We start from the raw sequence: 71,401 nt of genomic DNA on the forward strand, positions 1-71,401 counted from the left end.
AGCACCCATGTTCATCTCCGCGGGGTCGGGTCCCAGCCTGAGATTGGCTGAGGAAGAATTTGAACCCACTCTATCTTGATGCCAGAATCTGAGCTCAAGAATTTCTAAACAACCGGTGGGCCTGGGTGGCTCCGTTGTTATGCATCTGCCTCCAGCTCAGGTCATGATCCTGGGGTCCTGGGATCGAGCCCCACATCCGGCTCCTTGCTTGGCGGGAAGCCTGCTTTCCCTCTCTCATTCCCCTTGCTGTCTTCTCTCTCTCAAATAAATAAATAAAATCTTTAAAAAAAAAAAAAAAAAAAAAGAATTTCGGGGCACCTGGGTGGCTCAGTGGGTTAAAGCCTCTGCCTTCAGCTCAGGTCATGATCCCAGGGTCCTGGGATCGAGCCCCGCATCAGGCTCTCTGCTCGGCAGGGAGCCTGCTTCCTCCTCTCTCTCTCTCTCTCTCTGCCTGTCTGCCTGTCTCTCTCTGCTTACTTGTGATCTCTGTCAAATGAATAAATAAAATCTTCAAAAAAAAATTTTTCTAAATAACACCTAGTCTACCTCTCTCATCCAAGAAGCAGAATGTAGTCCCTCTCCTAGAGAAAAGCACACCTCACTGACAGGCCAGCCAGCAGCTGCTCTCCTGCTCCTCAGGGAAGGAATCAAGTAGCTCCGGAGAGGATTCCAAGGGAAGCCACAAGAGCCATGAGGAGACCCCTTGGACTCTCCTCCCTGCTCCGAGGGAGAAACCAGCAAGAACCTTCCCATTTTGTGCCCAGCCCTTGACCGGGAGTTTCCTGGGGGGAGGCCTGGCTCCTGCACGGGGGAGGCACTGGGGACCCTAGAGCAGAGACATCTGGTCAGCTGTGCTTGCTGCGGGTGAAGGTCCATTCTCGGGGGAAGAGGGCTCCATGGAATGAACTAGATTGTATGCATGGTAGGGGAAGGAAGGAGTAAAACTGGCTGAGCCCGTGAGCTGGGGAAGCCTTGAAAACTATGCTCCAAGCCACTGCCTTTTCTTATCTGCTCCGTGGGAGCAAATCATCACTACTCACACTGCGTGAGGTGGTTTCCCCTTAGCTGCTTCGCTGCACTGGGGGTCCCAAGAAGAGCCCCCTCAGTTTTCATTACTAGGGCATGGAAGCTTTTCTTTTCACCTAGGAAAATGTCATGCAAGTGGTAAACATTTGCAGATACGTAGAAATACGCGTGACCGTGTTACAGACGGGCAGAGAGAAGGAATAGAAGAACCACACACTCTAGCTCCCAGCGGAAGCCTCTGATGACCACGCACGCATGCCGGGCCGTTCACCTGGTGCCCTGAAAATGAAAGAATGAGAACTAAGGCAAGATGATTTCCTGGACTCCTACTTGGCAGCTTGTACTGAGCACCTGTCTCGTGCAGCGTCCCGGTGATGCAATGAGGCAGGACCCATGTGCCCCATTTTCCAGGTACTCAGGAAGGCGGTGGCCGTGAGAAGAACCACCAAGACCCCAAGGATCAGGTGGGCTAAGGACCTGACAGCAGGAAACCGCTGACTGGAACCTCACTGGGACTCCAAGCTTCTGGGCAATGAGGCTGCATCTCACACCACTCCTGCCTGTCCTCACCCCCAAAGATTATACCAGAACGCATCCCTCAACAAGATACCCTATGTGAACCCTGAGTTCCACAGTCTCCCCGAGGTAGACAGGGTGTCTTCCTTCTACAACCGTCGATACGCACTTGGATTCAGAATTCACAGGAGAAAATTCATCCCATTCATCCATGTACAATACATTCCTGCTTACCTTTCTGTTGTGAGAACAAAACACCATCGCAGGGGACTGATTCCTGAGAGTGGTGCAGAGGTCCCCTTGCTACAGCATAAAAGCACACCATCGTATAACCTTGGCATCTTAGCCTAACTCTCAACTGACCGCATGTGGTTTGAACAAACAGATGCTTTCCCAGTAGGAAAGAACACAATGCCCCCAGAGATGCTAAACCTGGGCCATGTTTACTTTTGATCATCTCCGTGTATAGGGCTGCGTGATCTGCCCACTGGGCTCTATTTTCTACCTAAGGGATTGTTACCCTGAGTTGCTGGGGCTCTGAGTTCCTTATCCCCACACAGTGGTCTCAAGTCATAAATTTCAAGCAGCTATTAACTTGGCCAGACAGATTTTTAAGACTCCTATGGACAGCATACAATTAACCATCTCCTCTCAGCTGGAAAATCAGCTCAATGGCCATTCAAGTTCATGTCCAAACTCCTTTACATTAAGAAACGCTTAGAAAGGTTCCTTGAGTCTCAGAACTAGGATCTCTTTGAAACTAGAGAGACAGGAAGAAGTCCAAATGGGAAATAGAATTGGCCATGAGGAGGAAGCCCTACCCCAGTGTAATATAGGCACGTGAACTAGAATTTTTTAAAACTCCATTCTTTCAGAAGACTCAGAAAGAAGGAAAGCAATGCTCCAAAAGGGGTCAGTGTTCTCGCCTAGCTAGTTCCTATCCTTTTGTCTGGTTCATCCTGTCATGGCTGGGAAACTCTCTTAGCCCCTACGGGCTGCTGTAACCGAACAGCCCAATAACAGAAATCCATATCTCATACTTCTCAGGGCTGGGAATTTCAAGATCAAAGCTCCAGCGAATTCTGTGTCTGGTGAGAGTCCACTTTCTGGTTCATAGATGCTGTTTTTTTGCTGTGCCCCCATAGGGCAGACGGGGGCTAGGGAGCTTCTGGGTCTCTTTTACAAGGGCACTAATTCTCTTCATGAGGACTTCACCCTCATGACCTAGTCACCTCCCAAAGTCCCCAGCTCTTAAAACCATCTCCTTCATATGTTCGGACTTCAACGTATGGATTGGGGAAGGGGGTGGGGGTTGGGCGGTGGCAGCGGGGCGGGATGCGGGGAGGGACACAAGCATTCAGTCGGTAAAGAAGAAACATCAATACCCATGTAACCAGGAGAGCAGCTCTAATGAGATGACTTCATTAGTGGACATCATTATTTTAACCATAGTCAAAAACTTCAGCGTGTCGAGAATTAAAAAGGAAAAGTATCCTAAAATAATACAATAAAACAAAGCATACTGGGATTTTCTCTGATTAAGGCGGCATTCTCAACCCTCTAAAAATCCAAAACCAACATGAGATTGCTGATTTCTCTCCTTCTGCCTGGAAATGACAACATTCACCATGAGACCTAACTTTAAAGATCTCCAAAGGGAAAATAAAAAATTGCTAAATCTTGAAATTCCAGGAGAACCCATTCTGGGTCTTGAACTTGGACCTTGTATGGGACATCTATTTAAATGCAGATTATAACTTTCTACCTGGGGTTCCTAATCTGTTTTGCCACCAAATCAGATAGGGACACCTTTCCCCAAAGTGGAGCCCAGGCTACACTTGAGTTCGGTTCTCCCTTTCTGCCGCCTCCCTTCCTGGCTGGGTCTCTCTTCATGATGACCGCTCCAGTGCGCCTACTTTCCTCCTGCCTGGGGCCCAGCTGTTCAGGAACAAGTGCCTGACAGGGGTGTGAGGAGACGATGAGCAGGGGCTGCGGGACATGAAGAAGAGCAAAACACTTGTAAAGTCTGGAAGCAGTTAGACCAGAGTTGTCTTTCTGTCTGCAAATGGGAATCAAAGTTATTATTTATACTGTTGTTCAGCTACATTTCAACTGAAGCTGTATCAAAGCCTAGTTAATTTATAGCAGAGCCACTAAGTGAAAAGATATATTCCGAATTCCAAACAAAGTTACAAAGGTAGGCTTGGGAAATAGTCTGTTCTTGAGTTGGAAATTACACGTCTTTACGAAGAGACCATGAAGACTGGATCCAATGATTTAACTCCTTTCTCAAGACTTTTGGTTCTTACTGATCGAGCTTGCCTTTAAACCCAGATAGCTCATTTTCGTCCCATAAAAACCATTACCAATTGGATTTTGAAATTAAAATCTTCAGGAATTTCCTGTTGACCCTGTCGAATTTCATTTGGTTTATCTAGATCGACTACCAACTCTCACATCATTCTGAATTTTTATTGGTGAAGCTCTGTACATGAGTTATCCCTTCCAATTACTAATCAACCCATTTAATAAGCATTTCATTGATTTGTTATTGATGAAAATGTCGAGTGGGACAGTGGCAAAGTAGAATCCAAATGATCTTCCTCTGGACATTTTCCGTCATCTTAACTCCGACTTGGTAGGGAACTGTTGAAACATGCTTATAGGAGATGGCCAGCTTGGGCACAAGGACAAGTCAGCCGCCTATCCGTCTCAAATCCCTCCGGTTTTTGATGCCATCCTGCCGTGAGTACCACCCAGTTTCGGTGTTAGAGCTTCGTGAGCTGAGACCCGACACCTGGTTTTTTTCTTCCATCACACCTTCTAATAAAGGACTCACAAAAAGGGTATTTAAATTAGCACCTACCGAATCTGCATTTAGTGAAAATACCTTTTGAAATACTAGATGACGATATAGGACTTCAAATAATTCTATTTCTCAAAACCAAACATGAGCTTTACAAAAACACGTATGAAGTGCTGCTGAAACCCCTAGTCTCATTCTCCAAGCCAGCTGGGGAGGGGGAGGGGGGTCACAAGATGCCCTTCGTTCTCCTCCTTAGGGACACTGTGGGGCAAAGCTAAGAAACTCAAAGTTACTTTTAAGTGTAGTAATTTCGACTCTGGCAATCAAATCTTGTTCTGGGGAGGAGAGAACGCCTCATACCAGGAGATGCGTTGTAGATAAGCCTTCTAGAACTGGCAGCACCCACAGTAAAAATGGTTGGGCTTCTCAACAAACCTGTTACATTCAATGTGACAAAACAGGGCACTATCAGATCACGAGCTGTCCAGTCCCAGCAAGCCCGCCCCCCCCATGGTGGCAATGGCGGGGCCACAACCGTGGTGGGGTGGGGGATGGATCTGTCAATGCAATCAGTCGTCTAACAGTCTCGGAGGCCACCTGGGTTCCTCGTGAAGGCACACAAAGACAATGGTTTCCACCACTGAATGGAAGAATGAACAAGAGAAGGAAGGAAGGATGGTGACCTCTAGCGCATATCCCACCTGGCTTACCGTGTGCCAGGTATATTCTGAGTACTTTGTGTCATGGGAAAAGGCACTACGATGTCCATTTTACTTGTGAGGACACTGGGGCAGCAGAGAGTTAAGTCACATGGCCAAAGTCAGGTGGCTGGTAAATATCAGAGATGGGATTTGTACCCAGAAGATCTGGTTCCAAACCCTCCCTTTGAGTTCTACAGCCTCTGGAGCCGAGGGAGGAAAGCAGGATGGAACAGAGCTGCTACATCACTCCAAGTTCAAGTCCTTCAAGGGAGGGCTGATGGGAACACTCGGAGAGAACGGCTTGCTTCGGTCCCCGCTAGATTTCAAGGTCCTTGAATAGTCCACGCCACTGGTGTCTCTATCTGTCTCTATCCTTTGCCCTGTATCCCACTCCCACACTTGACCTTGGTATCTTCTGCCCCACCTACTCCCACGGCAGCTTCTCCGCCCCCCCCCCCCATATCACCAATTACAAGGAGGCTGGCAGCATTGACAAGCCATCTGTTTTTAATTAAACTACACACACTCACACCTCTTTCTTGGTCATTTCCTAAGAGGTGGGAGGGAGAGATGGGGGTCTGGGGAGGTTTTGAAAAGCATTCTTTCCACCTCATAGCGCCCTTTCCTCCCCTCTAAGAGCCCCCGCCCCAGGGGATGTTCCACTGGGTGAGGGGCTAGGGCTTTCCACAGTGACTAGGCAGAGGGACAGGAGAGAAAGAGGGAGGGAAAGGGGGGAGGAGGGGCAGGAGGGAGGGCGGGCACTGGAGGGGGAGGGAGGGGAGGAAAGAGGAGGGGGAGGGGAGGGGAAGGTGGAGGAAGGGGAGGAGAAAGGGGGGGAGGGGGAGAAGAGGGAGGAGGAAGAGGTTTGCCTCTCAAAGATGCTTTTCCCATGGAAATGCGCTGTGGCTGGTGCCCATTAGCATCCCTAATGCATAATAAGGATTCAGCCTATTGTCATGCAAATTAATTCAGATGACAACACTCTCTCCTCGACAACATGCCCGGGCACGGGGAAGTTTCTCACACTGCCTCTGCCAATGCTAACTGGTGGTCTCCACCCTCTTCATTAATTATTTTACCCCCTTCGCTCCTGCAAGGTTTGTTTTTGGCTATGACCCCCTCCCTTCACTCCCCAGCTGCTGCTGGCTACTTTTCATTCTAGAGCGCTTGAGAACACCCCATAAGCAAAATACAACAAAAGGAAAGTAAATAACAACTAGAGGACAATCCGCATTTCAGAGTCCTGAAAAGGAAGGGTCTGCTTGAAGAGGGAGGTGGGGTTATTTCCAGGCATCCAATGAGCAAAGGCCCCTTTATTCCCTTGTCCCTTTTGGGGAAGACTACCTAAGCAGTATCTCTTTGTCCTGCTGGTCATTTGGGGCCTGATAAGATGGATTCCTTCTGAGCGTGACGACAAAGGGGCTGAGTCATTCTTGCCCTTGTCTTCCTGCCAACCTCTTACTCCAGGCCACGAACCCAGTGCTTCCCACTTGTCCACATCTGCAGGCTTCCGGCTAGCGCTGCACTGGGCTGAGACCAGGTCTTGCTCGGGAGGGAATTCTCTGTCAAAAGAAAGAGTAAACATGGGATGGCTTGGACCAAGCCAGGGAGCGAGAGCAGTTGCAGCCCCTTTGCGCTGCCGGGGTGGGCTCAGCAAACCCCCTTCCATCTCCTGCCCGCTTGAACGTCCAGGCAGGCATGTCATACCCTGACCCCTCTCCTGGCCTGATGATTTCTCCCTAAAGTGAAGATCTGGCCTCACCCTTACTTCCAGAACTATCCCTTCTTGTTCTACACACAGCAGAGCAGACCAGCTGTACCCCTGTTAGGGAATCTGAGGACCAAGCCAAGTTCGGATGGTCTCCCTTTGCTGCATGATCTCAGGCAGAAGATCATACCCTTTGTGGGTCTCGGCTGACTCCTCTCTAAAATGGGAGTAACAAAAATACTTGCCTAGTAGGGCTGTTATGAGGATAAACTCACAATACAAGCAAAGCACTGGAAACAATGCCTGGGACACTGTGAGCCTTCCTCATTAAGAGTTACTTAGCATCGGGGCGCCTGGGTGGCTCAGTGGGTTAAGACTCTGCCTTTGGCTCAGGTCCTGGTCTCAAGGTCCTGGGATTGAACCCCGTGTTGGGCCCTCTGCTCAGCAGGGAGCCTGCTTTCCCCCATCACCTGCCCCCCAGCCTGCCTCTCTGCCTACTCTGTGTCAAATAAATAAAATCTTTAAAAAATGTAGTTAGCACCAGTAATTTTCCCAGACTTTTTCCTTCTTTTGGTTTATCTAGCTAACTCTCTTTCCAACTCAGCCGAGTTCACTCCCCTACCTCTTGCTTCTAACCCTCTGAGCAGCCCTGTTCCAGTTTTTGTTGCCGTCTAAGACATTTTATGACAATAAAACTCCTAATTAGGCAAAGCGTTGCCGACAAAGAGAGCATGTGACCCAGGGACTACCTTTGTCCCCTGAAAATCCTGACATTTCTACCATGCATCTGAGTAAATGGGGTAAGGAAAGATGGGGAGAGAAAGATATTCTAGAAATTAACTTTAGCTTAAACATTATCTGAACAACAGACAGGCTTTGTAGCCGGACACAAATTATATGCAAATCACATGCAAATCTGAATGTAAATACTTTGGGCCCAGGGAGAAAATCCTTGAGGAGACATTCCCATTCCCTTGTCCCCTGCTTCTCAAGCTGCACTTTGTGTTCTGATTGGTTAGTTTGGAATTCATCATAAAGATTCAAAGGTGCATATAATTTTCCAAATGGGTTCAAGTCACCTGTTTGGCAAGGGTCAGAGGCTAAAGAGACCTTGAGAAGCAGACATTCTTGCATGAACTTCTTCTGTGGAAGGGAGTGTTCTGTCCACCCACCCCTTGCTCCCAACTCCTCCGCCCCCCACAGGCCCAGCCAAGAAAAAGTATAAACATCAAGGACAAGGTCAAGAGCCAGCACAACTACAACCCTTTTGAGGGCTCTTGGTTGGGCAGGGAAGGGCCCCTGAGGGTTTTGGACCCTCAAAATAGCCAGAAATCACGTGTGTTTCCTGAGTGAGTTCATGTTCCCATTCCAGGGGACGGCTGTGTCATGGTTCTGCTTTCCTCCATCCTCCTCCTACTTCCTGCTTCCTCACTCCAGGGTGATGATCATGCCTCGTACAGAGAGAGAACAGAAGCTGTCCCACTGAAGGCACAGACTCACCAGCACCTTACCTGTCCTTTCCTCCCCTAGTGCTCCGAGGATACGTTGCTCCTTCTCCTACAAACCAATTGCTCTGAGTCCTCCTGGGGACCTGGCGTCCTCGTTAGACTCCTCTCTGAGACCCTCTCAAATTCCCCTTTCCTTCTTGTGCTTGTTCTCCAGCATTCAAACATCAAACTGATAAAGACATTCAATGGATGGCCTCTGTCACACACTTAGAATCTTGCCTCTTGTGTAACGAGTGTGCCTAAGAGTTTGCTATAGATGTTCAGTGAAAATCTGGTCCAGCTCATTAGTGTCAGGGACATGGATCCCAAAACAATGAGATTCATTTCTTTGTCCCAAAGCAGCACTGTCTAGTAGAGCGTTCTGGGGTGATGGAAATGCTCTGTAGCTGTGCTGTACGACATGGTAGCCACCAGGCCCACGTGGGGCTGTTGAGCTCTAGAAATGGGGCTGGTGCAGCCAAGGAGCTGAATTTTAAAATTTTATTTTGATGAAATTCACACAGACACACCAGGTCAGCAGCTACTGTTTTAGATAACGTAGCTCTACACGAGGCCAAAATTTAAAGGATTGATAGCATCCAGTGTGGCCGAGAGTGCGGGAAGACAGGGGCCCCCATACACGGTGAGTGTATCAGCAACTGTGGCCTTTTGTAGGACTGCGCGGCCCTACCTGTCTGCTCAAGTGGGCACTTCTCAAGGTTGCAGAATCCAGGCTAACAAGAACTCACGTAAGGGCACAGAGAGCTAAGAATAAGGAATGTGTAATTTGCAAGTGTATGTGCTTGTTTCCAATTTTTCACTCTTGCACAGTACGACATAATAAACATCCTGGCTTGTCTGTAAACAGACGATAATCACCGTACAGAGAGTTATTGAGAGAATAGGAGCTACTTTATCTTAAGAGCCTAACATGGGTTCCAAAGCAGATGCTTAATAAATGGTTAGTTTTATTAATTAATCATCATCATCACAGGGGTAACATTGGTAGGGTCAGAATTGGACTCAAAGCCTTGCAAGTGGGTTCCTAAAGCTTCCTGGGTTTCTGGGTAAGCAAAACTCAAGGGGTGGAGGCTGGCTGAGTGGAAGAAGTTGCCAAAGGAAAAATATGTGTGAGAGAGAGAGGCGTCAGTCCAAGAGGGGCATACCCAGATTCAGAGCCCATCCCTCACACCCCTCCACGATAAACTTCTATTTCTCTGCGTGATGGAAACTGAGCAGACACCAGAGTCCCAATGACCTGTGTTGAAATTCCAGCTTTTCCCTTTAAAAGCTCTGTGTCCCTGGGCAAGTTAGCAAACTCCTCTGAACCTTGGTTTACTTACCTGTGGTTTACTTACCTGTCAGCCAGCTGTCAGATCCCTACTGAACTGTGAATAGCCCAGAAAGAACTCCTGTGTTATAGGATGGATTGTGTCTTCCTCAAAATGCACGAGTTCAAGTCTTAAGCCCCCATACCTCAGAATGACTGCATTTGGAAACAGGTCTTCAGAGACATAATTAAGTTAAAATGAGGTACGTGGCTGGGGTCCTTATAAGAAAAAGAGATTAGAACACAGACACTTACAAAGGAAAGGCCATGTGAAGACATGTGGAGATGATTATTTACAAGCCAAGGGGAGAGGTCTTCAAAGAAATCACCCTGCCGACACCTTGATCTTGGACTTCTAGCTTCTGTTGGGTAAGCCCTCCCACCTGTGCTGTTGGGGCGGCCCGAGAAAATGAATAATGAATGAATGGATCCTCCCAGAGTATTTTATTTTACTCTATTTTATTTTCAGAGATCATGTTTGATTTGAGTTTTATTTTCCTTGTTTGTTCCAAGTTTTTATTTGAATTCTGATGAGTTAACATATAGGGTAGTACTGGTCTCAGGGGTAGGATTTAATGACTCACCACTTGTAGACAATTACATACACTTACTCTTACCTCCAGTGCTCAACACAAGGGTTCTCCTTCATACTCATCCCCTTTCACCCCCTCCCCTGCCCACCTCCCTCCATCAACTTAGTTAAGAGTCTCCTACAGCTTGCTTCCCTCTCCTTTCCCCCACCCCTCCCGCTATGTTCATCTGTTTTATTTCTTAAATTCCACATACGAGTGAAATCATATGGTATTCTTCTTTCTCTGACTGACTTATTTCACTTAGTATGATACAATCTAGCTCCATCCACCTTGTTGCAAAAGGCAAGGTTTCATTCTTTTTGGTGGTTGGGCAATATTCCTTATACATATAGGCCACATCTTCTTTGTCCTTTCATTAGTTGATGGACATCTGGGCTCTTTCCGTAATGCGGCCATAGTTGATAATGCTGCTGCCAACATCAGGGTGCATGTGCCCCTTCAAATCAGTACTTTTGTGTCTTTGGGGTAAATATCTAATAGAACAATTGCTGGTTTGTAGGGTCGCTCTATTTTTAACTCTTTGCGGAACCCCCATGTTGTTTTCCCCAGAATGGCTGCCCCAGTTTGCATTCCCACCAACGGTATAAGAGGGTTCCCCTTTCTCTACATCCTCCCCAATACCTGTTGTTTCTTGTGTTGTTAATTTTAGCCATTTTGACAGGTGTGAGGTGGTACCTCACCATGGGTTTGCTCCCAGAGTGTTTTAAAGTTTCGCAGTAACTTCTAGAACACCTTTGAGGTCTACAAGAGTCAGTCTCTAAGGGGAAAACTCTTGCCACACTACAAGCAGTAGAAGAAACATACTTGGCCTGTTCCTGTCATGTACAAAGCTGCCTCCATTCCGGGACTATTTCCCTCTACTGCTTCTTGTGCTCTGAGCACAGTGTGTGGAGTCTGAGAACTTCTCCTGGGAATGTTCCGTCAGATGTGAAGGCGGTAGGAAAGATAAGGGGAGATATCTGAGCCACAGTGTGTATGCCCTTGAAATTCCTCTTGCCCAAGACCTTATTTGGTTCAGTGCCTCAGCATTGCTTCCACCAGTCCAAAACAGGACTCAGTAGGTCAGGGAGCCGAGTGCGACAGGATCAACACAATCATTAGGTCTCTTCGACAACATCCTCTAACCGTGTGTGTCACCCTTTCTCTTTCTGGGCCCCCTTCTTCCTCACTCTCTGTCCCACACACTCCCTCTCTATCCTTCCTCATCCCTATCCACATCTCTCGTTTTGTCCCCATGTTGTCCTTTTTCTACCACCGTCATTCCTCCCTCCCTCTGTTCCTTTTAGAATCTTTGGTGGAAAGAGGTTGGAATTATGGAAGACGACCAAGACTTGGTCTAGAGGTTTGCTTCCCTTGGTGGGGATAAACAGTCCTGATCTCTCTTTGTAGGGGTCCCTAAGCTTAGAGACATCCCACGGCTTCCCTGGATCCCATAATGGACTTCATTCAACTGGGTTGTCTTCCCCACCCCTTTCCAGGAATGCAATAACCAGGGAAAGAAATCTTGATCCTGAATTCATTTCCACAAGCCCTTCTATGACCAGAATGTGCTTTTCCCCAGGCCAGTCTCCTGTAGGGTCCCTCTTGTTGCTACTTCCCCTGCACGTTCTACCACCATTTTGTGGGTAGAGAAGTGCAAACAAGCGCACCCATCTCATGCCTGCCCTTAGCTCCAGGAGAACGTAGAGTCCTGTGAAGACCTAACAAACACAGAAGGAAAGCAAGGAACCATGGAACCAAGCTCATTTCTTCCCACTTGTTGCCTGGATCTCGTTTAGACCAGAATGAGTTTCCCGTGGTCACATGCCTACTTTCCCAGACGACTTGAGCCCCTTGAACTCTGTTCTTTTCACTGGGGCTCCCTCATGCCTTGGGCCATCAAAAGAGACACATGGTTGGCTCCTCTGGCCATCTTCCATATGACTTCATTTGCAAAGTCCAGGGAAAAGGACAAGCCCAGGCACGGCATTCGGTTCCCTTATCAATGTGGGGGATGGTAGGGGGAGGCTGACGGGGCAGAACAAGGCAAGACAACCCCAAAGGCAGCCCTTCCATCAGAGGACTCCTGCTTTTGATTTTGCAGCTTGCACAAAAGATCTCACCACGCCTGCCAATCGCCCCAGCAAGGGGGTGGGGGTGGGGGTGGGGTGACTGGTGCTGGGGGGTGCAGGGCGGGGAGGAGAGGAAAGCCAAGGCATCATTCAAGCTGCCTGTCTTGGCCCGTCATTCCCGGTCTGTGCGTGGACTGTGCTTCTCTGTTCTCATAACTCACTTCCCCCGAGGTGTCACGGTGTGAAGGGACAAGGCAAGTTTCCTCATGGTTTCTCTAATCCTCCCGTGTCAAGTAACATATGCATCGCTCCCCTACCCTCAACACGGTCTTGGCAGGTCCTCCACCAACATCTGTTGCCTGAGGTCTGCCCCATACAAGCTTCCCCTTCATCAGTTGACAGGGCCAGTAGGTAAAGCCCTGGTCTTCCTTCCCCTTCTGCCAGCTCGCAGCTTGGGGTCCCTGGGCCCAGCCCTGGAACCATCAAACAAGGCCAGGAGGCGGAGGCCGTCCCAGGGGTGCCTCCCAAAGCCATCTCCCGCCCCAGCCCCCACCCGAACGCCGCCCGGGTGACCTCCTCGACAATACCAGTAATTTGTCTTGGAGACCCGCCATACCTACAGCAAACACAGGAAGGATTAGAACACAACATATGCCGCACAGCAACAGAAACATGTGAAGGTCCTTCCTGGGCCTGGAGGATTACTGAGGGGGAGGAGAGGCAGAGACAGAAAGCAAGACCGAGGAATGTCCAATCAGAGAAACGCCGCGTGTTCCTCCAGAATGGAAAGGAAATGGATGCCTCAGAACTGGGTGTGTTGAGGTCAAATCTGATAGGGGCTTTGAGCTGCAGCCGCTTTAAAGCTCATTGGTGACAGATGTGGACTTTCGCCAAGTCAACCACAAAATAGGATCAAAGGAAGTTGAAAAACAACAACTGGAGTTGCCTCGCTGAAGCCACTGCTGCCCTCGGAATGCTCGCCCGGAGGACCGACCAGGAAGTGCAGGAGAGACCAGCGCAACATCAAAATGAAATGCGGGTGGAGGGGACACAAAAAAACACCAAAGATCCAGAAACCGGTGTGATCCCTCCAGGGTGGGAGGGAACAATCAGGAAACATGCACCAGGCTGCCCTCGAGGGACACCTAGAACCAGTGCTGTTACTGTTGAGAGCAGATCTCTTCACCTGCATTCAAGGAAAGAGTGGCTGAGTAATAATTACTGCATTTTAGAAGTGAAAGGGACAGGGAAGTGAAGTGGGTTTCAGATGACTCTCTTTGAGGTCAGAGTAATTAAGTTCTAATCTGGGTGTTGCCGCATCATGGCTGTGTGACCCTGAGAAAGTCACTTAACCTCTCTGGGTTTCGTTCTCTCATCCGTAAACAGGGTGGATAACACTATTTATCTTAAAGGGCTGTAAGGATTCAAGATGCGTACTGCTGGAAACAGTGCGTGGCAAGTGTAAAAACTCGAGACGTGAACGACTATTCTGACATACATTTGGAAGAATAAATTTACATTCTCTAGAATGTCCACCTGAGGGAAGACAGGATCAAAAGCACTGTATGTGTGTGTGTGTTTTCACAGTTATGAATTCCAAGAGTCCTTATCACGTGACAGTAATTTGCACATGAAAATTGTGTTGTACAAACACATGTAAATTTCAAATTCCTTGTTCCTCACCTTTAAAGCCGGGCTCCACAACCCCACCAGTGAAGGTCAAAGACAACTAAAATAACAAAAATAATTGCCTTGAGAAGAGAAGCATGCTTCGAAACACATGGGCTAGCACTTTCTAATTGTGGTCGTGTTCTAACCTGCTCTTTAGCCAGTGAGGATAGTTAGAAACATTAACCCCTACTTAGTTACCTAGCTGCCTTGCCACCAAGGGAGTACCACCCCGTCTATCCCTCCCAAGCCTTCCGAATCAGCTTCTCGCCTGTGTTCTCACACAGTCCGAAGACCTGGAGCTCTCCGGTCCCTGCAGCCCAGCTCCACGTGGATCAGCTGCCCAGGGGTCAGGCTTCATAATGCTGCAGCCCTGTGGGAAAGGGGATACGCAAGCATCACTAATTCTGGGGCAAAGCCTCTTTACACATCCACCCACAAATGTGCCCAGCTGTGGCAGGGGAGCTGGGGGTCCTTTCGTGCCACCCCTCACCCCTTAACCATTCCTCTCCGAGGAGCTTCCTGCAGTGAAGCAGCTGATACCTCCTCCAGGGGCCCATCTCCAAGGCCGGCTGCGTGCTGCCCGCGTAATAATCGCCGAGTTTGGGGCGCACCCCACACTCCAGGTCTTAATGATGGGGGGACGTGGACAGAATATCCCGACAAAGGAAATTTCTCAGCAAACAGTGGAACAGAATTTCACTGAATGAATGAGATAGCGTTCCGGTTTTTAGATCTCCCCAAAGACCGCTATGCAAGACGTCCCCAACGGACAGGCGTTGCAAATAGGTTTCATCGCCTCTCGGCAACCGACCCCGACCGCTGGGGGCTGGATTCCTGAACCGTGCTGCACTGGGCGATTGTGAAACCATAAACAGACCCTAAGTTCGCTGTGATTGGTCAGCAGTGTGCACCGCGTGCGCGGGAGGAGCTTAACAGTGATTGGTCAGCAATGTCCGCAGCCCATGTTGGCCCTGGGTAGGGTTCCTTGGATGCTGTAAAACTCCTCGTGTTTTCATGTGACTGTTCCAAGGAGTCCTTGAATCGTTTCTTAAAATTCCTAGGCCTTCATTTCCATTTTCTTAGGACATAGAAGGGAGAGGGGGAAGGAAGAGTTAATTTTTTTTTTTTAATGTTTGAATGAACTGGTATTTATATATGTGAAAGCAGGCATGGAAATCCCCCTCTCAAATACCAGATCTAATCCTAGAGGGTTCAGTAAAAGTTGATTTCTGCAACTGTAGCGGACTTCATTTTCTGCCGCCCTGAAATAAATATATCAGTAAGCTTGACTCTCCAGCCACCTACCTACCCACCGGCATTGTGGTATCACCACGTGACTCTGACACCTGGAGCTTGAAAGTGGTGCAGGAGCTCACAGGGCAAGCAGGGAAATTCACTGCAGACAATGTGAAAGGTAAGGCAAGGGTAGGGTAGGTGACATATGAACTTATAGGGACGGAAATCGGTCAAAACCCATCTCTGGATAATGCCTTTTCTCTCTTCCTCTCTCTTTCTCTCTCTCCCTCTCTCCTACTTTGGAGGTCTCCTTGTCCATCTTTAAGAGACCCACCAGAAGAAATAGGAGCACATAACCCTGTAATATAGTCCAGGGTCCCTTCTGCAAGGAAGCAAGGAAGAAGGGAGAGATTCTAAAACCATGAATGAACCCAGATGTTGGAAGTGAAGTCAGATAGCATTGACTTTACTTGAAAATAACTGTTTGTTCCTCCTGATCTGAATTTTAAGATTAGCTTTTACTGTCCTAATAAAAAGGACAGAGGTAACGAGAACGTAATTTCTTCTTCTTCTTCTTCTTCTTTTTTTTTTTTTTTTTTTTTTTTTTTGCCTTGATTACAAATATGATGCCTGGAGCTGCAGGAGCTCTTTTGTGACCATGAGGCAACATCCATGAGGGCAAAAGGCCAAGGGGTGGAGCTAAGGAAGCTGTAGAAAGGCAGATGGAAGCAAAAAGAAGAATGAAGTTGAGACTATCTGCCAACCAACTCTGCACTACCATCCCTTAGGTTTCCTTGTGAGGCAATTAAATGATTTTTCTCTTTAAACTGCTGTTATTAAAGTTTTTATTATTCACAATTCAATGTATTTCCATACAACTACTGACCTTACTGCTACACATTGGTACTTTACAGGCATTGGACCCATACTGATTTCCAGAACTGCCTTACACTGGGACCTTAAAAAAAAATAGAATAAAATAAAATAAAAGATAAAGTGTCAGGTGGTCACAAAGAGAAAGAAAGTGAGTCCTGGCAGCCAGGATCAATGGGGGTTGGGGATGCCAGGAAGAGGCCTGTAAGGAGAGGAAGGCCAGAATTTCCATCGGATTGACTTTTCTCACACATTCTGGAGGATGAGAAAATAGGTTAGGCCATCGGCCAACCCTTTCTAAATACGGCATTTCCCAAAGCTGTGCCCTAGGTTTCGACACCTTTTGAGGCTTGAGTCAGGGCGAGCACCCATCTGTACACACACTCGCCTCCCACCTGCAGCTTAGCCAGTAAGCAGAGTGGGGCTGAGTCAGCTCCCCACACCTGCGCTAGTAATTTCGGGGGCTTCCAGCCTGCCTTTTTGCTGTGTACGACTCACAAGAACAACACAGAAAACTGCTACTGCTGTAGATTTCAGTGCCCTGGTACTCAAAGGCAGTATCATTGTGCACCATTATTTTTTCCAACAAAGCCCAGAAACAGTCACCAAAGCAATTAGGAAGGGCTCCACCTGGGCTAAGAAAACCTCTTCTTTCCAAACAGCTAGATATTACTCATTTGCCTTGAGAAGACCAGCAAAGAATGTAAATGGCATCTCCTCACATCCTGATTGATCGGATGAAAACCATATGTAGACCATCCTGCCTGCCTCCTCTTCTCCTATGTGTTACAAGAAACAACTCAGAGGGAGGCGGGGTAGGACGGCAAAGAGAGGGGGCACCTCTGTAGCCTCTGCTCTGTGTCTGACCCTGGGCTGGTAGATACCTTCCAATGTTTTATCTTATTTAATCCTCCTAAGAATTTCAGAAGCTAGGGGATTTTGTCCCCTTTTCATGGATAAGCAGGGAAGGCTTGGAGAGAACAGGTGATTTTTTTCCGGAGACGCACAGCTAAGTATGTGTGGCAGAGAGCCTCCGTGTTCATCCATATTTCTGTGGCTCTCTCCATTTCCCAAGCTTTCTTGCCATTGTGTTGAACACAAGCCAATGCATACCACTTCTCAGCTGGACCCCTAAGCCATCTCGCATATATGCTTGCTCCTACAATTAGAAGTAAAAGATTCCAAGATGGCAGAACAACCAACTAAAAGGTTGGTTTTTAAGTTTCTTTAAGATCTCCCATTTTAAAGAGGGACCATGATATACTAATCCATGGAGTAATGGAGGAAACTTTCACTCAACTGTCTCCAAATATTACATAGGTCCATGTCCTATACAGGCACACAAGTGAAACTGCCCCAAAATGAGATCAGAAGGATTGTATAAGGACATGAAGGCATATTATGAACTCCCTGAGGCACAGATTTCCGTGTCGAACCTCTTTATCTAACTTCATACTCAGACATCATAGAATCCCGAAAACGCATGTTGCATCTAATTAAGGGCAGTCTCATGCTGGGCTTGAACTTGATGTAAGAACCCTTAGTAAATTCCTCCTAAGGTTCATGTCTCAGTTTCTTCCTTTCTTTGGTGTTCATGAAATAAAGGCTCCCCTTCTCAAGTGTCCTTAGGCATATGCAGATGCTCAGTCAGTCTGAAAGGAAGGACCCCAAGAAGCCATGACATCATTGGTAGAAATTATTTAAAGAGCCTCATGCAGGTACAATTTCAGTATGCTCTGACTCTTCAGGTATATATTCCAGGTAGGGCTAAGCTCTGAGAAGCCAAACCAGTGATTATACCAAGCAGATCAACTTTTATTAAGAAGCTGTCAAAGAGAAGTAGGTGGCCCGATGGATTAGTGGGGGGAGGGGGGAGGGGGGAGGGAGGGGTAGAGGCCACTGGAGAAAAGCAACAAAGATTTAGAGGATTTTGTATCCTTGGTCCTCCTTCTCATTATATAGCATCTCCTGTGGTATGTGACTGTTGATAAATATTCATTGAAGGCGGAATGGACCTAATGTCATGCAAATCACATGCAAAGCAACATGTAAATTGGAGGCATTATGCGAAGTCAATAGGTGAGGTACTATGCATATTCACAGTACAGGACAACAGCACAGAAAGACCTAGAAGAGGCCTTTAATACTAGCAGGGGACCTTCCATTCCAAAAGGAATCCCATAGTCAAAGAGAGAACACTGCTGCCAAAGAATGTCACCAAGCATGAAGCCAGGGACCAGGAGGCCTAAGGGAGAGAAGGAGGAGAATGCGGGTCGCTGTCTGCGCTCTCCGTCCCTGTCCAGGCTGTATTCAAGGCACGTTCCCCTTCATCGTCTTCCCATACCGATCAGTCCCGATACTGATTGATTTGGTCAAATGCACTGAGTGACAGGAGGCGGTCTGACCTGCTTGCCCATGAGCCACGCTGCTCGGGACGGTTCCTTCGAGCCTGCTCGCAAAAGAGCAGGGGACACCGAGCGGCCCGTGAGGCTGGTCACTTTGAACTGGCTGGCACCCCAGGGAAGACGTTCACAGGCCTTTGTGTCCCCTGAAAGTTCTCTTCCCGTGAGCATCACACAACGCCTGCACGTTTGGGACGCGTTTGCACGGCCCTGCAGAAGGGCATGAAGTACAGAGACGTGCCCAGAGACACCCCGATGCGCACTTTTTTGTGCGTCCGCGCAAGTCCTCGGGGAGCTGTAGGAAAGTTGACCATCACGCCTGCTCTGGGCTCCAGGAGGTCACGGGCTGTTTCTGATTGGAGCCCTCTGCTGTGTTTGCTTTCTGTGCCCCCACAGACCTCCTGACACGACTGGAGGACATGGAAATAAGTCAGGGGTGACCCTTCTGGTGACCCAGAGCCTCGCCAGCCAGCTCCTGATTGCAACCTTCTGGCTTTTCTGAGGCCAGAGCGGCGGCAGAGCTGGGAGCGGGAAGCATGCTCGGAGGCCCCGTGGCCTCTGTGCCTCTCGCCACATGTGGGCCAGCCCGGGGATGGGGGGGGGGGGGGTGGAGCTGCCGAGGGGAGGAGCAGAGGCAGCAGCCAACTTCCGCCTGCCCAGCAGGCATGGATTCCTCCTCGTGGGGCTACCAACACCCTCCTGTCCCCAGGATTACCCTCTCACCAAGCTAGGACCCGCTGGCTTTGGTTCCTCAGTGCAGACCCTTACACGCACTGGGACACCCGTCAGAGACGTCCGGCCTTCCCATCCGTGCTCCTCTGACACCCGGTCGGAGAACCTAGTCCGAGGGACATAAGAAAAAACAGACACGTTTTTGCAGACACAGCTCCCACGCTGTGAGGGGAACACACACACACACACACACACACACACACACACACACACACACACACCTCTGCATATGGCATAGTCAGCACAGTCCTGGTCACCTGGGCCATGTGGCTTTTTCAAAAAGGATCCCACCTTTGACCATGGACACCAAGAATCAAAGCGATTCCCTGATTTCTGTCGCTGTATGCCTGGGACTACCTGTCCAGCACAGGCGAGGACATCTCATGGACTCTGAGATTGCTAAGTACCCCCACCTAATTGTTTCTTTTTCTTTTCTTTTCTTTTCTTTTCTTTTCTTTTCTTTTCTTTTCTTTTCTTTTCTTTTCTTTTTTTCTTTCTTTCTTTCTTTCTTTCTTTCTTTCTTTCTTTCTTAAGATTTTATTTATTCTTCTGAGAGAGAGAGAGACAGAGAGAGCACAAGCAGGTGGAGGGGCAGGGGGAGAGGGAGAAGCAGAGTCCCTGCTGAGCAGGGAGGCTGAAGTAGGGTTTGATCGATCCCAAGACCCTGGGATCATGACCTGAGCCCAAGGCAGATGCTTAACCGCCTGAGCCACCCAAGTGCCCCCTCACTGCCTCTTTTGACACATGAGAGACCTGAGACCCAACAAGAAGAAGTGACCCAGTCAGAGTTCGTCTTGCCGCTGGGTCTTGGGGACGGTGGGACTTGAATTCCAGTGTCTGACCTCTCCGTCTGGTGCCCTTCCCACCACACACATTCCCAGACCACTGGCCAATGTCCAGCGCCTCCAGCCGCTGCTGCTTCCACAAACCCTCCCCCTCAGAGCCCCTCCCCCCGATACAGCGTTCTCACAGGTGGATTTATAGCAAACAGATCCTAGATCAATGCAATGATGTCCTAAAGAGCGTTTAGAGTCGGAAGCAGAGGAGAAAGGAGCACCGGAACTGGGAAGCCAAACACACCGCGTTTGTTCTCCCCAGTCCTGCCGGCTCTCCAGAAGGGTCGCAGGATCCTCGCTAGACCTCCAGGGGCCAGGAGGCCAGGCCCCATCCAGCATCTTCTGATGCAGGCCAACCACCACCCCTCCCCCTGCTTCTCCAATCCACATTCAAACAAATCCTATCTTCTGGAAAATTTGCTCTCCAAACTCCAAGGTCCTTTTCGGTTTAAGGAGCTGCAGGACAACTAGTATGGAAAGGTGAAAGTTGCTGGAAGGAAGTCAGCCTCGATAAGCCAGCCTTCAGAGGGGTGTCCACCCCGCTCCTGCCTCCCTCTGGGGGAATCAGCGGGACTGTCCCCTACCAGCCTCGCCACAGAAGAAAACGGTTCGCCTAACCCCGGCTGCTTATCTACACATTAAAGCCACACTCTGTCGGGGTGATCCAAGCTTAACACGTGACCTGCCTTTATTTTTCTCTTCCCTTTGCCCAAATGGCCGTGCGTTTCCTTTTTTATTTAAAAACATAGTTTGCCTTCATTTATTTTTAAGGCTTCAGAACCAAGTCCGTGTCGCATTTTCAGAAATCAGACGCCAAATTATCCTCCGTATCCCTTTCCAATCCGAATGCGTGCCTTGCCTTTAAAACCTGGACCCTCTGACTGTGCATGTGTCTGCAGAAGCACTGTTCACTCAGACCCACATTATCGAGGGGCTGCAGGGTAACCCGTTCCCCGGAGCCCAGGACCCCCCGCTACCAAGTCTCGGCAGGATTAGGTCATTCGGGTTTCCGAGGTATGTTGTCCTTGAGGAAAGGAACTTGTAACCTTTTTAGTCCTGCGTAGTTTATTGGAAAAAGATCTTTTCCTTTAGCCCCAGCTTAGAAGGCTGAGCTGGTGCACATGGTGCCAACTTCAAGCTCCTCAGTTATTCATTCATTCATCCATCCATTCATTCATTCAATCAACCAATAGAGTGAGCAGATAAACATGACCCCTGACTTCACAGAGCACACAACGTAGTCGGGAAGACAGACAATAATCAAACGTCCAGACTGATGGCATGTAGTGGCCGAGGAACTACGGTTTGCAGTGCAGTGTGTAGTGGCACAAGGTGAGTCTGAGAAGTGGGCAAGGGCTGGTTCCTTACGACTGGGAAGGGTTCTGTGTTAAACCTAAGAACTGGGGAGGGGGAAATGTCACAGGTCTGGCCCCCTCCCTTCTCCTGCCCCCATGCTGTTCCAGAAGGGACACACCCTTCTGGTTTGAGTTAAAATTTTACTCCCATCCACACTAAAAGTCTTTGCCCCAAACCAGAGAGGGTTCTTCATGTCATAACACCCCAACAGCCCCTGACACCACATGCCCCACATGAAGAAGACAGAGTGGGTGTTCAAAGTCTGCGGATCAAGCACGGGAAGGCTGCAAAGACTTGGGGGCCCCCAGCCTGCCCCGGAATTTCAGCCCAGCTGGGAAACAAGTGGAGAGGTGACCCAACTGTTCTCTTGCTCTGTTTGGAAATGTGTCAAGATGGCACGATACCGCCGTTAAGAGCCGAGACTGTCCCGTCGTGGGGCTGGCTCTTACTCATTCAGAGAATTCCGTGGTTTAGCCGACCACTCCCTGCACCTTCGGATACCGGCGACAGGTCCCTACCCCGTGGAAGAGCTGTTTTGCTAACAGCCAGGCTTCCCAGCCGAGCAGCTGCGCAGGAGGCAAAACGAGCCGCGGTGTAATTAGCAAAACGATGGGAAAACGTATAATCCATTCTAGGAGCTCCAGAGGCTGCCGAAATGAACACAGGAAATCTATTCAGGGTGCGAGGGCAAAAATGCCAGAATCTGACACCATTTTGCCAATGATTTTCAGAACACTCCAGATTGTGGCACAGTTTTAATTCAAAATATTCAAGATTTCAGCTCAGAAAACACATTTTCAGCTATTCCTAAGCAGGTTAAGATGGTCATCCATTTTCCTTTTTCCCGCAGAACACAGGATCTGCTTAGAATGGTCTCACAATCAGGCTGGTGGCTGGGGTGGGGGCCTTCCACACTTCTGCCACCTGAGCCCCAGAGACCCCGTGCTTTGGGGTGGACGGTGTTATTCTCACACACCTTTCTGGATTATATTCTTTTAAGGAGCAAGAGGGTTTGGTTGTGTCGAGTAAGTGGTCTCGGGGACTGGAATTGAAAAGAAAAGGAGGGAGGAAAAAAAACAGAAAACAAACCAAATCGTCTTTAGATCAAGCCCTAAACTCCTGACCTTTGGGTTTGAGCTCTTCCCTCATTTTCTTAAAGGAGAGTGGCTATTATATGACTCTCCCAAGATCTGGAGTGACTTATCAAGAAGAACAATGGCCAAAAAAAAAAAAAAAAAAGGCAAGGGGATCCTGGGATGTGCCACCAGCCACTGAAAGACTAGAGGAATCATCATTTTTCTCTAAAGAAATGTTTCTCCTCCCCACTCTCTGTCCTACTTAATGATACAGACGACCAAGCCACAACACCAGGCCCCATCTTGAGCCATTTCTCCTTCTCTCACTTTCTGTAGCTAGAAGTCCTTTCAATGTGACTTCCTAAATTTTTCTCTCATCTTTCTGTATCATTGCCTTTTAATTTGGGCCACGTTTATCTTTCCAAAATTTTATTATAGTTTCCCCCAAATATTGGCATCACCGGATCCCTCATTTTATTCAGCCCAGGGTGCAGTCCCATCTGCCCAGAGAGGCCTTCTCTGGCCACCCAGGCTCCAATGTGACTCCCGGGGCGCCTGAGTAGCTCAGTTGGTTAAGAGGCCAGCTCACCATTTTGGCTCAGGTCATTTTCTCAGAGTCCTGGGATCGAGCCCGGCATCAAGCTCTGTGCTCAGTGGGAAATCGGCTTGAGATTCTCTTTCTCACCCTCCCTCTGCTCTTCCTCCTGACTCACGTGTGCTCTCTTTAAAAAAATAAAACAAGAAAATAAAATGTGACACCCCATCATTCTTTATTCGTGTGCACTTCATTTGTCTGAAAAGACCCTATTCACACCTCTCATCACATCACATGCAAACATATGTATCATGTAACGACATATGATACGTTTATACATGGTATATTTTGTTTATGTGTATCACAAATTTGTTGTGGGCTTTTGCTTCCAGAAAATAATCTTGTTTTGTTCATTGCTATGTCCCAGGACCTGGCTTACAAAAGGAGCTCTGTAAATATTTGCTTAAGAAACCAAGAAACAGGGGCGTCTGGGTGGCTCAGTGGGTTAAGCCTCTGCCTTCGGCTCAGGTCATGATTCCAGGGTCCTGGGATCGAGTCCCACATTGGGCTCTCTGCTCGGCAGGGAACGTGCTTCTCCCTCTCTCTCTGCCTGCCTCTCGGCCTAACTGTGATCTCTGTCTGTCAAATAAATAAATAAAATCTTAAAAAAGAAAAGAAAAGAAACCAAGAAACAGGTCTCCCTCCCTCTACTCTCACATACCCTCCCCTCCATCCTCTGTATCAGCGAGACCCACTTTCTGAAACCCAGACGTAACCGTATTCTTTGACTGACACAAGTGCTTCCATGCCTACTGGTCACCCACAGGCTCAGTCCCGTGTGCTGCCATGGCGACCCCTGGGGCACCAGGGCCCAGCCCACAACTTCTACAGCCTCCTCTCCATGCTCACATCCAACTCCCCAAGTCTCACCAACCCAACAACGCCGCCATGTGCAATGACTGTGGGCTCCCCCAAAAGGCCATGCTCTTCCCATACTCAACAATATCCTGGGGGACATTTTCTAGGCCTACAGTGGCCCTCCTCCCTTTGATTACTAGGCAGACTCTGAAAATCCCTCCCTTACCCACCCGGCGCCCTCCATCATCGCCTTCCGTACCCCTGACACAAGACTCCTGTCCCCGGTTAGAGAAACTTCTCAGAGCATGGCACGTGCACTTGTGTCTTTGTCTGCCTCCTTCCTTGGCCTAGGAGCAGCGACCATATTGTAACCATTTTTCGGTGGACACTCAGCGTTTGTAGTCCTGGGAAATTCTTCCTTTATGTTAGCATTGCTTATCACAAAATTAAATGTAGGTTGTGAATGAGATAAAGATAAACTTTAAACCTCCCAACTCTGCTTCTCATCTCTCCCACCCCTGGGACCTGTTATTTAGTCAGAAAAAAAAAAAAATATGGAGAGAAATCATAAAAGGGATAACGTGACGGAGATAAAGAGATCGCTAAAAGATGCTTTTTCAGCCAAAAAAAAATAATAATATTAATAACTGGCTTTTGCTTTCTTCGGTGCATTGATTACATAACTGAAGCCTGAACTCAGATGACAGAGAACTTGGCAGAAGGACTGCCCCCACCATGAAAGGCGGCTGCGCATGTCCGGTGCATGAAGCTGGCAGCAAGCCAAGACCGGACAGGAAATCGCTTTGGGCTTTGACTTGGGTTTCTCTGGAGTGGCCGGGAGGAGTGGCAGGGGCACTGCAGAGACCTAGCGACCCGACCCACTACAGTCCTGCCTCAGCGGGTCCGCTGCTGCCCCTCTCCTCCCCAGTGACTCCGTCTGTCCCAAGACCCCTTTCCTTTCCTTCACTCTGTTTTCTTTGATGAGCTCACGCTGGGTGCACGGAGCCGGCTGGGCGTGTGGGCCGTCGGGTAGTAGCCAGAGACACAGGCCGCAGTTGTTACTTCCCCTCTCACCGCCCAAAGGGGCAAAAGCAATATCCACAACAAAAAAATAAAAATGCGGGGGCACCTGGGTGGCTCAGTGGGTTAAGCCTCTGCCTTCGGCTCAGGTTATGATCCCAGGGTGCTAGGGTCCAGCCCCGCATCTGGTTCCCTACTCAGCAGGAGGTCTGCTTCTCCCTCTCTCCGTCCCCCTGCTTGTGTCCCTCTCTCACTGTCTCTCTCTTTCTCTGTCAAATAAATAAATAAAATCTTAAAAAAAAAAAAAAAGTGTATTTCACATCCATGTGAGGGAAAGGGCATTAAAGCTTTAAAGAGGAGAAGAACCTGGATTGGAACCTCCAGAGGCCGTGGGCTGCTCACTGGAGGAGAGTGAAGCTTGAGAGCCAGGCTCTGGGAAAGGTGGGGGAGGGTGGGGGAGGGTATGCTAGGGCCAAGGCCCCCAAAAAGGACACCGCGGCTGCGGGGAGGTCCTGCCAGTCTGACTCCAGTGTACCTCCTGACTCGCTGTGGCTGTGCCCTTGAACAAGGAGGGCTTCTCTATCTTAGCAACTTGATGTGAAGATCCTGTGTCGACCTCTCTTCAAGTTCTAGAAAAGTCTGGAAATGTGGTATGTGATGTCCCTAACTCGGGCTCCAGAAAATATTTAGGCCGAATTCAGCTTCGTGTCGGCTGGTCCAGGAGGGACACGTATAAATTCTTTCATTTGAAAAATATCGTCACTGTTAACGGGCTGCGGGATACGGTTCGGTAGGAAGAAAGAACAAAGTTCCACAAAAACTCTTGCTCTCTAGGAATTTATTCTCTGCTGGGGGCGGGGAAGGGACAAAGAGAATTTTAAAAACAAAGAAGTAGTTAAAACACATGGGTTTGAGGGGGCAGAGTCCTAAAAGAAGGGGACTCGGTTGCTTTTGGTCCCAGAAGGTTGCACTGAGAAGGGGACATCTTAGCAAAGCCGACAAGGACCCTATTCGAGCCGCTGCAAAGCCATTAAAGCAAAGATTTAGGGTTTTAACAAAGATTCCAAGGAGGTTCACATTCTGTCCTACCCGGAGGCACCAGGAGCAGATAAAAATAAGGAGAAGAAACGGAAACCACATCACCCACTGTACTTGTTGCCATCTGGTGGGCCCTGGAAGTCATCAGCGTGTTTGGTTACTGTGTTTACACAGCCGGCAGGACACACGCTGTTCGCTCAGGGCTCCCTGGAGCTGTCGGAACGGTCCCCGCTTCCCCGGATTCCTGCGGCCCCCGCATCCGGGTGCGCAGCTCCGCCCGCCCCTCACAGGGGTTCGAGAATCCCCTCGGGTTGTCCAAAGACAAGGGGGGGGGGTGCCTCCAGGACCTCCCTAGGCTGGGTCGTGATCTTTACTTACCAACCCCGGGGGTGAGGGTGAGGGGCTGGGGGTCACGTCGGGGAAGGAGGGAAACTCACTGCCCCAGCCAGGAAGGAGGGATCGGGGGCCAAGGGGGCCGCCGAGCTGAGGCCGGCAAGGGAATGAAGCATGTAACATCCTGAGGGCAGTAGCCCCTGCCTTGGGAGGAGCTTCCCCAGTGTCAGCTATCAGGCATAACCATCAGCCCTAGGACCATGTTCCAGGTTCTGGAAGCATCCACCCGCGTGCTAAGCGCGTTATGTGCAGGTGGTGGTGGTGGTGGTTTATCGTTGGCCTCTCTCCGATCAAGACATCGAGGTTGAGAAAGTTCAGCACTGCCCCCCAAGATGCCACAGTTCCTCAGTGGGCCGTAGTAGTGGCCCAAGCCTGCCCAAGCCTAGCACATGGGTTCTCGATCTAGACTTCAGGGGGAAACAGAGGTCTTGTGGGCAAGACTGACGTTTCTCTTGCCGCTTCAGAACCTGAGGAAGAGGACAGTTTGCAGCGTGAAAAACCAAGGAACGGCGGTATCTAGGTAGCTGAGCCTCCATAACACCTGGTGGTTCTTTTCAGAGAGGCCGTCTTTCCTTTGACGGCTGAACATGGTACCCGGGCTGCTGTGAAGAGCCCAGATGGTCCGGACGGTTTAGACCAGTCGAGGCGCCATCACAGGAAGTGCCCTGTGGTCCTTAGTGTCGCATGCGTGGCTGTGTCTGTGATCCCTGACCCTCGTGACATGATCTGCGGACGATATCCAATGAATATTTGCCCCAAAGCTGGGACTTGTTTCTCATTTCAGTGGCACTGAAAGCCACCAGAGGAAAGGCTGGGGTGACCTCTGGCCTCCGTTCAGAAAGTGCGGGGAAAAAGCAGCTCAGGGCTTGAGAGGGGCTGTCGGAAGTGCCTCACGGCGTTAGCACAAGAGCCCGCGGCAGAGATCTCCGGTCGTCGTGGGCCACACAGCCGAGGCTGGAGGGACCAGACTCCCCTCTAACCTGCAGGCTAAAGTCATCAGGCAAGCAAATAAGGATCCGTATTTAGAAGGAGAACGTTCCAGCGGGTGTCGAACCCTTTCCCACCACCTCCAAACCTCCAGACTCAGACCCGCATCTGCGACCCCTCCGGCAAGGATCCAAACAGACCTTTGAAAGGGCCAGGCTGGGCCCCGCTCACCCACGGGAAGAAGCGAAGGCAAACACTTCCCTCCCTGGGACTGGCCGAGGTGGTGGGTGGACCGGCCCAGGCCAAGTCAAACAGGGACAGGGCATCCGAAGGCATTATTGACAAACTGGGTGTGTCCGCGCACCCGAGAGGGACGGCGGGTGGCTCCCAGCTGCAGAGAAGGGAGAGGAGCAAAGAACTTCCAAAATCTCTCTGCGGCCTTTGCCCAGCTCCCCTGGCAGAGCCCCAGGTGTCTCGCTGCCCTGCCTCCCTCGCCTCCCGGCCATTGCTGGGAGAGTCCGCCTTCCTGCAGGCTGGCCTGTTTAACGAGGCAGGTTGAGAATGTTCAGCCTCTAACTCATGTGTTCTAATCCTATTAAATATGCACCGGCTTCCAAACTCAGCTTTTTAAAAACTGGCTTCCCCACCCCCACCCTCTCCCCCCCCCGCCCCCACCCACTTGGTCTTACTTAGTTAGACTTGCTCCCTTCCAGCTTGAAAAGCCATTGCTCAGTTGTTGGCAGGGGTCCCACCAGCGTTTTTGCAAGGATTTGGGCTGTGATTCAGCTACCTGCAGCTGTTCCCCAGTTACCACCCACGTAAAGGAATTTCTGATATTAAAACGGGTGACAAACTTCCTCCCCCTTCCCCCAACACATTACTTTGATTGACATCCACAGTCCAAGCGGCCAAGTTCACCCGCACTGGGTTCTCCAGGTCCAGGGGATGGTACGTTTATTTCATTCCGCCCACCCTCCCGTGACTTACACACACCTTCTTCTCACTCTAAAGGGCACCCTCTGCCAAACACCAATGAAATACCACCGGGGGACCACTTTTTTAGGGAGCAACCTATTTAATCTCTCGAGAACTAAATTTTGGTCTCTCTTTCTTTTCTCGTCCAATGAAGTCCTCTCCCCGGCATTGCAGTAAATCTTCCTAATTTCTCCCCGACGGAGGAGTGTCTTCAGGTGGGAGAGGCGAGGCCAAGGCCAAGAACTGATGTTGAAGGTCCCAGTTCGAGGGTTCCAGGGAGCCTTTCTGAGCTAGCACTGGGGGGTGGGGAGGGGGCTTCTGCTTCCGTCCAACGGTTTAGAGATGCAAGGGTATTTCTTTTAACCAGATGGCATTGTCTCCAGTGGGGCACACGACTGGGCACAGGCCTGAGCATCTGGGCTCCAGCGACTTTCCTTTGTGTGCTGTGGGGGTGGGGTGGGGGATGGGCGACGCGCGCAGTGCAGATGGCGAGGCCGCCGCGTGCCCACCCTCCTTCTGGCAGAAGTCCCACCTCAACCCCGGGCTCCGCAAAGGAGGAAGAGACAGAGGTCAGCCCAGCACCCACAAAATCGTCAACAGTCAGCTTTCTGGGGACCTACCTAGAGAGTGGACGCTCAAAAGGAGGCTTCTGAGCTCCGACCACATTGGTGCCCCCGGATGCCAAGTCCTGGGCTTTCTCTGCCTTTCCCCATTCTGCTTGGCAGACACTTTTCCCCGGGAACAATGCAGTGGCCCCACCAGTCCCATCAACCCCGAGGCCATGTCCCCTTGCTTCTGGGCAGTAGCCAGTAATGTGATCCTTCAAGGCACTGCCAACCCCCCCTGTTGGGAATTCAGCCAATCTTGGGGCTCTTCAGGGAAGAAAAATTCCTTTCCTGACCTCTGCAGGTGATTGGATTGAGGTCCCTGCAGCTTGAAATTTGATTTGATCTTTGATCTCTGCTTGCACAGCTGCGTGGCTATTATGGGCCATAAAGGGTCCCAGCGCCCTTTTCTCGCTCACCTGCCCTCCAGGGTGAGTGCTTGGGGCCAGGTAGTCCCGAACAGGGGGCGGAATATTGCTTTTCTGATTTTCTCATACTGTGCGCCCCCTCCCCAGCTCGGCCCTGCGCTCCTCTCGTTCCCGGGACTTAACCCCAAATTCCAAGACCGGGGACATTTTTGGGTCCTTCTAAATGAGAGTATGTGGTTTCAGGGGGGAAAAGGTGCTATGGGTTAGAACCAAACACTTAAACAAGGTCATAGCCTCCAAAGAACGCCGCATGGGTCTGAAGACGTTGGTATAGGGTCGTGGTCTTCAAAATGCGTTTTCCTAGTTTTAGTCAACTTCTCTGTCATGTGAGATCACTCTGTGCCAAGAGCTATGTCTAAGGCTGAAAGTGCAATCCAGTCCATCAGGCCTACGTTCTTCTTATTAGTAGTAAGTGGTGTAATAACACGTGATTTTTCTTTTTATTTATTTGACAGAGAGATCACAAGTAGGCAGAGGGTCAGAGAAAGGGAGGGGGAAACAGGCTCCCCACTGAGCAGGGAGCCTGATATGGGGATCAATCCCAGGACCCTGAGACCATGACCTGAGCCGGAGACAGAGGCTTAACCCACTGAGCCACCCAGGCACCCCACTGGTAATATTTATTGAAAGTTAACTGTATTTCAGACCTGATGCTAATTCGCCTGCACGGACACTTCTGAGCCTCACGAACTCTATGAAGGATCTACTCTTACTGTCTCATTGTATGGATCAGGACACGGACGTTTGCAGGGGAAGTGGCTGGTTTGAGATTCCATAGTCATGGAAGAAATAGAGTTCAGGGCTCCCTGGCAGAACTGTCTGATCCTGAACCCAAGTACTGAACCAAATTCATCTGCTGCCTCTCTTTGGAGTTTTTTGCCCAAGCGCTGCAAACTGACACACCAAGAGAACCTTGATATCTTGCCCACAGTGTCCACAGCCCAAGGAACCCAAGACTTATATTGCAGCTCCCTTGATTTTAAACCAAAAACAAGATCAGAATAACATGTTTTCTCCTCTCATCTTTTATTTTTTTAAAAAGACTTTATTTATTTAATTTAGAGAGAGAGGGAGGGAGGGCAAGCAGGGGAGGAACAGCGGGAGACAGTCTCCAGCAGACTCCATGCTGAGGGCTGAGCTAGACGCAGGGTTCGATTCCAAAACCCTGAGATCATGACCTGAGCCAAAACCAAGAGTCAGACGCCTAACAGACTGAGCCATCCCAGGTACCACTCGTCTTGCCAAATTAAAACCCAAATTGCATTCAATGGCATATAAGACTGATAAAAAGAAGTAGTACTTCTTTTTTTTTTTTTAAGATTTTATTTATTTATTTGACAGAAAGAGAGAGCGAGATCACAAGCAGGCAGAGAGGCAGGCAGAGAGAGGGGGAAGCAGGCCCTCCACTGTGCAGAGAACCCAATGTGGGACTCAATCCCAGGACCCTGGGGACCACGACCTGAGCCGAAGGCAGAGGCTTTAACCTACTCAGCCACCCACGCGCCCCGACTTAGTACCTCTTTTTAAAGAAACAGCTGAATGGGTATAACTTGGAAAATTCTATACCAATATTTAATTCCTGGGTCCCCATGCCAATCTTACCTTCTGGACGAGAATTGATAAGAACATTTCTCTGCAATTCTGTAACTAGCAAAGCCAAATGCTTCTCTCGTGACTCTCAGATTCATTCAGCTGGATTAAAATTTTCAGCTAGTTTTTTGTTTTTGTGTTTTTTTCTGTTTTGTTTTGTTTTTGTTCCCATTGACTGCCAGGTATTAAAAAGCATTGCAGTTGCTGGTTTTTGTATTGTTTTGTTTCGCTTTGTTTTGAAGAGGAGAGCAGGGCTGAAGGGGCAGAGGGAGAGAGAGAGATAGTCTCAAGCAGACACCTCACTGAGCGTAGAGCTGGACATAGGCTCCAGCTCATGACCCTGAGATCATGACCTGAGAATCAATGTTTCACCAACCATCCCCCGGATTCCCCACCCCTCCCCTGCACTGCAGTTCCCTTAGAACTCTGTCTTTAGTTACTGCATGGAAGGAAACCATTCTCTTGCTGGCACACCCCCCCCCTTTCCATCCCACTCCCACGGGATGGTCTTATTCCCCAGCATCTACCTCCTTTCCTTTCTAGATCTCCTCCTTCATCTTCCATGTGGAAGGAGCAAGATGAGAATTTGTTGTGCTGTGTCTTGTGTCTCCTTATCCACTGAGGGTTGGATCTCCGCGGATATCCACTGAGAGAGTGTCTTATGGCATCTAAATCTTTCCACCTTCCTTCCTTTTATTTTCTTTATAGACTGGAGGTTTGTCTTAAGTTTCCCCCACTTTGGACTGGTCACTGTCAGTGCAAGTCTTTGTGAACTAAACCATGACCTTGTGCGTTCCCGTGGCAGCTAACCACCTTTACAACCAAATTGTGACTGAGAGCTGAGTTACAACTTAGACAACGTTAGACAAGAAACTACATCTTTTCAAAGGAGATGACAGTAGCCTTTCCACGCAAAAGGTTTTTCTCCACTTTTTGGTATAAACTGATATGGAATTTGAAAGAATAATATAAGGAGAATTGATATCGTTCCTAGACTCAGCAATTGCTAACTTTTTTGTGCCATATTTGCTTGGTCTCTATTACACATATGTGATTTTTGACTTTTGATTTTTTGTTTTGTTGTAGAACCATTTGAAGACAAGTTGCAGACCTCAGGACACGTGGCTTTTCAAAAGCCTAGAATGCTGGCATTCTCCTACATAACCACATACCACTGACAGACCTAAGGAAAACTCATGCTTTGCCTATCCCTTATCTACTACCCAAACCGTACTAAAGTTCCCTAGTTGTCTCACAAATGCCTTTTAGAGCTGTTAGTCTGAGGGTTGGTTTTAGTTTTGTTTCTACTTTATACTTTGAATTAGAATCCTGGCTTGCTTGGATGTGTCCCAGTTTTAGGATGAAAGTCTGGGGAACATCCCCCCTAATTCTATTCTAGGCAAACTGAGTCAGTCACCCCATCAGGGAGCCAATCAAGTGGCACGCATCACACTTGATTATTCTAGTTGGTGTTTGCTCTTTTTAAATTGCATGTGTAGGGGCTCCTGGGTGGCTCAGCGGGTTAAGCCTCTGCCTTCAGCTCAGGTCATGATCTCAGGGTCCTGGGATCAAGCCCTGCATTGGGCTCCCTGCTCAGCAGGGAGTCTGCTTCCCCCTCTCTCTCTTCCTGCTGCTCTGCCTACTTGTGATCTCTCTCTGTGTCAAATAAATAAATAAATTGCATGTGTCAACAGATTTCACCCAGAAAACTCAAGATATAAAAATGAGACCAGCTTAAGAAATTTCCCAACACACAGGGCAAACCTTGGAGCTATCAGGCATAGACTTCCAAAGCCTCCCCGATACATCTAGCCTTACAGATGAAAACAGTCCGCTCCAGAGACAGTGTTTTTCTTCCGCTTCGCTTTGTTTTCTAACGGTCTGACATGTTGTCATCTTCCAAGAGCATCTGTAGGAGACTTGAAAGGAGTCACCCACTTAGACAACAGCAGCGTGTGAACGGTCCGTCCAGACTCCGGACCCCGTCGTTAGATACTAAAAGTGAGTTATCCGAGGGCTCCTGCTCTCTTCCTCGGGAGCCCGCATGGAGGGGTAATCAAAGAGTGGATATCGAGAACCTACTCATCTCTGATGCCACAGTCTTCCACAGCACGTTCCTGCTGGGCCCCCATAGAGGAATGTCGTGGGCACCAAAGTGAGACCCAGCCCTGCATACACCCGATCGGTCTACCTCTGGTCCCAGCAAAGCACCTCTCCAGGCTCCTTCTCTTCGGCCAAGCTGTGAGTGGCTCTGACCCAGAAGGCAAGGCCACCTTCTTCCCAGTTGGCTTCATTTCAGGCCCTCCCAGGAACGCACACCTGGCGCTCCGGCACTCCCTCAGATTATAATTAGAATTTCCTCACTTTGTCTCCAGGAAGTCACCGCTGTGACGCAAGCCTGATAAACCCATGGAAGGTCAGGAGGCTGGTGACCAGCAGGCTTCGAGGGTTCACTCTGCCCTCTTCCTGCCTCAGATGAGACCAAGTGGCACACGAGGTCCTGAGCCCTCACGAGCAGCCTCTACTTGTCCAACCCCTTCAGCCTCCCCTGGGCCTCCAGGGACTGGGAAGCGCTTGCTCCACTCCATCCAGAGTCTTTACCAAAATGGTGGGAAATATGTCAGAGTCAAGTTAAGCTATTGGCTCTAAACCAGCTACGTTCTGTGAGCTCCAGACCGACGTGGCCGCTGCCTTCTCAGTGTCTCCCATTGGATGCTCGAGAGGCATTTATTTCATCCTTCCTTCTGCCTGAAACCCAACTCGTAACAGCCTTCCAACCCTTCCTCCCCAACCTTCCCCAGAGCCTGCGGAGCCTCCCTGCTCACCCCGCCCCTGGAGGCAAGAGCCTAGAGATCATTCCTAAATCTTCTACTTCTGTCATGCCCCGAACCCCATTCATTTATGGGGCAGAGGAGCTCGACCTTCAACTATGGCTAAATTTGCTCCCTACATGTCAGCCCCTGGATCGTACCCTTCATTAAAGCTGCCAAGGCCTCCTGCCCTAAACTACTGCAAACATCTGTATTTCCAGCTTCCCCTTCTGCCCTCCTGCTGCCTAATCACCGCTCAGCAACCCCTGAACAGTCCCGTCAAAACTGCACATCAGACCCGATCGCTCCCTTATCGGCCATCTACCAAGACTCTCCTACAGCGTTTATGATCAATTCTCACCTCAGCTCGTCCTCTTCCTCTGTCTTCCTCGGCCGTTTGGCCTCATTCCGCTTTCTCCCTTGCTGACCGCACACCAGCGACAAGGGGCTGTCCCGCAAACACAGCGGGTCCATGAGACCCTCAGTTTACTCCTGCTTCCTGATGTTCTGGGCACCTGGCCTCAGATTCATTTCCATGCCACCTCTGCCGCCTACTGACACCCTCTGCCCGCCCCCTACCCCACACTGACCCTCTCCTGCCTCATCACGTGTCGTGTGTCTTGTGCCTTTGCGGAGTGTCTGGGTCATGTGACAGGTAAGAGCAGGCACAGAGCTGGCTGTGGTCAGGAACAGATCGCTGGCGCCGCAAACACTTCCCGAGCCCAGAAGGCACCCGATAAATCTTTACTGAATCCCTTAATCAATAGAACATAATTATTCCAATTAAGGCACAAGAGGACGCAGGTAATAACCAAAAACACTTACTTCACGTTGCCATTTCCGTAACTGCTTTTAACTCCCTCAAATATTAGATTTGACTGCCCTAAAGTTTTACCAAACCGATCCGTTGCACACTTCTGCCATAATTAAACATCACCTCCTTCCTTCCCTTCTGTCTGATGGCCTTACAACCATCAGTGATTATCTTGTCATTTTGTTTGTTACGACCTCGTTTTGCCTGTCTCATCTGTTTCTGGACCTAAGATCAGGAGAGCAGGAAACGTCCTGCTCAAGGCTGCATATCCCCAGTGCCGAGCTGACGGACTGGTGCATAGTAGGTGCTCAGTACACATGGGTTGATGAAGAACTAAGAAACGTATCTGAGGCTGAAATCTCATTAAAGGAGATAGTGAGCTGTTCACCGTCAAGAACGAGATTTTTTCCTCCTTCTTTGCACTCCCCTAGAAGCCCGACACAGTGCTTTGCACTTAGGAGTTCAGTAAACACATTTATAGAGTTGAACTTCCCTGAACAAGCAGAGTTTCAGAGGCTCCATGTCCTATTTAGAAAAACTCTTCTGGAGAAGATAAAGGAACTGGGGGCAGCATTTGTCCGGAGACCCAGGTTCCCAGCTTGGCAGGACATAGACAAAAGGTTCAATGGGCTCATTTGCATTTTGTTCCGCATAAATATGCAAGCTGAGGGGCTGAGCTGGTGTCTCTTGGAGTGTCAGATGGCAGCGGACTGTGTTTTTAAATACGATACTCAGGATCTTACAAACGGTCAGATTCCCACCCAAAAGAAGATTCTTCCTCTGCCCTGGTTATGGGGAGATAGCCCGACCCTGAGTAAATGTGTTTTGACCGGGTCCTCCCTGTGCCCTGGGCACTGCTGGCCACTGGCCCCACACTCGCCCCCTCCGGAGACCTTGGCAAGCCTGGCTAAGGTGTGGTGACTTCCAACAAGGCCCCGTTGACAGAGCTTAAAACAAACCTCCCTGTTCACCCACGGGCCAGGGAGACAGAAAGAGCCAAGTTGGGAGACCACCTCTGGCCTGGTGAGGCTACCAGGGCAGGAGAGACCTTCCTAACAGCAAACAGCCCTTTTAAAAAAAAAAAAGTCATCCTTTCGGAAGCCAACACGGAGTGCTGGGAAGGCTCAGAAAGACCATGAGATTTTTTTTTTCTCCCCAGTTAATCCAGTTGCCCTGATTTGCATGGGATTTGCATAAACAGCACATTGTATTCAAGCAGTCCTCACTTCAAGGGCCAAGATTATGGTTGAGGATTTGTCCCACCCACAGTAGTTTTGTTCCACTTGCACTGTTTGGAAGCTCAGGGACACCTAAAATAGCCCTTTAGATACTGGCCGAGGTGATGGGGGGTGGTTGGGACTGGGGGTGGGTTGGGGGGGGCGGAATGTGGGGCTCCATCCCGGCTCCCAGGAGGGGAGGTGAACACTAAGAACTTTCAAGTGGCTTCTAGTTCTGGAATTCTCTAAAATCTCTGCAGGGTGCTAGACACTGAAGGGCAGGCCCTGCCAAACCCTGGGATGAAAGTGGGAGCAAGAGACACCTACCACGGCAGCCAGATCCCGGTTGAGTTAATATTTGTTGAAGGTTTTTCTGTGACAGCCAGTGTCCCGTGGGGAAAGGGAGGAGGTGTGACTCCATTGGACGAGAAAGAAGGGATGGGCACGAAGGAACGTGGGATTCTTCCATTAACCCCCACCGCGGCGGCCCGGCCAGCCAGGAAGCAGCAAGAGGCCCTTCAGACGAGGGTAACGTTTATAAACCTCTTTCAGCTTCCAGCCATCGAACTCTACCTTGTCCTTGAATGCGAAACAAGAGCTCTCCTTGGCCCTGGTCAAGAGTCGCTTTGCCATCCCCAACGTAGGGCTCTACTCAGGGCACTTCCGAATGGGACTTTCCACCCGCCGCTGGCTCTCCCGGGGGGCTGGTCTTTGAAATGTGCCGTGCTTTGTTGGCCTGAAGGAAGTTGCCTTGGCCCCAAGCTCTGTTGAGCCCACACCCAGATATCCCAACCTTAACTTTAGCCTCGTGCCAAGAAAGATCACAGAGCAAGAGCATGAAGCCTACTGGGTGACCTCAGAAAAAATAAACAATAGGTAATAACCTTCCAGGAGCGGATCTGATGAACCTGCAGGACGCTCACGAAGAAAGGCCAGGGAGCAACGTCCAGGGTCTTTGTTTCTTTCTCCTCAACTTCCTTGATACAGTCGTGGAATACTAGTTGCTCGTTATCCCGCGTGCAGCTGGGCACCGGATAAACCCAGCGTCCAGGAGAGCCACGTGTCCTGAGAAGAGGGAAGGACAGCAACCTCCACCTTCCTGGCTTGGCCTCATCCAAGCTCTGCCCACTTGATCTCTACAGAATCACGTGGGTCGTCCCAGTCCTCCTGAGCATGATGATCAGGGGGAAGAAAACTGGAATAAAGTAAAACAGATGAGCAAAAGGAAAACACTGGTGTCCGGTCCTAACCCTAAGGCTTGGAAGCTATGGAATTTGCTCAGGTCATTCTAACTCTCCAGGGTTTTAACTTCTCTTCCTTACATAATGGGTATGTTAAAGTCTGCCCTACTTCAGGCAGTGGAGAATCACAAAGGAAATCGCACAGGTGCTGAGTGGGACAGCCACCTGTCGCAAAGCGTGATTTCCCCAGGAAAACAGACTCGGCGGACATTTTTCCCAGCGGGTCCGCCGAGACTAAGTTATTCTGATCCTCCTAAATCTGATTGCCTCTCAACGGTTTCTGATCAGGAGCAGTTTCTTCTTTTCTTTCCGTTTTTTGTTTGTTTGTTTGTTTTTTCTCTCTTTCCTAGACATGTGGGAGGAAAAGAAACTCCGGATTCTGGCGTCTTTCTGCCCACATAGAGCTTCTCCAGCGGCAGGTAGAATACAGTATCTAGTATCAATAAAGCTTCTACAGTATCAATAAAGCTCCCATCTCATTGTTACCTAATGGCTTAAGAACCCACTTTTGTGATCTGGTGACTGTAAAGTAGATGTTCTCAAACGGAGTCTGATTTTTGGCTTTCTAGGGTCTTCAGATGTCCAAGAACCAAACTTGGCTTGTAAAGATGGGGAACGGAAAGTCCTGTTCCCGTTTAGGATGCTGACCTCCTATCAGACTCTCCTGCTCTTGGGTCACTTAGTCCTAATTTAAACAGTTTCTAGTAACTTCGATTATCCTGCTTCCCTTCTGCATTTTTCCTATTTTTTTTTTTCCTTCCAAATTAACCCAGTGCCTCAAAAGATTAAGGAAAATTTCCCAATGGCTTTAAGCTGGTTTCTAGCTTAAAACCCAGTTTTCTTCTGAAATCCTTGGATTTCCACTGCAAGATGAGCAACATAGCTTAAGCCCCCTTCTGTTTACCCCCAGAGAAAATGTGCCCTGGTGATTTATTTACAGAGCTTCAGGATGCTCTTCTCTCCACCCTGAAATGTTGCCAAAGTCCAGGAACTAGGGATATGGGGAGGAGAAAAAAAACCCATATTGTTGCAATCCCCTCCTTCTCCTTGATCATTAATTGTATCCTGCTGGGAGCCCTCCCCTGCACTCTGGGTGAGCATGTGTCAAACACATTTCCCTCTTCCCCTGCACTTGCCAAGGGTGTGTTAGCCTCTTGGTTTTGGAACCCCCTCCTTGGGACCTGGAGAAAGTCAGACCAGAGGAAGGAGGGGGAGGAAGAGAAGATCACAGGCAGGCAGCGGGCCGGGGTCAGGCTCTGGGCTGGAGCCTGCAAGTCTGAACTTCCTCCCCGGACAGAGAGGGTGGGGGTGGTCAGTTCTGCTGTGGTGACCAGCTGGTGACTGGGCCGGCAGAAGGGACCTGCGATGGGGACCGGAAGTTAAGAGGCTGCAGACTCCGTTGGGGTTCTCCTTAAATGATGGGGCTGCAGACCTTTCTGTAGCTCCGCTTCGACTCGTTCTGAGGCCCCCACCCCCACCCCCAGGACAATCCCTGGGCCCAACACGGCTGCTTCCCCTCCCAGCTGTTTTGAATTCTTGAGAGGGAGCAGAATAAGCAGACAAATCCTTCCTGGATATTTATTTGCCCCTGAGGGCAACAAGGTACATGACCAAAGGGCCAGGAATGGCCTATTGGGTTCTATCAGGGGAAGGAGCATTCAGTATGGGGGGCCTGGAGGCTCCGTTGGGGTTTTTGCAGTTGCTTGGACTCACGCGGAAGGTTCTGGCCTCTCACAGTTGCTCACCGTGCTGAAGCGGGAGAGTCAGACCAGCCTCAGCAGCTCCCCGCAAGGAACCAGAGGGGTGAGGTTGTCCTCTGTCTCCAGGCTTAGCCCCGTCCTCCCCACAACCCCAGCCGTGTGGAAGGACTTCAGATTATTCCGGCAGATCACGACTGGCTTACGGAGATGCCACTTCTCCAAGACACAGGAGCGCCGTCTCCCTTCTCCAAGACACAGGAGCGCCGTCTCCCTTTCCCCAGGAGCAGGAAAGGATGCTGCTCTTCCCCCTTTTTTTCAGCTTCACCGTGACCTTGGCTCTCTGTCGTCCCACGCACCATAACTTTAACCCTACAGGTCTCAGCCCTGCGTGGTCCTTGGATAAGCTCTGCGACGTGCCACAAAGTAGGTTATCGCTGCCTGGGGCAGCACCCCCGGGGCTACCAAGCACCAGGCTCCAAGCACTTGCCCCAGACCTCATATCAGCTGCAAGGTCCATCCTAGCCGAACATCTGAGCTGTAGGGTAGCTGCCCCTTGTTTATCTTTAAGAGACGGAATGAGAATATGTACACAAAATGTATCACCCTTCGAGGACAGGTGATGTTCAAGAAATCCAATTTTATAATTGCAGACGAAGGGAAAACATGCCAGGTGTGCGATCTGGAAGCTTCCACTGGGCCAGTCACCTTTACCGGTGCCATCTCTTGGCCAGGCTGCCCCGTCCCTGGGTTCTAATTCATCTCCTCTTTGGATTGAGAGCACACATAGGCCCACGAGCCACAAAGGTGCCGCGATCCCATGAAAACTCAAACCAAATGGAGATAGACAAAAAAAATTTAAAAAATTTTTTAAAAGCAAAGGAGAAGGAGAAAACAGCCCAAGTCTAGCTCTCCTTGGACCCTCACTTCACTCTCGCTCGGCACACTGCCCGCCTCTGCACTGAAGGTACAGCTGCTCTGCCCGCCACGCTCCGCCCCAGCATCTCACGTGTCCCCACGTCACAGCTGGCTCCTCGAGGCAGCCCGAGGTCTGACACCACCTGAAAGAAAACTCTCCTCCCTGTTGCAAATGCACAGGGCCCCCTCTGCCCCAGTCCCCGCCACTCCCCCAACATTGTCCTACTACTGTTTCCGTGTAGCACATCTGGCCAAAGCAAACAGCTCCTTGGAGCCGCGCTCCAGTGTGCAGCTGCAAGACGAAACTGGCAGGCTGTTTCAGGAGGCCGAGGCCTCCCCTCTGCTCGCCCCGTGAGCTCTCCTGGAAGACGCGAGAAATGAGGCCTAACCTTTTAATTAGCCCTTGCACAGAGCCTGACCCCATTCTCTGGAGGAACTGGACCTCCCCCCTGCCCCACACTCCTCTCCCCTCGCCCCCACCCATCTTCCACATGTTGGGTGCCCAAGGACTGGGATTGGTGGAAATCAAGAGGAAAAGGAGAGTGTCCTGGCACACAGGATGGTGGGAGCTAAAGGAGCAGAGAGGAGGCGCACGTGTAGGAAGGATTATTATTATCCCATATTGGTGGTGCCCCGCCTGAGTTTGGGGTTTGGGGAGGGATGAGGGTCTCCAATCTGGAAGTAATAAGAAGAGGAAAAGTTGCAAGAACAAAGGAAGGAGACAGGGAGGGATGGAGAAAAGGAAGGATTTTTTGCATCTTGATAGGTTAGGTACCGTGAAAAGTGTTTTATGTGGACCTTTAAATTCCATAGGCTGTTGGTATTGATGATCCCCAAAGTGTAAGACTTTGGGGCCCTAAAGAGAAGTGCATTGCTCAAGGTCACAGTTGGTAAATGGTAGAGCAAGACAAGAATCCGAGTCTTTGGACTCCAAGGACAGAAACTTTCCATCTAGTTCTGCTGTTCCCCAGTAGTTTGTGGATTCCTCTAGAATATACTTTTTTGGTCCCATGACCTGGAATGATGCATCCGTAGGCTCAGGGGTCCCCATCTTGTCCATTCTGGCTAAGGTTGATGGTACCTAATTTTGGTGTTTTTAAGAGCTACTTGTTGGTGGCTGTGGTGGTAGTTGGAGGGGCAGGGGGAGTGGAAGTGGCTGCAGTGGTGGTGGTGGTTATGGTGCAGGTGGTGATGGTGGATTGGTAGTATTGGTCATCATAGCGCGGTGGATGGTGGGGATAGTGGTGGTATGGATGGTGGTGGTGGTGATGATGAGGATGGTGATGGCAGTGATAATGGTGATGGTGGTGGTGCTGATGTTATTGTGGTGGTGATGGTGGTGGTGATGGTGGTGGTGACAGTGATAATGGTGATGGCGGTGGTGCTGATGTTATTGTGATGATGATGGTGGTGGTGATGGTGGTGGTGACAGTGATAATGGTGATGGCGGTGGTGCTGATGTTATTGTGATGATGATGGTGGTGATGATGGTGCTAGTGTTGGTGCTGATGGTGGTGGTGATGATGGTGGTGGTGACAGTGATAATGGTAATGATGGTGGTGGTGGTGATGGTAGTGGTGATTATGTTGTTACTGGTGATGGTAGTGAGGATGATGATGGTGACACTGGTGGTGATGATGATGGTGGTGGTACAGATGGTGCCTGTGGTGGTGGTAATGATGGTGATAGTAGCGGTGTCACTGGCGTGCTCCTCTGGTTACTAGTGGTAGCAGGAGAGTAAGGCAAGATGTAAATAAACCAGGTAACTGACTTTTTCTGTCTCTAAAATCCTTCCTTGCATCCCACTCCCACCTTCCTAATCTTTTGATTTTGTAAGAAATGGCCAGAGTTCTGAACCTCTGTTTTTGGTAGCAGCATCTGTAAGATGATAGGACAGCCTTTTTATTTATTTATTTTTGAAATAAATGTAAGGGAAACAGCTTCCCTTATTTAAACAAAGCACAGAGTCCCCAAGGCTTTAAAACTGGAAGCCAACTCTCCAGGTGGGGCGGGGGCGCTGACCAGGCAGGGCCCATGCCTCTCCCGAGGTTCCTCTCTCCCTTTGCCCTCCTCTCCCTCTGACTCTCACAGCCACGACCACGTCAGCCCAGCGCCGAGTTACTGTCCATCCTTCAGAGGGCCAGCCCGAGTGTGGCCAACCATCTGTTCCCTTGGTTTCCCTTTGTCCAGCTGAGCCACTGAAATTTCAATGAGGGAGGGAGAGACACAGACACAGAGATAGAGACTCACAGAGAGAGAGAGAGACTGAGGAGAAAAAAAACAAAGGAAAACAAACAAAGAAAACACAGGAAGTTCAGCGAGCATCCAGATTATAAAACTTATTTTTCTGAACCTTCACAACTAGCTCATTCCCAGGCCCCCTGGCCATGCCTCTCAGACCACATCTTGTCTGGTATGCTCGAGGTGCCAGAACGGTTTAAGAGACACCTTGCAGAGTCCATGATCCTCACAGTTCCTGACTTGTTCTCACGTGGGAAGCATCATAGCCTGTCCTCTTACAGATTCCTGTAGTCCCCAGTGCTGGTGGGACCCACGCAGAGATCACAAACCTCAGCCCCCCACCCACCCAGCCCCTCGCCCTGTTATCTGGCTGCACCGCAGGCACCACTGAAAGGAATGAATGCACCACTGTAGGTGACTGACTTGGCTCTTACAGTTGGCCTGACAGTGAAACGACCACTGAGGCCCAGAATTACTTCGTAATGAAATTAATTTCAGCCAGAAGACTACAGCTCAGCCATCACCCAGCAGCAGGACTGAAAAGCTTGGGGCAGGGGACTGACTTCCCTGGTGAAGACACCATTATTGACAAAAGTCAAACAACAACAACAACAACAACAACAAAAACCCAGCAGACTTCAAGCTCAAAGGAGGACAGTTTAAGACCCCCTGGGGCAGCAAATAGAATCACTTTAAGGGCAACTGAAATTTCCCGGGGATGTGCTGTGCAGCCCATTTTTCTCTTTCAGCTAGTGCTGCATTCCTGGGCAGTCTACGGAGATGTCTTGGCCCTGGAGACAAAACAACCAGTCCTAGCTTTGGGGTTAACGGGGGTTGGGGGGGGGGAAATCCCATGGGGGGCGGTGCCAGGCCAAGGGTGCTGCAGGACCTCAAACCCCCTTGCCCGGCTCCTCTGAGCCTCACGTGTGGACCTCTCCCTTTCAGCCCTCACCCAGTTGCTCCCTCTGGGGCTCTTCTAGAAACACTTCGATAAGGGACACAAGGATGAGAAGATGGAAAACAAGCCTGGGAAGAATATTTGGCATATGTTTTTCTTTGCTGTTCAAGTAACAATTTCTGCCTGGTCAGTTTGGACCGCAGATTCTATTTATTTTGCTAGCCTCCTACCCCATTCCCACCCCAGGGGTGGGGTGGGCTGATAGTTTCTTTCAAGGCTGTACTAAAAATTGCAGCCTCCCTCATGATTCTAGCTCCCAGGATCACCGGTGCAGGCAGCCTGTCCCTCTTTGTCACTCAAGGGACAAATGGGGGGGGGCCGCATTTCGGGTGGCCTTGAAGCATTTGGAGATGCTTGAAGAACAGGACATTCCCCCTGTCTCCTATCTCTCAAATGTGTTGCTGGAGGATTGCAATTGTTTCTTTTTAGCAGAAACTCTCTGACAAATCACCTCATTCTCCCGGAGGCTTATCACGCCCTGCCTCACCAGGAGTCCTAATCTCACTGCAGAAGTGAAACTGTTTCCAGGCACTGTCCCTCGGCTGGTGGCTGTCCTCCACCTCTCCCCAGGGAGGCAGGAGTTTGCAGGGACGCAGAAGAGGGAGCCAGGGACTCAAAGGGTTAACTGAGCCTGGCTTTGGAAGAAGAAGGACAGCATTCCCTTGCTCCCAGATGGAGAATACTGAATAACTCCCTTCGGCAAGTCAGCTTGTTTGGTTATCTTGGAGTGTGTGCTGGGGCTCACTCATCCTGGCTGGTCCTTCCGGATGTAGCCTTGCTTAAAATCAAGCCTTATACAGGAGTGTTATTCCCCGGGGCCGAATCCTCCCAGGCTGATAAAGAGTTTCATCATGGATGATTCAAGAGGTTGAGATGCAGGCTCTGGTGATAGCTAATGAGGCTGCCAGCCCCCAGCTGACCTCACTTTCGAGCTGTTGACAGGTTAAGTCAGGCTGGCCAAACAGCATCCCAACCAAGCCAAGACAAATGAGCTCCAGGCCTTGCGCCCCTCCAGGCCTCCCAAGTCCTCCTCCGGGATTGCGATCCACCTCCAAGACACCCCCGTGGGGCCTCTCGTGCTGCCCCCTCTTCCGTAGGCAAAGGAGCAGGTCCACAGGGAGAAGGCTGATTCCGGCCTCCACGGCCCCATCCCTGGCTCTCCAGAGCCTGACGCGGATCCTCATGGACCCCAGAGTTGCCTTCCCACTCCATCTCTTAGGGACCTGAGTTGGTGGTTTGGAGACTGAGGTCACTCTAAGTGGGCCCCATCTTCTTGTGGATGGAGACTCTAAATTAGGTTGGGAACACACACACACACACACACACACACACACACACACACGGCAGCCCAGCCCGCCCACCAGTCAGGGCTTGGATGGGACATGGAGGACATGGAGGCCTCCTCACCATCCACGGGGCCAGTAGCACTGAGGGCCCCCAGCTCCCGGGGATGGTCACCTTCTCAGACCCCGAGGACGGGGCTGAATGAAGACACACAGGAAGGCAGCGCTGATCTCCATGTGGGTGCCGGACAGACTGGCCCAGGACACAGCACTTTCTCCAAAACCTCCAGAGTTAGCATCACTCTGGAAACCTTGGAAGGGACGGGAAGTCCTGGGGCGTGTGAGGAGGAACTCTACCCTCCCCTCCAGCCCACACAGCCAGCTCTCGGGGGCCGGCGCTCAGACTAATATGCAGCTTGGGCTGTGTCCATACTGGGCTCGAGGCTGAGGCTGAAAAGGCTCCAGTCCTCGTGTGGCAATTCAGTCCGTGGAGTTAGACCCGAGGGCCTTGGCCACAGCAAACCAAGCTCCCTGATGGCCCCATGATACTTCGTACTTCATTAAATCCTTTCTGAACGCTTTGTCTCATCCTCATGCCATGTCTGTGAGGTAGATATTATTATTCCTCTCTCCTTTACAGAGGAAGAAGTTTGGGATAGTAAGGAGCACAATGAGGACACTAACATTGGACCTTTGACCCCAGGTCCTTTGCTTCTCCTTGAAGAGCGAATTTAACTGTACTTGGACATGGATAATACTTTACCAGCAACAGGAGGAGGTGAGCACTGAGAGGCACAATGATGAGATTAACAAAGGCAAGGTGACAAAAGAATGGAGGACATTTTTAAGAATTTTTTAAGTTGCGTTATTTCAGGGTGGTGGAAATTTGACTTTCAATACTTTAGGCAGTTTGTCCATAGTTATTATTTAAAAAATTTTAAGTACTGATAGGAAAAAGGAAAAAATAAACCATTGATTACAATTCTAGCCACAGGATGTAGGTACATATATACACACATACATCCATATTCTTGCAGAGTCATTCTTCATGCATATAAATATTACATATAAAGATCATGTTAGTAAGTATTAATTATATATTCACATCTCTGCATACCTTCTTTTTTTACGCAGAAGCCTAGAAAAATCCTAGAACTATTTTCCCATGTCAGTAAATAGGCCTATAAGATTTTTTAATGATTTCCTAGTGTTCCAATGTATTGATATTACTGGACACTGAACACTGTTTTCATCTTCTTATAATTGCAAATCGTGCTGTAGGGAAACTTCTTAGGCACAGATCTTTGTGCAGCTGTCTGATTATTTCCTTAAGATAAATTCCTGGAAATGGAATAACTTGGTCAAAACACACCTTCAAGGTTTTCAATGTGTTTTGCTAAAAAGTGTGCCTTTTTGTAATCCCAGCAACAGTATCTAGGGGTCGGGAGGCTTAGTCGGAGAGCCTGTAAGCAGAGGAGCTGGAAGGTCAGAGGGCGAGCCTTGTTGGGGGGACCTTGGCTGACATTAAGTCAAGACTGGACTTTGATTTCTAGGGATTAGAGAGTGAGGTTTTGAGCAGAGATTGAACTGGCCAGAGTGGCAAAAACAGAACAGGGAGAGACAGGAAGAGGCTAGAGCCCTGGTTAGGTGAGTGGAAAGGCAGTAGTGAGATGAGCTCCAACAGTGGGACAGACAGACAGAGGCAGAGACAGACAGAGTGACAAAGGAGAAGAGAAAGAAGGAGGGAAAGGAGAAAGAGGGGGAGTAGGCTGATGAGGCTGTAGAGAGTCATGTCGAATGTGGGAGTCATTAAAGATGATACCAGGCTTTCGAGTCAGAGCAACTGGGGGAGGAAAGAGCCTAACAACACCCAGGGTGTATGGGGGAAAGTCAAACTTGTTTTAAATGGCTTGACGGTTCCTCTCCGTGCAAGGCTGTCTCTCGGAGCTGGTTGCTTGGGAGGGTGACGTGACTTAGGGGCGGGTTTAGGGCCTCAGAGCTCCAGGTAAAGGCGGCCGGAGTGGCCAGCGCTGCCAGGCGTGGAGTCCGGCAGGATGAAGAGAGAACCAAGGACAGATCCTTGCATAATCGCAACTTCCGTTCGTGGGAGGAAACGGAAGCAGAGAAGATGGTCAAGAAGAGCCAACAGATAGGAAGATAGAGGATGCGGGATCTCGGGCAATGGGGCCCGAAGAGGCGAGGTTTAGAGAAGACGCTGTAGGGCAGTAGGCAGAGACCCCACGTGCAAAACCATGGAGAAGGAGTCCTTCATTTGACCCCACCGGTGAGCAACTTGTGGAATGAGAGAGAAGGTATCACCCCGCTTGCCACGAGGCTGGAGGCTGGGGAGCTTGGAATGAACCTTTGCGGAGGGCAAAGATGGGAGTAAAACAAACAGGGTGCACTGGGCCGTGAACGGTGGGAGAGAAGCACTCACAGGCTGGGTCTGACCAGAGCGTTCCACGCATCGGGCCTGGCTTGAACCTCCAAAGCCCGATCGAGGGGCTGGGGGTGGGGAACGGTCTTTGTGATTTCTCTAAACGAACGCCAAACGCCGACCCCACAGGGGAGGCACCACGCCGGCTCTGCTTAAGGCACGGGTATTCTGGTACCCCGGTCGCTTTTTTTTTTTTTAACATTAAATTCCATCCCAGAAAAAGAAAGAGAACCTCTTATTCCTTGTTACGGGCAAAAGTTCCTCCCTCTTCGTTCAACAAAATAATGGTCTTTGGGCTGGCACAAATGCGATCCTCTCCCCCAACACAAAAAAATCTCCGTTACAGAAAAATGACTCTCCCAGAGAAGCTGGGCGTTCTGCGACAATCCCCGGGCCTCGGTTCTCTCCGGAGGTAGTTCCCTCCTTTTCGTGCCTCTACTCCCAGTTTCGGAAGGCGGGGGGGCAGCACGTCCGCTGAACCCCTCCGCTCTGCTCTGCCTCCTCCAGGACTCAATTGAGAGCACACACCAGGCAGAACAAAACAGTGGCAATTGATGACAAATGGGCTAAGCGGCCCCCACGTCCCCCTCCCCATTCCCTGTTACCATGGAGACATCAGCCAACTGAAGCCAAGAGATCAGGAAATATCCATAAAGGACAGTCTGGTGGGCACAGGTGTTGGGGGAATTAATAGGCACCAACAAGATCCTTTAGTCTGTGGAGGGCTGCAGGGGGAAAGGCAGTGAGACGGGGGACAGGGAACTAAGTAACACAGGTGGGCTTTGTCCTTGGGACTTAGAGGCTCTTTTCTCCCCAGTGGGAGTTGTACTGTTCTGACGCGTGTCAATGCCATGCTCCAAAGGTCTGTTTTTGTTCAGTATCCATGTCTTCTCTCTTCTACTTCACCTGCAAGTCTGTGTAACCTCCGAGATGGGCCCCTGGATATAGGTTCAAGAAGCCTTGAAATCGGGCAGAGCATTGAGAAGACTTGGTCACTGGAACCTCCTTCAATCACTTTGGAAAGTAGGCAAGACCTGGGTACTGAAAAAGGATTGTCCCCACTCTCTGCAGTTGGAAGAAACAGTAAACACATCGTCGAAATGTATAGGCGGAAAGCCATCTTTTTAGAAGGATACAGACACCCAAGTTCAAGGGAGGGAAGGAGGAGGCTTCGTTCATATTGTGGTTTACCCTTTGCTATTAGTTTTCTAACAGGAAGCTAACAGTCAAATATTAACTGGAAGCGTATCACAGCTCAGTAGTCTGGTGGGCATGATTTCCCCCAAACAACTGTCATCAAACATAATCATGGGAGGAAAAGAAACTTCTTAGGTACTCCCACTTTTTTTTTTTTTTTAATGCAAATAATGTGTTCCTACTTAGGAGCTTTGAAACTCAGTCATTTGAATCGTTCCAATTCTAGGTACCTGCCATGATTTCTTACAAGACACTCACTGCACTCAACATGGCAGCTGGAGGATGGATTCAGCCCCTTGCTCTAGGCTTCAAGGTCATTGCTTTCTCCCTGCAGTAGTTGTGAAGATCAAGATTTTTGCAGTTGGTTTTGCAAAACACAAGTTGCCAAAAATCTAGCAGGGTTCATTGCTTGTAGAAGGCTCTCAAAACAATGGTTGACTGACCACTGGAAAATCCTAAGCCTTGTTATAGTAGAAATTATAGCCGAAGTCCCAGAAGCTCTTCTTTCCCCCACTATATAACAAGGGGCTTGAATGGAGACGGATCCCACTCAGCTGCAGGGTTGGACCAACCGGAGATGAGACTCTGATCCTCCTGCCACCGTGATTGGTTCAGGTAAATAAAATCTATGTCAATCACCACTTGGCATTTTCCTGAGTCCTGAGAGAAAGTCTTCTAAGACTTTTGAGAGAATATGTTTTTAATTTTGTTAGGGAGAGCCACCGACGTCAATGTCCTCACTCCTGGAGAGCATGACTTGAAGATAACAATCTTAGAGCTTTGGACACCGTGAAGGAAACTGGTCTGAACAAAAAGATGGCACCAAAGAAGACAGAGCAAAGAGTCAAAATAAAAATATGTCCTAAAAAATATAACCAATCAACCAAACAACAACAACAAAAAACCATGTCCTTGATGACTTAATCTCTTGGATCAAACCAATCCTGAATTCCACTTTACCCATTCTTCTTCCAATGGAGTAGCCCAACAAATCCCCTCTGTTGTTTAAGCCAGTTTGACATAGGCTGTCTTTATGTTTCCTTATTTGTTTTGTTTTCAAAACAAAGAATCCTCATACTTGTTTAAAATTTTCTGAAAGTAATAAACAGTCCTAACCAATATACCTACCCAAACTGTCATCTGTTTGACCATTTTGCTCTTAATGACCAACCAACGAAAGTAAGTTTTGGAGATCTGGAGGCTGAAAGAACAAAAGAAGTCGCCTGTTTGGAGAAAGTCACAAGCTGGTGAAGCTTATACCCTCCAAGATATTGAAGCATAATCAACCCTTAATAGTTCTTGTTAAAAAGCGGGGGGGAAAGTCAGGGAAGATAGTGAACATCTTGTGATACACTTCACGTAGTGTGAAAAGCAGATCCCTTTCTATATGTAGCTAAAGCTACTATTTTAATGAATTTGCATTCTCTGAGCATAAAGTGTGGACCTTTGTGAAGAACAGATGTTGGGAGGGCTCAGGCATTCCAGAAACCGATAAGGAATTTAAATTAGAAACGAATAATATAAAATGTAGATAATCCCAATGCCAGTTGCTGAGAAAAACTTTTTGGCATTCTACTGGAATGCAACTATCTGTCATGCAGTTGAAAAGAACATGTTAACTGATCATTGGTCTCCAAGAAGACCCCCCTCGATCTCTGACCAACTACACAAGTGAAAGTACTAAGAAGTTAAAGCCAAATATTCTTTTTGGAGATTTAGTGATTTATGGGCTGTATTCTGCTAATCTGGGGATGAAGCTTTGCTTTGTTCTTTGACTCTCCACAACTGCAGAGTTAAGAAGAAAATAAGAGATGCTCATGAAATAACAGACGGATGGATGGATGGATGGATGGATGGGTGGATGGATGGATAGACAGATGACAGGTGGAGTCTTCACTGGAAAGAACACTAATCCATACTACACCATCTAGCCTGAAACATTTTTTCCAAAGGCAGGAACTGGTCTCTGATTCTGCGATTGCAGGTCCAAAACACATTCTTCAATAGCATTCATCAGCTGTCTCATCAAATCTCAGGGTAGAAGTCTACCTCTTGTGTCTTGGCCTCATATGGCCTTAGCATCTAACACCTATAGCTTTTGTATTTTTTTCATTCTCAAATGAGGATTCATCTATACCTCAGATTCATTGAGTACCAGCATGGAAGTATTCCCTTTCCCCATCTCTGGATCTCACAGTGTCAACTTTGATATACCCCACTTTTGACTTCCAACTTTTCTTACAGCTGCTTTTTTCTCTAGGAATTGGGCTTGTGTGGGGGGCCAGGCTAGGGAACAGTCACCATTCAGGGGGTAACTTAGCCTTGTCCTCTCCTCTGTCTCCCAGAGACCAAAACAACTCGATCATACCCTTCCAGATAGACAGAAAAGCGTATATATGCGCATGTGTAAATATATATGTCTTATACACATACACACACACCTGGGAATTTCATTGACTCACTAATTTATCAGGTAACTGACCAGTGGAGACTTGGGGGTCATCTTGAACATTTCACTTCTCTCTTCCAGTATCTAGTTAACTGGTTCTGTTGATTCCACCTCCTAAATAGGTCTCATTTCTGTCACCTTCTGGCCATCCCCATTGTTCATCACCTTACTATAGGCCCTCATCTGCTAGTGCTTGGACTATTGCAATAGCCTTCTGATAGGCCTCTCCGCCTCGAAAATCATCCCCTCCTTTCCATTTGCTCTTCACGTCATAGCTAGAAAATATATACATGTCCATTTTTTATGCCCCAGCTTAAATTTTTTCAGGGGTTCCCTTTGGTCTGGAGACAAAGAGCTAACTCCATTCCTAACTCAGTCCTGGTTTCCCGTACAACTTTCTCCCCAGTAGCTCTGGTGAGAATTGGTGAAATCCCCCAGTCCATATTTGTGGTGTTTCATAGGAAATGGCCATGCCAGAACGTGAGCCTGTCCCATGGCCAGAACGGCTCAGTCCCAAATGGGTATTTGATCCCTGCTGGGTCCATGAGTTCCCTCATGGGGAACTCTATACAATGTTAAACTAGGGAGTGTTTTCCACCTACGCTGTCCACGAAGCTCCACGCTAACTTGCCATGAGACAGGATGGTGGAGCCAGCAAACACGGGAAGTCATGCTAGAGAGAGGGGGTGACTAAGCCTACTCGAATGTCTGGCAGGTACATCGCTGTACGAGTCTTCCTTGGATCTCATGAGCTACTGTAGAATTCTTCAATTCTCTTTTGATATATGCTAATTGGAGTTGGGTTTCTCTAGGGTCCTTGCTATGTGATACCCCACTCTTACATGTCAGCCTCTTGAGACCAGGTCTGTGTCTGTCTTCTCCGCTACCCTCAATGCCCATTCAGCAGTGGCACTCAAAGGTCTTGGAACAATGAACTGATTTGGTGCCAGATGTAAGTTTCCAGCCATCTCCTTTCAGCGGCCTTGCCAGCCCATCACCAAAGAGAAACTTCATAACGATTTATGAGACGCCTGCAGCGTTCACCCCTTCCAGGCTTCCAGAGGAGGCTTCCAAGATCACAGCAGCACCAGGGGAAAATGTAGCGATGCCCACCACCGACGGGCAAGTGCATGATTTCATGTGACCTTCCCCCCACAATCTAGCAGGGCTGTGCTGACCTTGCGACCACCTCCATATTCCCAGATGAACAAAGGGAGGCCCGGAGGAAGGAACAACTGACCAGATATCCGTAACCCTGCCATGCCACGGGGTCTACCTGGCTCCAAATGAGTTTGCTTCATGGCCTTCTTGTCCGATCCCCTGACCTGACGGGCTCTGTTTTTAGATCAGAAGACTCCCCAGAGCGGGCGCATGCATTTCAGATCCCTGTTCTTTGCTTGCAGTCCCTTCTGCCAGGGTGCCAAGAAACCCACCCAAGCACCTGCAGAGACGGGAATGGTCACATTCTGTGCCAGAGTCGAAGTAGGCAGCCGTTCCAGCCAGCAGGGTGGACCTGCCCAGGGCAGGGGAGGGGGACACTGGGTTTTCCAAGAGCATCCCAGGGGATGGGACACCACACGCTGCCTCCCCCCATCAGCATCTACAGCCCCCCCTCCCTGCACGGCAAAGTGACTCTAAGAACTGATCGGCAGCAGAAGGAGTGGCAAGAGAGGGGACCCCGAGGTGGGTAACAAAGGGTTAAGGCCTCAGCTGCCGGGGCGTGCAGTGTGGAGTTATGTTCGAACTGTTCCCACTGGAGACCGAGTCAGCTGTCATCAGAGAACAAAGAATCCCCCAGAGCCGCTCAAGTTATGTCACAGCCGGGAAGCCCTGAGCGCTCCCTGATTAGGATTTCTAAATCAGCCCCATCAAGGCCCGCAGCACAAAGCTGAGGAACAATGCGCTGGCCACATTCACACAGCCCCCGTCCTGCAGGGCTGCCCGCCGCCACCGCCCCTCCCACGGGGCCTCAGAGGCCACTTCACCTCCATTGGGAAAACCCAGTCGCATCGAAAGCCCCCAGCCGGCTGTGTCCCGAGAGCTTTGGCCGCAGAGTGGGGGCATTTGCTGCTCGGGGTCTCCGCTTGCCATCAGATAAGGGGCTGTGGGCTGTTGCTCAGGTGTGTGTGTGGGGGCAATAAAGAGGAATCTCGTGCAAGGACTGGGGGGGAGGAGGGTTCCTGGAGGCAGAGCAGAGGCTGAGTTTGGGAGTACAGATCTGGCTGTTCTTATTTCGTTCCATGCAAGTCCAGCTGGTCCGAGCCTGGTGTGGAATCCTGGGGGACCTCCACCCTGAAGCCTCAGCCCTGAACCTTAAAACCCCGCTCAGATACCACCTGAGACTGGTAAAAGGCCAGCAGTCCTGCGGCATTCCTGCGACCGCCGGCCAGGAAGATAGAGCTTATTATCGGCAGAGACCGCGGCAAGACGAGGCACTATGTATCCAAAACATCTTAAATTCAGAATTTTGACTTAACCTCCATATAAAAATATTCATAAAATCATGCCAGTCCTGAGGGCTTTGGAACTTCCTTTGTTCAAGGTAAATCCTTGGAAAAACACCAAACTGTTACAACCTTGCATTTGCACATATTTAAAAATTCTGGGATCTTCCAAAAAAGGGCAGGCTGCATCTCTCAAATTCTCAGGGGTCTTACTTTTTCATTCAAGGATTTTTTTCCTTTTTTTTTTTTTTTTTTCTACCAAGAGTCAAAGTCTCTGCCCAGGATTGTCTGGTGTCATGGAGTCCTTAATGAGGGGGTTTGGAGGAGCTCAAGCTCAGAGGGGAACCCATTGCTGTAGCTAGGGGATTCTGGCTGTCCCCTCCTCTGCCTGTGTCTGCATCAGCCTCGTAAGCTGGGGTTAGCTCGGTGAGAGTGGTGGGCATTTATGAAGCCCTCCTGGAGCCAGGCCTGGGGAAGCTTTGTCTGCCCCACGTTCTCCCGACATGCCTTCCACCGGCCAGAGTCACGAGGAGATGCACCAGCATCTTCAGGACGCTGCTTCTCTCTCCGGAAGGGGATCGTGGAGGAAGGCGTGGTCCAACGCCCAGACCACTTCTGATGGCTGCAGCCCTGAGATCTGAAAGCCAGTGCTTTGCCGCAGAGTGATTCGAATGCTCACTGGTTTTCAAGGTCAGGGGCTCATCAAGGAAGCAGAGCGGAACCAGCAGGGGAGGGCACCAAATGCATCGAGGCTCCAAGATTTCCTCAAGGGCTTATGCCTAAGCTGGGACGATCCGTCACAGAGTCCGAACGCAGCAAACGGCCTGCTCTTAGTAACCACCTGCCAACGTGGGACACTCGGGTGTTCAGCGTGGCTTGCGATTTATGCCGCGGCATCTAGTCTGCAGAGCCCTGATGTAGAGAGGAGAAATACAGAGCACACGAGGCATAATAGGGACAGAGCCACAATTTGAGCCCTGGTCAGTCTGTCTGCACCCTGCAAGGCCAAAGAACTAAGTTTCCCGAACTCCTGCGCTTTGATGGTGTTCCCAATCTAAATTTAAAAGTCTCCGGTGTGCCCCCCTTCCCCTTTCTCCTTCTGTCCTCGCGGCGCTTGGGAAGGGTAGAACAAGGGGGGTCTGTCTCCAGTGGAGGACCGTCTTCCCTGGGGTGGGCCGCAGCGCCAGGGGGCAGCAGCCAGACCCAACAGGGGCAGGGGTGGCTCTGCTGACGACAGGCTGAGCACCTTAGGCCAATCACCTCTCCTCCCTGAGCCTTGCTTTCTTCTTGGGTGAAAGTCTGGACATGGCCCCAATCTCACTGATATCATGGGGGACCCGAGAGAGAAACCTGCACAGAAATGCCTGACCTGTCGTCCATGGGGGAGTCTCTTCCCTCCGCAAGCATCCAGGTAGCCTGCAAGCATCCAGGTAGCTCGTGAGCTAGACCTCTCATTGCTCTGCTCCTGGGGAACAACCTCCCAGAAATGGTTCCACTTTTTTGCTCCCTTAACACCTTCTTGAACCCTGGCAGGACTGATTGACAAGAAATGTTGCCTAAGAGGAGCCCCTACCCTAACCCCCCCCCCCAAAAAAAGAAAAAGAAAGGAAATAAAAAGAAAGTAGGAAAAGAAACAAATTCTGATCTTGTAACATAATGATACAATGGATTCAGGGTCGGTGTTGGGGAAGGAGGTGAACCTTGCATTCTCTGGACATTAGTCAAACGGTTTTGTTTCTTTCCTAATCTGGAGTATGAATCTGATGTTAGCAGAAATGCCTGTAATCTCCTCACCACTGTTTATGGATCTGAGAAAGGGCGGAGGCAGGTAAATGAGAGAGAGGATACGTTAAATGCAGGTTAATCTAACACTAATGATCAAGACAGTGATTGCAAGACCCTGTCGGCAGCATTCACGCTTTTCTTCAAAGTCCTTTCTTTTTTTTTAAAAAAGTTTCATTTATTTTAGAGAGAGAGAGAGAGAGAGCACGCACGCATGATTGGGGGGGGAGGGGCAGAAAGAGAATCACATTCCCCCACTAGGCAGGGAGTCCCATGTGGGGCTCGATCCCAACACCCTGGGATCATGACCTGAGCTGACAACAGACACTTAACTGACTGAGCCACCCAGGCGTCCTCCGGAGTCCTCCAGAGTCCTTTCAGGTTGTTCAGGGTGTGGCGTCCCTACGCAGGGTTGTCAGGCTGGGACCTGTGGACCACGACCCAGGAGGGGAAGCCCTGCTTTCTGAAGACGCTGGTATCTTCAGCTCGGTTCAGGTGTCCCAATTCGGTAATGCTTGATATGTCTGGTGGGTTGAACGAAGGAATGATCAACGAATGAATGACGGGCACATCCCAACTCAAGATTCTCCGAACCCCCAACTCACCGTTGCCCAACGACATCCAAGTATTATCAAATCCCTTTTCCTGGATTTCATTTTAAAAGATCAGCTCAGGGGTGTCTGGGTGGCTCAGTCATTAAGTGTCTGCCTTCAGCTCAGGTCATGATCCCAGGGTCCTGGGATCGAGACCCACCACGGGCTTCCTGCTCGGCAGGAAGCCTGCTTCTCCCTCTCCCACTCCCCCTGCTTGTGTTCCCTCTCCCGCTGTCTCTCTCTCTCTCTGTCAAATAGATAAATAAAATCTTTAATAAGATAAATAAAAGATCAGCTCAGCTCTTGAAACTAGAGAAAGTCACACTGATGTTGGTGGATGCCAAATAGACACGTTGACAATTACGGACACGCCTCAGTGACTGGGAGAGCAGAGGTGCGGCACGCCTCACCAGATGCTGGGGATGGACCATGTGTCAAGCCTGGAAAGAAGAATGGGTGGCAGGTCTGAGTAAGACTGGATTGTTGAAGATGCCACTTCATGGTGTTAGTGGAGGTCGTGGAGTTCAAGCAGTCACAGGCCAAGACGGTGCGCCGTGTCGTTGGAAGAGCCGGGACTTCACCATCAGACAACAGAGAATCTGAATTCAAGCTCGGCCACTTACTGGATTGGAAGCTCAGTTTCCTCACCTGTAACATTCAGAAAACAAGTACGTAGGCTTGGGCACCTGGATGGATCAGTCAGGGAAGCATCTGCCTTCGGTTCAGGTCATAATCTCCAGGTCCTGGGATCCAGCCCCACATGGGGCTCTCTGCTCAGCAGGGAGTCTGTTCTCCCTCTGCCCCTCCCCCACCCCACTCATGTGTGCTCTCTCTCTCCAAAATAAATAAATAAAATCTTGAAAAACAAAAACCAGGTACCTACTCTTTTCACAAAGCTCTCATGGGAAGAAGATGAAATCAGACACATGGTCAGAGCCTGGCATGAAGAAAGACTGCATAAACGGTCATATTGTGGGGGAGATAAGGAACAGGTTCAAGGAAGGCCAGCGGACCCACACCAGGGTGCAGGGGGATAAGACCTGTGGCACAGGATGACCACTGTGTCACAGATAAGAACGCGTGGCTGAAAAGTGTGTCTTAATTATGCCATTAAAGCCAATAAGGGAAAGCAGGAAATATCTATTAATTCAGGGGAAATAGGAAATGGACAAAGACCCAGGAAAGGATTACCTGGGGGGCACGGGCTTAGCCCCCCTGGGAGAGGCCCTGGGGGCTGGGGCAGTCCAGATACAAACTATGAAACACACCGCACTTGTCCTTGGTGTGACTGCCTTCGTGGTCGGTACTCGCTCTCGCCCCCCATTTCCCAGAAGCCCGTGACTTCACGTCCCCTCCCTCTTTCTGACAGGAAGCCTGCTCTCCAAACACTTCCTTTATGCATCGATGGCAAGGCACAGACGATGGGTGACAATTTAAAATATAAACCCACCCCACCGTTATTTGTATATGAAAGCTAATTAAATAAGAAAGTTGACTTAGCAAACGTTTTTGGAACTCTGGTTTGCTCCAAGCACTCGGACAGACACTGAGGATACAAAGTAGAGAGGAGGGGCGCCTGGGCGGCTCCGCGGTTTAAGCCTCTGCCTTCGGCTCAGGTCATGATCTCAGGATCCTAGGATTGAGCCCCGCATTGGGCTCTCTGCTCAGCAGGAAGCCTGCTTCCCCCCGCCTCTCTCTCTGCCTGCCTCTCTGCCTACTTGTGGTCTCTGTCAGGTACATGAATAAAATCTTTAAAAAAAAAAAAAACAAAAACAAAAACAGGGGCGCCTGGGTGGCTCAGTGGGTTAAAGCCTCTGCCTTCGGCTCAGGTCATGATCCCAGAGTCTTGGGATCGAGCCCCGCGTCGGGCTCTCTGCTCAGCGGGAAGCCTGCTTCCTCCTCTTTCTCTCTGCCTGCCTCTCTGCCTACTTGTGATCTCTGTCTGTCAAATAAATAAATAAAATCTTTAAAAAACAACAACAACAAAGTAGAGAAGAATGCCTTGTTCCTGCTGTAATGTCATGGCGGCTAATGGGTCCATCTCCCAGAATCCTGACGTTTGAGCACTACAGAGGTGCCCCTCCTCCCAAGAGTAAGAGAGATGGTAAATCATGCTGGTAAATCATGCTGGCACTTTGCTTTTGTACAAAATTACATATTAATATAATGAGCATTAAATATTACCATAAAAATTATAGTGATGTATTTTATATCGATATACTTATCTATTATTAATTAGTATGTTGATATATTGATCTGTATTTCTAAAATATATATTAATATAACAAAAATAATTTCTATGATTTAACCCAGCAGATGAAAGATTTGTACACTGAATATTATAACACATTGATAAAAGAAGTTGAAGAAAACACAGATATGGGGTGCCCGGGTAGCTCAGTCGGTTAAGCTTCTGCCTTCGGCTCAGGTCAGGATCTTGGTCCTGAGATCGAGTCCCGTATTGGGCTCCCTACTCAGTGAGGAGTCTGCTTCTCCCTCTCTCTCCGCCCGTGCTCTCGTTCTCTGAAATGAATAAATAAAATCTTTAAAAAATAAATTAATTAAATAAAATTATATGTACGCATATATACACACACGTATGTATATGTATCTGTGTATGCATACGTGCATCTGTGTCTTTTCCACCCTGTTTAATTATGTACATGTGTATATCATATATGTTCATATACACGTGAATGCGTACATACACTTAAAAATAATGTTAAGAACCAGTGTTTCTAAATCACAGAGTATCTTCTCCATAAAAAACAGACGCACACAGTTCGGTTAGAGTCAGGAACGTGTTTGCTGCTCTTTAGACAGTGTCATTATTTTAGAGCTGGGCGCCTGGCGGGCCCGGGGACCTGAGATCATCTCCTGGGCTCCAGTCTTATCAGGGCTCAGTGGAGACTCCTCCGGACATCCAGACTTACTGCCCCCCATGGGCACTTCCTACCCCTTGCGTGGGCTTGAGCAGTGCCTTTTGTTTCCGGCCTGAAAGGAAATGGCACGTTTAGATACACACGTAAAATTGGTAAGTGAATCGTGGAACTTCCGTATCAAAATTACCAATGATCATAATGGTGAATGACAACGAAGCTCTCTCTAGCCAGTGAGCAGAGCGTCCCCAAAGGACCAGAAATGGACGGCGCCATCATTCTCGGGTTCCCAGAACGCCCAGGTTGGCAGGGATCTCTTCGCCAATTCCACCCCGCCTGGTACGCAGGAAGGTCATCTGGACCCACCACCCAAATAATAGTTGATTGCATCCCCTGACTCATGGGCAACCCATCCAGTTCACCAAGAGAACACAAGAGGCGCTGGACCAGGCAGGTTGCACCCTGGGGGCTTGGGGAGCAGGACACAGAGAGCAAGAAGTGGATCCAGGTAAAGGGTAGACTTGAGTAAAGAGGTGAGAGAGTGGAGTCTAGCCGGGGTCAGCACGGGGCCAACCATGGTCAACGTCAAGGCACAGCCGAAACAAGTACGCTCAGGAACGCAACTTTGCGGAGGGGCTCGTGAAGCCCATCTGTCAGCAGAGCAGAAATGAGAGAGCGCCGGCTCCTGAGAGGTGGGAACCGGAGGGAGGGACAGACAGCCCAGCACACGCCTCTCGTGAAGCCCAGCAGCACCGGGCTCCCTGGGCAAACCAGGCTAAGGGCAAATAAAATCCTCTAGAGGCAACGGTCCTACAAAAAGTATGTTACTAGCTCTACATAAAACTTGACCCACGCAAATTGTGAGCATTGCACTAAGTTACCGTTATGTCATCATCCCGTGGGGGCTCGGTACTTCCGTGTCGTCTGCATCCTGCTACCATTTTGCCTGTTTCAGATTATGGCCTCTGGAGATGCAACCTGTAACACAATGACACGTTTACAACTTTTTTTTTTTTTTTAATTTATTTGACAGACAGAGATCACAAGTAGGCCAAGAGGCAGGCGCAGAGAGAGAGGAAGGGAAGCAGGCTCCCCGCTGAGCAGAGAGCCCGATGCAGGACTCGATCCCAGGACCCCGGGATCATGATCTGAGCCGAAGGCAGAGGCTTAACCCACTGAGCCACCCAGGTGCCCCAACAACTTTTTTTTTTTTTAAAGATGTTATTTATTTATTTGATAGATCACAAGGAGGCAGAGAGGTAGGCAGAGAGAGAGGAGGAAGCAGGCACCCTGCTGAGCAGAGAGCCCGATGTGGGTGGGACTCGACCCCAGGACCCTGAGATCAAGACCGGAGCTGAAGGCTGAGGCTTAACCCATTGAGCCACCCAGGTGCCCCACCCTCCCTTATTTTAAAGCATCATATTTTAAAAAATCAGATAGGATTTTATCAATTAAAAAACGGACTCATCTTGCAAGCTTTGTTGACCTGCTTTTGACTCCTTACGCGCTAAGCATGTTCTAGTTACAATCGCCCAAGCTGGAACCTGGCCAAATGTCCATCCACAGCAGAATGGAAAAATAAATTGTGGTATTTTCACACAATGGAATATTTTACCACAATGAGAATAAACAGTCTCTGACTTTATCCAGCAGTCAGGCTGGATGACAAGAAGCCTGACACGAAACCACATGTATTGTGTGATTTCATTTATATCAGTTTCTCAAATAAGCAATACAAATTGATAGTGTTAAAAGTCAAGTCAGGGGCTGCTTCCATGGGAAGGGGGGTGAGGAGTCCCGGGAAGGAAGCATGAAGGGGTTTCTGAAGTTCTATTTCTTAATCTGAGTGCTGGTTACGAAGGTGTGTTCCTTTCATGAAATTCACCAAGCTGCTCCCCTTTGTAATTTGAGCACTTTTCAATAGGTATATTTTGATATTTCAATAGAAAAGCAAAGAACCGTGTGTTTAACTGTGGCAAACATAAAATAATACCTAGGAAAATATACAGATTTTACAAAAACGTTTATGGTACTTGTGTCCCATACAATCCTTCTGAACCATTGAGACAAAGAAGGTTATAGGAAACTGCTTCATTACAATGCTCGCTTTTGAAAACTGGGGTTTCTGACTTTGGGTTATAAATTCGGTCGTGGGTGGTTGTTCCTGACCATGCGCCTTACTGAGAAGTAACTCATTATGACATCACTAAGTCAGCTCCAACTGGACCTTTACAACAGGTATGCAGATGTTCTTAAAACTAGGAACAGAGGGGCGCCTGGGTGCCTCAGTGGGTTAAAGCCTCTGCCTTTGGCTCAGGTCATGATCCCAGAGTCCAGGGATTGAGCCCCGCATCCAGCTCTCTGCTCAGCAGGGAGCCTGCTTCCTCCCCTCCCCCTCCCGCCACCCGCCTGCTTCTCTGCCTACTTGTGATCTCTGTCTGTCAAATAAATAAATAAAATCTTAAAAAAAAAAAAAAAAAACTAGGAACAGAACTAAGATTGTTTCCTCTTATTTTATTTACTTGTTTTTTAAATACGTGGGGCTTGAACTCAAGACCCCAAGATCAAGACCTGTCCTGAGATCCAGAGTCGGCTGCTTAACTGACTGAGCCACCAGACGTGCCTATTTCTTCTTATTTTAAAAATCTATTTTTAAGTATAAATGGCTAGCTAGTTAAATTGAGAAATAATACCAATTTCAATGCCTCCTTTTGATAAACCAAAACCCATCTGAGATTTTTTTCCTAACATATCCCCTAGACTATCTCCTCCCCAACCATTCTAAGCCCAATTCAACTCAGTTTGAAACAGAGCCATAAACATCCAGAGTAATGCCCAATTTTTTCAAAATTCCCTCTCTGAAAAAGTTCTTAGAAAGCTATGAATAAGTGCCTTATTTACAGACGGATGCAGGTAAGCAGATAACAGAAGCATGGAAGTCTGCATAAGCCTGCTTCGAGAGAGGCACTGAACACTTCGACGGCAGCCAGGGACTTCCATTCCAGAAACAAATAATTTTTCATTAAAAAGAAACATTTCTCAAAATGTCCATTATGTCATCACTTTTACAAAGCTATCTATGCCTTGGAAGATGAATCTCCATGTTTGAACACGAATGTTTTTCTGTTAAAAAACAGTTCCTTTGAGTTCCTTAACTGAATTGAAAGTAGGATTTTTTTTTTTTCTATTTCAAGGGTTCGTCACCCCTACAGCTGCTTAACTCGGAGCTCACTGGCCAGTTTCCCTGCAGCTCAGCATCTTTTCAGGGGGGCGATGGGTACAGCAGGTGGATGGTTTGGACTGAGCTCTACCCAACCCGAAAGTTCTCAAACGTGTGTGCGTGAGGATCACCTGGTACTTGTTGACATGCAGATTCCCAGGACCCTCTCCCTTCCAGATTCTGAAGAGGCAGGTCTTGGCCGGGGACGCTGACTTGCATTTTATCTGACACCCCCCAGATCACGGCTGCAAGTCCCCCTTGGCAATCACAGTGGGCTGCATGGCCCATGTAAGCCCTGGGGTTCTGCATTCAGCAGAGGAAGACCAGACCCGCTCAGAAGCCGAGCTGCCTTCTCCGTGGCCCCTGACTGACTTCAGCCCCGGGGCCCAGTCTAAGGCCCTGATCCCACTTTGCTAATGGATTGTATTCCAAATAGTATTTTGTCCAGCTTAATTGGAACTAAGAACTCACGTGGCTTTTTTTGTTGTGTTTTGTTCTTTCCTTTTGAACGGTGCTTTTCGTTCTGAGGTCCCCTTATTTAACCTTTAAGAGAGCAATCTGCAGCCATCACTGTTACAGGCAGGGTTCCGGGAACAGAGCAGGGGGAAAGTCATATTACCAGGACAGGAAAGCTCTCCGGCAAGTTTTTTTTTTTTCCCTCAAGCGGGTAGAGTTTGCTCCCAAGCTGTACCCCTCCCATTCTGCATTTTTTTTTTCCTCCCTCCTGGGATCCCTTCTTGGAGGATCTTAGGGTTTTCTTGGACTTTTTTCCACCCTTCCCACACCTGTTCCTGGTAATCCAGTTCCATTACGTAGGGCCGGTGATGGCAGCTAAGATCGCAAAGAATGGCGATTAGATCAGCTCAGCTCAGGCGAATGTGTAAATGGCCACTAGAGTACGGCAGTATTGAAGCAGCGCTTAGAGGTAAAATCATCCCCGGGCCAGTCGCCGTCCACGTCTCTGGTTTCTTCTAGTCCCTCAACTGCGTGCATGAAAGATGTCCTACTTACCATCCATCCTTAAGTCGGCCGCCCCCCACCGAAGCCGCACCCTGCCCTTGCCAGGGTCTCACTGACTACTCCCCACTCGCATCTGGAACTACCCACTACCTCATGGGAATCCTTGACAATAACACTGCTAAAACTGTGTCACTCCAACTCAACCCGGTCTGCTACTACTCCTTCTCTGGAAACCTGCAATGACTTGACAGGGCTTGTCCCTGAAAACGCTACAATTTCCCTCTCTTTTTTTTCTCTCTATTTTTCCTTCTTTGCCCATATTCCTAAGTATGTTGGAGGGTGTCCCATTTCCCAAACCCGGTACTGACCGTCATCAGAAATAGCAAGGACATTCCCAGCTGGCGACACAAGAGTACTTATTGGCTCGGTCCTACAGACCGGCAGAGCTGGGAGTGGCTCGACGCAGTGTCCGGTCCCCTCAGATCGAGGCACGAGTCTGTCCACCCTCTTGGTGTTGAGGCCTCCCTATTCCATCTTCCCTTTCCCTCTCATCTTTGGAAATGTCAAGCACCAACACCCACTACCGCTAAAACCACGTACAGGACAGACAACCGGAAAGCTCTGTTGAAGCAAACTTGTGTCATGTCACAAATAGGGAGCAAAGGCGATTGCATACTCCATAGACTAGTCCCAGTGCCCATGACAGGTCTGAAAGAGAGGTCCCAGACTTGGGGTCCCGCTCATTTCACCCTCCCAGCAGGGGCCAAGTAACACCTCCGATGGATTGGACGCACATTATGAGTCAGCACTAGGTGGGGGCAGGCAAGGTGACAAAGGTAACCCAGAGACGAAGCCAGTCCTTTGGGACACTGTAGGCTCTGAGAGGAATCATGATCACTTATGGTAGAGAAGGGTACACACAATGGAAGAGGTTGAAAAGAGGAAAAATAATTATATATATACATATATATATATTATACATATATATTATATATATGTATTGTATATATGTATTATATACATGTATATTATATATATATATTATTTTTTAAAATATGTTCTCCAGATTAGGAGAGTCAGAGCGACAAAAACCTGAGCTGGTTCTTAAAGGCCTGGGATTGATGTATAGAAGAAACCACAGGGAGGCGTGTGATTCAGGTAGAAGCAACGAAGGGGCCAAGGGCAGAGAAGGAAGGTGACATCCTTCCAGCCCAGCCCGGGGACCAGGAGGCAGCCAAGAGAGCCCAGAATCTCCAGGTGAGAAGTTCGGGGCAGGTAAAGGCCGGGCGCTGGGCGGTGCCGAGGGCTAAGATGACAGGTGGGTTCAGAAGCCCAAGAATGATGGGAGCTAAGCCAAAAGGCACGTCCTAAGGAATGTGCCCCACTTTCTGGCTCCTTGGGGACTCCGGGCAATTCTAACAAGAGGCATGTCGCCTGCCAGCCAGCAGATGTGGCCCGTGAATAAACATCCCCCCAGGGCTCGGGGGTGGGGAGAATAATAAACATGAAGAAGGTGGTGGCCTGCCCCTCGGGGTCCCCCTCCCCTGCTCCCAGGGCAGCAGACACGCTGGCCCAGAGGGGCGGACTCCGACGTCCTCACTCGGGGCCGGGTCGGCCACACATTAATCCGGGTGGATTTGGCCATCGTGCGACATAGCCAATCAGTTCGAGGGAGGGGACGGCAGGAACGCCTCTCCTTTCACGCCACAAAAGGATTTTCGTCCCTTGAGAGCACAATGGGAAAAAAAGCCAATCAAGGCGGGATCAGCTGTGGGCTGGTCGCTGCAGATCTGTCTCTCCCAGAGGGGGGTGGGGGGGACATATTGGTCCGTGTGGGAAACCCACAGCCTCAGCTTCTCACACATTGTTCTCCTCCTCTTCAGCGGCCCCCCTCCCCACCAGCCCGCACCCTCCCCTCTCCCCTCCCCAAAGCCGTTAATGCCACAAAAGATACTTTCCCCATTGTGCCCGGACAGCTGAGAGGTCCGAGCTCGAGCCCTACACAGCCCTGCGTCCTCTCCAGGGAGAAGGGGCTGGACCGTCCAAATGGAGAGCGGAATGCTTATCATACAAAGGAATTAAACCCACTTGGGCTCTCTCCTGCGAATCTGGGACTGTGGGGGGTTAAATACGGTTACATTTTCATTAGGTGCTAATAGCAAAAGGGCAGCTCCGGGAGGCAGGGACCAGACATTGTCATGCAGAAAGTTCCCCTGCAAAGGAAGGTCGGGGCAGGTGGGGTGGGGGATAGGAGCTTGGTCTGGGGAAGAGGGTGGAGTGTGCTTGAGGCGGCTGTATTGTTGGCCCCTGAGTTCCATCAATGGGAAAAGTCATGTTTCCTCCAAAGGAAACAAGGTGAAATTGGTGGGGAGGGGAAGCGCTGGTGGGTGGCTGGGGACAGAGCGAGGCCACTGGGGACTAAGTCCACCTTCTAGGGAGCCCTCCCCGCCAGGACTTTTACTCTGAGCCAAGATACATGGAAGATTCCACGCGTGTCTGGGGCACACGGTGGAGGGGGAAGTTTGTGAATTGGGGAGACTGGAGGTGAGCCCTGGTTCTGCCGCTTTCTCCGTGTCTTGTAGCCTGGAACAACCCGGTGACTCTTTGAACCCGTGTCTTTTGAATGCAAAATGAAGATAAAACTTCCCACCAGTGCCTGGTACAAACTGGGTGCAAAGAAAGGGGGCCTCTTTCGCCTCCCACCATCACCCCACTCCCAACCACCACTAAAAGACACACAAAAAGGCGGCTGTTGATACAGTGGACTAAGGTCACTTGACTCCCTTATGCGGTTCCAACCTCCTTGCCCTGGGAGCACCCTCCTCCGGTCTCCTTTTTGGTTTCTCCCAGAGCTCCGTCCAGAACTCAGCTCTTTCACTTTTCAGCCCATTCAGACATTACCATCCCCCAGCCCTGAAAATGTGCCCACCAATAAATCAACGAGTAAGCTCGCAATCTATTTTCTGTTGCGGTTTTCTTTTCTGTGCACTCATTAACACACCGGGCAGGAAGGGCTTCACAGGGATGCGGAGAAGTGTGCATGGGAAGACAAGAAAATGAACCCCTTGCGGGCTGGCCCTACGGCCCTTTGGTTCAACGAGGCAGGAGACCGTGGCTCTGCAGCATTTCTCATTGCGCTTGGGATTCCCAGAAACTCAGAACCCAATCGCAAGCTAAATAAGCAAGAAAGCCGTGAATGAAGAGCTGCCAGAGAAAGACCCTAAGAAGCTTTCCCTTTAGGACACAGCCAGAAGATGTCTGTGTGTCTAAGACACAGCCAGAAGGTGTCCGTGTGGCTGCCCACACTCCGCAGAGGTAGAATTTTAATACCGACCTTCAGCACCGAGTGGGGCAGAGTGGCGGCGGCTTCCTTCCTGACATAGGATGTCCCTGCACTGCTCCCACCTTCTCTCCAGCACCCACCTCTGCATGCAGTGGTCCTGGGTCTGCAGGGAGTGATGGCCTCTGCCAGGGTTCAGGCTCCATAAGACCACTTTCCAACCAGAAAGAAGCACCAGGTGAGGCTAATGGTCTCCAAGAGTTGCTTAGGAACGTACTCCTGGGATGCAAAATGGCTTGACCAACAATGTCACCCACGGAGGGCCAGCAAGAGTGACTTGCTTTCTGGAGCCCACGCCTGGTTTCAGTGTCTCCAAAAAATTGCGTTGGGATGCATGTGTGGATGGGGAGGGAGAGGCAGTTATTCCTCCCACTGGTCGAGAATGTCTTGCGCAGGCTAATAGGTGTCTTAACCATGACAGAGGCTCCCCAGTCCTTTCTCCCTCATGGGAAGGAGTTTAGGCATCACAGAGCGCCATAGAAGTAACGTTCTCCTCTAGAATACCTCTGAATGAGAGAATCGATTACATGGTAACAATCCAGGTAACATTCCAAAAAAATTCCTCATTGCAAATTCACTACCAGGGATCTGATACGTGGAATCTTTCATAAGCTCCCTCTTAATCTTCTTCAACTATCAGATGGGATTTCTGGTCTCCAATTCGGAATGTCAAACTCGAAACCAAGGAATTCAGGGAGAGCTAAGCATTAAACCAAACTAAGTTGAAACAAGGTTTCTAACTGCAACCTGGACATCTCCCCCCCCACACACACCCTTTGGGTAAAAAGAGAAAATGCTTCCCCCAAATGGTTAATAAAATTAGAATTCAAAAATCTTTCCAGGTGCAATGATAGATCCCTTTAGAGGAAACTACTTCCCTGAAGCCAGCAGTGCTCAAAAATTACAACCGGTTTCAGCAATTAAGAGAAGTAAAACATTAAAAAGCAAGAGGCAAAGTACATTTGCATGCTAATAGCCCCTTCTGTAGTGCTGGGAAGCTGTGTTGTACAACAAAGCAGATAACTTTCCCACTATAGCAATATTAACCCTTGGGTTCTCACTCCAGCTCCTTGTCTGGATTCTAATGTCTGGAATTCTTCTGGCCCTGGTGGGGGGAAACCGTGCTTCGCTGCCTATCAATCCTTCTGGCGTGTCTTAAAGCTCTCTGGCTTGAGTAGGGGAAGAAAGAGGGGCTCAAAATGTCTGAATGTCTTTAGGGGGTAGTAAGAGGAAGGTAGAAAGATGCACCAGGGTTGGAAAGCACATTTGGCTAGAAAACATGCTGGGACAGGCTGGGCATAGGCATGGGTGTCAAGCGAGACTTGAATTTGAACCTGGCCATCCACCACTTCCTAGCAATGTGATGAGGACAAGTTATTGAAGGTCTTGGAGCCCAGTTTGCTTATTGAATAGAGTGGAGGTAGGATTAAAGGAGAGAAAGAGGGTGACACTTCCATGCACCTGGCAGTTGTAAAAGTAAGTATAACAGTGTCGTAGCAGGTGCCATTTACGGGATTGTAGGAGGACTTTAACAAAGAACATTTGGGTGCCGCGCCATGAAAAATTCCTATGATTTTATTGGAAATGGAAAGCAGTCCTTGTTGCCTCGTGTAGAAAGTTCATCTGGAAATAAAGGCAGATCATGTAAAAGCCTCCTTTTATTTCTCCCCAAGGAGCAGGCCAACAACATTTTGGGTTTCATCAAAGACGGCAACTGTCAGGGTACACCGTAGGCTTTAGGTAGCTCACAGAAATGAGGGAAAATTTCTCAGCTCCTATGGGAAGAAGATGGTATAGCAGGCAACTGGGGTTTGAGAGCTGTGTCCCCCTGGTTTTGAGATCCATTAGCTTTGAAACTGCCTAGACTTGGAACAAATTTCTTAACCTCCCCGGGCCTCAGTTTCCCACTATGAAATGGGGATGATAAAATAGCATGCATTTGGGGCAAGGGTTCTGTGAGTAAGCACTCACCACAAATCAATTATCAAGGGATAATTCTTTGTTTCTCTTTCGAAAATACCTCCCTCCCCATGACACAATGAGGAAGCAATGCACCAAAGCACGTCAGATCTTGGATTTCAAGCCAACTCTCGGAAACTGAGTCAAGAGGAGGAAAGAGGCTTCTGTGTATGCCCCCGTGTCCTCCTCACTCACCCCATAGTTCTGCCGATGGGAAAGAGAGGCTGCCGGAAGGAAACAGAAGTTCATCAGGGCTGGCAAAATATTAATCTGGACGCTCACGGATGGGCAGTGATGCGGGCTCTCCGGCAGCAGGCGTCCCCTTCATGTTCCTGCTCCCTGTGGGCTGCACAAGTCCACCAGCCTACCCTTGCCACCGGGGGCACTCACCATGACGTGCCATGCATCCTCTGTTCTGTTCTAGATCTACCCCCAAATTGCTTTCCGAGACGAGGTCAGGGAGGGGAACCGAGAGCACCGAAAAGGTGAACGGAACAGCTCAGCAAAGAAGCATGGGTAGGTAGGGGTCTGACCGTGTAAACAACTTCTTTCCTTTCCCTTAACAAGGTGCATTTCCCCCAGCGTGGAAGGTTTTAAGTCGGACCACGCGTTAGAATCCCAGAGGAAGCTTTGCAAAGTCGTGCTAGGGCCCTACCCCCATTGATTATGATTCACTTCTTTTTCCTGGAGTAAGCCTCATACGTGGGTATTTTGAAATAGCTCTTCAGCGACTCTGATGTGTAGCCAGGCTTGAGAACCACTGCCCCACTTGGAAAATCCGCCAAAAGTATCCCTACGGCCCTCTTACTTTACACGGTGTGTTTGATCAGCCACGAGGCTGCTCGTTCTGGGGTCCACATTAGGATGACCCAAGGACTTTGTAAAAATGAGGATGGCTAGGACCTGTCCCCAGAACTTCTGATTTAATTGGTTTGAAATGGGATGTAGGCATCCAAGCAATCCCTCCACAAGCTTATACCTCCATCCCTATAAGATCATTCACACCCGCGTAATTCGTAATAGCCAAGATTGGAGACAAGCCAAATGTTTATCGAGAAGAGGTGCATTGAATAAAGTCTGGTCCAACCTCAACCTAGAATAAGAGGCACCCATTCAAAAAGGATGAGAAGGAGCTCTGATTGCACTGATCCTGAAAGATCTCAGGGATATATAAAGAAAAAAAAAAAAAACCAACAGGCAGAGTAGCTACTATGGGAAGGGAAAAAAAAAATCAAGACTATGCTTTCCTATAAAGGGAAATGGGACGGATCCACAAGAAAACAATGAGAATAAGGACTGCGGGGAGCAGAGGGTGACAGATAGGGACGAGGGTCGGAGGGAGACTTGGTATCTGTCTTAATTTCTGAAATATCTAAATTACCCATTTTAAAAAAAATAAAGTTCTTAAAAAGTTCCTCTAGTGATTCTATTGAGTTGCCAGGTTGGAAGACATTTTTCGAGGGCAGGAGTCAACCAATGACAACCTGTGAACGTTACCCAGCCTGACCCTTGTATGTCTTTTTTTTTTTTTTTTTTAAGGAAACTTTTAATTTGGAAATCATTTTCAACCTTCAGAGTTATTGAGAACCTAGCTCAGAAATTTACCTTATGTATCCTACACCCAGTAATTCCCCTATAATTAACATCTCACAGTAGTATTTGTCATAATTAATGAACAAGTATCGATCGATTATTATTGACTTATGGCCATACTTCAAATCTCCTCAGTTTCCCCTAATGTCCTTTTTTTGTGGTCCAGGACACTGTCTAGGAGCTCACATTAAATGTAGTCACCACGTCTCCTTAGTCTCCTCTTGGCTGGGATAATTTCTCAGATTAAATTTCCCCATTTTGGTGACCTTGACAGTTTTGTTTGTTTTTATTTTTTAAATGTTTTATTTATTTATTTGACAGGGACAGAGATCACAAGCAGGCAGAGAGGCAGGCAGAGAGAGAGAGGGGGAAGCAGGGTCCCCGCCGAGCAGAGAGCCCAATGCCGGGGTCCGTCCCAGGACCCTGAGATCATGACCTGAGCTGAGGGCAGAGGCTTTAACCCACTGAGCCACCCAGGCGCCCCTGTTTGTTTGTTTTTAAAGTAGGTTCCAGTCCCAGGATGGAGCCCAAGGCAGGGCTCTGACTCTAGACCCTGAGATCAAGACCTGAGCCAAGATCAAGAATCGGGCGCTAAACCAACTCAGCCATCCAGCTGCCCCAGTAACCTTGACAGTTTTAAGGACACTGTCCAGCATTTTGCCAGATGCCCCAGCTGGGGATCTGTCTGACCTTTTTTTTTTTTTTTTTTTTTTTTTTTGATTAGCCTGGGATCATGTGTTTCGGAGAGGAAGCACGTAGGTGTGACATGACGTTCTCATCAGCTCATTTCCAGGGCGCATGCGACCCACAAGACAATTAATTGCTGTGGGTGTTCTCTGGGTCACTTGACTGGGGGAAGGTTTGCCGGGTTTGTTCACTGAGAAGCTGCTCTTTCGCGCCCTCGTCGGCACTGTCCTCTCGGGAAGAAGGTCCCTGGGCACAGCCGTCACCTAAGATGGCAATAGCTACATTAGTTATTTGGAATTCTGCCCAGGAGATCTGCCTGTTCTCCATTCATTCATTCAATTGCTCAGTAACGTCATTAGGAACTCATAAGTATTTATTTTATTCTTCGGGATAAATATCATATTACTTAATTTTCTTCCTCAGCCAGCTTTCAGGGGATTCCTGGAATATTGTGATGGACTCCCATCATTGTGGGGTGTGTGTTTTGTTGCTGTTGCTTTATTTTTTGAACACTATCTTACATTCTGGTGCTACAGGATGTTCCAGGGTCATTTTGTGTATTTCCTGTCCCTATAGAATCAGCCATTTCTCCAAAGATCCCTGGTGCTTTTTCACTGGAGACGATCAAGGGCACAGAGAATGCTCATTGCTCCCGAGGTGTCATGACTTTTAGGTTCTCCCAGCTGATGGAACAAGGAGACATAAGGATGGACACCGACCTGTGCGTGCACACATATCTTTAAATATTTCTCTATGGTATCATCTGTATCTATGTTAAGCTAAGTATGAGTTCACAGGAATGTCTCTAATGCATTACCATACGGATACGTCTGGCCTCCTGTCCTTATTTATTTATAATCTCCCACTCCAATATAAGAAACCAGATCCCACCATCCCCCTCCATCAACTTAATTGTCCAACTCTGGCATTCATGCCTAATGGGTTCAGAATTCCTTTTTTAAATAAAGATTTTATTTATTTATTTATTTGAGAGAAATAGTACATGAGCAGGGGGAGGGGCAGATGAAGAGGGAGAAACAGGCTCCCTGCTCAGCAGGGAGGGCGATGCCGAATTCGATCCCAGGACCCTGGGATCATGAACAGAGCTGAAGGCAGACGCTTAATCGACTGAGCCACCCAGGCGCCTGGCTTCAGAGTTCCTAACTCATATGCCTGTAGTCTTACAACCTCCACTCATTTCCGAAGTGAGTTAGGTCAGTACTTTGTTGGCCAGCTTCATTCATTTATGTGCTTACACTTGTAATAACACTGAAGATTCTTCTGTTGGATTCTACATTCCATCTGGGGATTCCCCTAAATGCTTCAATGATGTTTAAATATTTGTTTAAAGTCTACTTTCTGTGCTGTAAAGTTCTATGGGTTCTGATAAATGTTTAATGTCTTGCTGCAGTATCATTTCTCCATCCTAAAAAAAATTCCCTGGGTTCCATCTCTTCAACGATCCATCCCTTCTGAACTGCTGGGAAGCACTCATCTGTTTACCATCTCTATAGTTCTGCCTTTTCCAAAGTCATATCATTGCAGTCTTATACTTTTTCAGACTGTCTTCTTTCACTTAACAGTATACATTTGATCTACCCATGTCTTTTGATGGCTTGATAGTTCATTTCTTTTTATTGCTGAATAATACCACACTGTATGAATATACCGCGGGTTATTTATCCATTTACCTATAAAGACCATCTTGGTTGTTTCTAGTTTGGGGCAATTTGAATAAAACTGCTATGCACATGCAGATTTCTGTGTGGATGTAAGTTTTCAGAGTGGTTGGGTAAGTGCCTGGAAGTGTGATAGCTGAATTGTAGGGTAAAACTGTGTTTAGTTTTATCAGAAAGGGCCAAAGTGTCCTCCCAAGAGGCTGTGCCATTTTGCAATCCCACCAGGAACAAATG

General features: G+C 49.1%; 2 long non-coding RNA genes across 4 annotated transcripts; both read right to left on the reverse strand.

Annotated features, from left to right (window-relative positions):
• Positions 1-4,000: 4,000 nt before the first annotated feature.
• On the reverse strand, positions 4,001-14,367 carry LOC309852163. 3 transcript variants are annotated; one of them, XR_014305109.1, is made up of 5 exons: positions 14,170-14,367; positions 13,902-13,947; positions 9,603-9,793; positions 6,394-6,611; positions 4,001-4,365 (listed from the first exon to the last, which is right to left on the reverse strand). It is a non-coding gene; the product is annotated as an uncharacterized lncRNA (long non-coding RNA). The 3 variants fall into 3 exon arrangements; XR_014305110.1 differs by having other exon boundaries at positions 6,394-9,793; XR_014305111.1 differs by having other exon boundaries at positions 6,394-9,793; positions 14,158-14,367.
• A 42,804-nt stretch (positions 14,368-57,171) lies between these two features.
• LOC309852168 lies at positions 57,172-67,584 on the reverse strand. Its single transcript, XR_014305120.1, has 3 exons — positions 67,404-67,584; positions 58,611-58,707; positions 57,172-57,373 (listed from the first exon to the last, which is right to left on the reverse strand). It is a non-coding gene; the product is annotated as an uncharacterized lncRNA (long non-coding RNA).
• Positions 67,585-71,401: the final 3,817 nt, after the last annotated feature.

This window comes from Mustela nivalis (assembly GCF_964662115.1).
Source record: "Mustela nivalis genome assembly, chromosome: 17".
NCBI classification, from domain to species: domain Eukaryota; kingdom Metazoa; phylum Chordata; class Mammalia; order Carnivora; family Mustelidae; genus Mustela; species Mustela nivalis.